We start from the raw sequence: 72,089 nt of genomic DNA on the forward strand, positions 1-72,089 counted from the left end.
CTTTCTTAGGCCAGTGTATTTATTGACTTTAAGCGAAAATGATTAATGTAAAATCGACTGTCAGTAAATGGACATTATTTTACAACTTTAGAGACTAGAATGAAAGCTTATACGTTTTGCAACTTCTTTGAGTAAAGATATTTTAGAACATTGAATTGTCACTTTTGGAACATAAATGCATAGCAAACAGTTATCTGTTAAATTTCCGCATAATCTTGAATATAATTTAAAAATTATTAACAGTTGAAGATGTGTCATATCACCATAAAATCTTTTGAAATAAAACGTTGGTTGAGTGAGCTCTGTCTCCTTTCTGAACCGGGTTATATACGAGGGATGATCAAAAATTAACCGGACTTTGTAGATGATTCTTTGCCTGTTAAATGAAATTTCATAAAAATACACGGACAATTAATCGGAATCTATCCCCTAAATGATACAAAAAATAACAACAAGAAATATTAACAAATAAAAAAGTTATGCTGATTTTTCCATGTACATGTAAAGCAATGCGGCGCACGTTTTAACTTTAAAATCGACGTTAACGACGTCACAAGCATATTGTCTTTTGCGGCGCAGCTTTTTACTCATTCTCGAAGAAGGCCAATACATGCTTCACATGTTGTTGAAGGCGGCAGATCCACTGCCTTTATATATCTCCATATAAGTCGGTATCATATTTTATTGTTATTGAACGAATGATGTTAAAGAGCTCCTGTAATGACAAGAAAATCCGTTCTTTCATTCTGTAACTTGATTGATGGACAAATCGCACATTCAATGAACTATATTATGTATTGCATTAATTTCATGTGGCTGAATGATAATGTATCATACATACGAGAAAATTAAAGAATAATACAACTAAAAACAATATTGTCGTTATGTTTAAATAAATAAAACGCATGGCCGATTTAGAACCGTGACTGTTAAATTGTTAGCACAAATTTCTCTACAAGACTACAATTTATTAATTCAACTGTAAACTAAGAATGTAATATATGTAATTAATGCATTAACAATTAAAAAAATCCTTAGTTAAAGTTGACAGAACGGTCCCGTAACTACTGTCGAACATCGTTGACAATGTCCGCAGTCAATTGACTGTCATTTTTCAACGTCCCGGCAAATGACGTGACTAACGTTCTTGAAAATGTCTTCTTTCTGTCTCACCCTTACTTGTTTTTCACTTCTATATTACCCTTTCTTATTGTTAATGCTATTTAAAAACTATGTTGTGGCTTTCTGCAACTTTTCCCTTGATAGCTATAATCTTTTTCTATGTTTTAAACAGTTTCTCGCCTTACTTTTGACAAACTGTTCTTCTGGACCGATTTTCGAGACGTTCCGGCGACGTAGTTTTAACGCGAGTATTTCGTTAACAAGTGACGTTTGAATTGTGATTTCAAATATAAATATGGTTTAAATGAAATCATTTTTCTGACAACGTCAATGACATAGCTAATGACGTTTTGGCATATTTTTGAAATCTAAATGTGCCAAATTGTAAAATATACGCATCATAAAGCACCCGATGTAAGCATAAATTAATGCACTGCGCCGCATGTGCGTTACCATGGTTTTTAAATACGCTGTTACGGACAAGCTATTTGCGTTATCAGATTAGATATAGCATCAGTTTACAGGTATTGTTTTCCGATTAAGTGTGATATATCACATTAAACGATAGGTTGAAAATTCTTGAATTTACAGTCCAAGTCCAGTTTATTTTTGATCATCCCTCGTAATAATGATATTTACTCATCATTAAAAACAATAGATTTTCATGACACAAAAATCATATCATCTCATATATTATTGATATTGATATACCGCATTTTTTTTACATTTTAACCATTTGATGTTTTTATCACATTTCAATCACTTTATATTACATCAATTACTTAATATGTATTTTTTAATGTAATTAATTAATTAATTAATTTATTTATTTATTTTATCTTTATTTATTCATTTTATTTATTAATTTATTATTAATTTATTTATGCATTTATATTTATTCATTTATTTATTTACTAGTATTCATATAGTTATTTATGTATTTACTTATATTTACTTATTTATTCATCCCTTTATTTATTTGTTTATTTATGAATAATAAAAAAAAATAAAGTAAAAATCTTCCTATCATTAAATGCTATATTAACTGCTTTTATTACACGTATTTTACGAGTAAATTACCTGTTCATCTTGTTAAAAGTTAGAAAGAAAAGGAGCTTATCTTTCACCTCTTTGTCACTTCAAACAATTTTTCTAGGCCCATACTGTATTAATGGGTAATTTGGAAACACATCCCGGTAAATATAACAATTATATTGTTAAAGCGCAATATGTTTTCTGATATTCATTTTAAGACTTCTAAGCATAGTTACTGTAGTAAAATGAGAAAAATAGTATAATATTATACTAAAAATAACTGACTAATTTTTTCTCATTTTAATATCATCATTATTATTATTTGTTTATTTTTGTTATCATTATTATTTTATTTATCTAAATAAATATTATATTTTTGCGCTAGTATTTTTTTTCTAAAAAAGGTGATAATTAATGTTAATAATGATTACACTTTAGGTAAATGGATACGTATTTTGTATAAATAGATGGCTGATTGAAAATAATATGTTACTACTAGCTTAAAAAATATTATATCAATATCAGTTTTAGATAGCTTTTAACTATTTTCTTCTCATTTTTGTTGTTTATTTACTACATATTTTCATTGTAACAATATGATGTATGATGGAAAATGTTAACCCTTTACCACATATATACGCGAAACAACGCACTTTCGACCCCCCCCCCCTTTTTAGGCCTCAAATAGTGAAAAAATAACCTATTTGAGCCCAAAACACATGTTTTCGTTTGAGAAATGTTGCTAAAAAAATGAACACTTTTTCGGCGCCGCTCCCCATCCAAAAGATACATCAGGGGGTTGCCAGAAGGGGGATGTGCCCCCTTCTGTTAGGGGGGTTTGAAGCGGGGCGGAGTCCCCCTCATCGCCAAGAAAATTTTGGACTTGTGAGAGGCTAAAAATGAGCCCAGGTCGATCATAATGTAACGTGTAACCAACGCTGAAAAGCCTTTGACTCTATCTCAATCCCTTGAGAAGTTGCAGCACTTTGAAATAAATTTTGATGGAAAAAATCGAGGCAAAATAGTGATTTTTGGCAATTTTGAGATGTCCCCTCGTTGCCATGGTAACAGGAAATTTAAGACTGAGCATGTCGTTACAAAGGCAATGGTCCAGTCAACATTTGTGCCAAGTTTGATTAGTATTGAAGCATTTTTCATAGTTTCATAGCAGTTTGAACTTGTAACAGGAGGCTTTTCAGTGAAAACGGCCATTTTTCACAATATGCTCATGGGGGAAAGGGTTAAATAAAGTAACGAATTGTCACAAAAATAAAACAAATGTTTGCGTTATATTATTACCCTCCATTTTGTCGTTTATCATATCATCTTCAATAAAACAGCGGTAAACCATATATCATGAAACATTTTCATCTCCATAAATAACAATCAAAGGTAAAAATCATACTAACGTATGAGGAATGCGATGAAAAATGAATCATGTATATTCATTTAATTGAACAGTATTAGACCATATGCGAACACTATACTATTTTCGAAGAATGAACTGCATTAATGACAGTATTACTTATCCTTTTAAAAGTATAAGAAATATATTCTTCTATGTATACTTATATGTATTCATCAAATACCTCCGAACAACAATTTCCAACATTATCCTTAGAAAATAAACCCATATAAAAGGATAGAGGAATATCATCCGCAAAACGGACAGGTTAAATGCGTTTGAGGTTTAAAAGATAGGGGAATTGTTCATTGTTCACCTATGTCAGCCAACACTCTATCTCTCTCTCTGTATGTAAATTTGTTGCTGAAAAAGTGCCTTGAGGTCGACTCCCGGAAAAAGGACATCTGGAATTTCCTTTTTTATTCTGGAACGCGTTGTTGATATTTCATCAATTTGCTTTACTTTATTATTATTTTCTAACTTTTTGTATATAAATATTAATATTTTTTCTGCTCTTACCACACATTAAATTCTTTTATATCTTATACCTTAATGAAAAAAATAAAAAAAAATGTACAAAACACCATTTTTCTTCAAATTTATATGACAGGCCATGTTTAAACATGAAAAAACGCGATTTAGAGTAATTTCAAGGATTTTCATCATTTTCTGTTAATGAAAAAAATAAAAAAAAGTACAAAACAACAATTTTTCTTCAAATTTATATGACAGGCCATGTTTAAACATGAAAAAACGCGATTTAGAGTAATTTCAAGGATTTTCATCATTTTCTGTTTACCAATTACGTTATATAGACGCCTTTTAACGCCTTTTTCACCCCCCCCCCATTTAGTTGTCTCAAATGGTAAAAAATGCCTTATTTAGACCCACAACACTTTTTTTTGTTTCAGAAATGTTGTTAAAAAAAGTGACCTCTTTTTCGGCGCGGCCCCCAACCAAAAGAGACATTAGGGGGTTGCCCCTTCTGTTTGGGGGGTTTGAAGGGGGGCGGAGTCCCCCTCATCGCCATGAAAATTTTTGACTTGTGAGAGGCTATAAATGACCCCAGATTGATCATAAGGTAACGTGTAACCAACGCTGAAAAGCATTTGACTCTATGTCAATCCATTGAGAAGTTGCAGCACTTTGAAATCAATTTTGATGGAAAAAATCGAGGCAAAATAGTGATTTTTGGCAATTTTGGGATGTCCCCTCGTTGCCATGGTAACAGAAAATTTAAGCCTGAGCATGTTGTTGCAAGGGCAATGGACCAGTCAACATTTGTGCCAAGTTTGATTAGTGTTGAAGCAGTTTTTATAGTATTATAGCAATTTGAACTTGTAACGGGAGACTTTTCAATGAAAACAGCAATTTTTCACAAAATGCTCATGAAGTAATGGGTTAAAGTTTTTCTAATTAATATTCTTAAAATATTTTGTTCTTTGAGAATGGTCCCTTGTTTGTTTGTGTTGATGTTTAATATAGAAATTAACTTTTTTCTCTTTCTTTTTATTAAGAAATGGAGGGTTACTTTTGACATTAAAAAAAAACATATTAAGTTATATATTTGATATTTAATAAAAAAAACTTATTAAGCTATAAGCTATATATTTAACTGACGTAACTTTCTAGAACTTAAAAAATATTTTTGTTGAATAACTTACATTAACTGATAAAACTCAAAATCGATTTAGTATAAAGCTCCTTTTGGTTTATTTTCTGCACCTGGAGATTTTCAGGAACTCATGTCACATGTTTTACAAGGTTTAAAAGCATTTGCTTTCAGTTATCTTGACGACACTCTGATATTTTCGAAGTCATTAAGTGAACATCTATCACATATACAGACAGTATTTTCAAAGCTTAAATATCATAAATTAAAACTTAAACTGAAAAAATACAGTTTTATTCAGCAACAAACAAAGTACCTTGGTTTTATTATTGATCATAAAGGTATAAAACCAGACCCAGAAAAAGTAAAATCTATTAGGTCACTTCCGGTACCAAAATGTGTTAAATATGTCAGATCTTTACTTGGTGCTGCTGTTTTTATAGAAGGTTTTTCCCCTTAATATTTCTTAAAAAATTGGGTTTGAAGCCTCTAAATTAATCTTACTAGAAAACGTGTTTTTTTTTTAAATGGACAAAAGATTGTTAAGAAAGTTTTGAAAATTTAAAGGGAAATGGTTTTAACACGTACCGGGGTATTTCCCAAACATTTAGCAGTCCCCAGACCGAAATAAGCCCTTATATTCTAATACACGGACTCCTCAGATTTAGTGATCGAAGGGCATGTTTAAGTCAGAAAATGTGACAAAATCTAGTAATTGAAAAAACCTATTATACTTCTTATCTTCTTAAATAAAGTGAATCGTCAAAGGAAAGTACAGTACCAATAGGAGAAAAGGGGAAGAATTCAGGTATTCCATTATGCATTACAGAAAATTAGCATGTTTATTTACATAATGCAGAGTTAACTATATTAAAGAGGCCATAAACCTTTAAAATATCTTCGATGAAGCACCAAACAAAACAAAAGAATACAGCTTTTGGACCTTAATATTTCTGCCTATAACTGCAAAATTGAATATTTGCCCCGGAAAATTTAAATTTATCGCCGATTTCTTTTTTCTAGACCTCCAGCTGAATGATAAAAAAATGCTAATAAGGGTCTGATATTAAAAACTTTACGAGCCTGATATTAATAACAATGCCTTCGAAAATAACAGTCTAAAATCACATGATAATTCCCAAATTAAATGGATAATGGACATGCTGGAAACTGATGAAAGATATGAAGTAAATGTGTTTTGATTCTTCACATCTTAATGCTAAAAAATAGGCAAAAACAAAGAATACCGAAATTTTCAAGGACCACAATTGGGTAAGAAGATATTAAACATTTAGAAAAACTTAAATATGGCTTTGGAGCAAGATCTAAAGATCAAACTATTCTTGAACTGAAAATGTTACTACGTCACGGACAGCCAACTAAATCAGTGCAGAGCAAATATTTAGAAATTGACGGCAATCTTTATTATCTTTCTAATGTAAATGAATAATCCTAATCTTAGATTGTTTGTTCCGCAACACTTAAAACACCTTGTCATTACTCAATATCATTTTAAATAATGGTCACCTAGGAAGACAAAGGTTATTTACAACAATAAAACAGAAAATATTTTGGCCAAATATGTTCAAAGAATTATATGAATATGTTTCTAAATGTGTTGATTATCAGTCAGGTAATCTCACAAAATAAAAGCACCTATGGGCGGAGACAAAAATACCCATCGTTACCCATTCGCTACGGCGATGAGTATCGACTGCTTAGGTTGCTTATGAACAAACAATGAGTGGTAACCGGCTACATAATATGTTTTATTGACCTTTACAGTGTTTATCCCGAGTGTTTTCCTACCTTTGACAAAAGTACTGATACAATTATACATTTACTATTAGAAGAAATTTACCCTAGATATGCATGTCCCTTACAAATTGTCACTGACAATGGATCAGAATTTACAAGTTGTGCTTTCAAAGAAACACTTTAATAGTTAAAAATTGATCACGTGCGTACTACATCCTATCATGCTACCGGGAACGCGAAAAATGAACGTTCACACCATATCAGACATGATTTCTTAGCTAAAAGAATCCAGGGAAATCTCAAACAATAGGATATTCATCTTAACATGACACTAGGGGCACTTAGATTTAATGTCTCTAGAACTTCAAAATATAGTCCATTTTATTTGTTATATAGCCGTGACCCAACACTCCGGTCGACCTTTTTTGCTACAACCAAAGGCAAACGGTTTTACACATTGGGGTGAAGAAATCATAAAAATTGCTTAACAAGAACAACATAAACTTTTTCTTGTCTGTATATAAGAACTTTTATAAAAGGAAACGCGAAAAGCTAGTCATGGCAGATAAGGGACACAAAAAATTCAAATTTTTTTTAGATAGGGTGAGCTTGTATGTTATAGAAGAATTTTCGTAAAAAGGTAAATTAGGATGTAAATTGGAAGCCATTTTAATAGAAATTTTGGAGAAAAAGTCACCATTAACTTACATAATCAAAATCAAGCTTGACAAATTCAACAAGTTAAGGTACACCAGAACAATTAAGGCTTGCAAATATTACTGATAGCCAATACCTAAAGCAGATAATACTCGGGCCGACCAAAAAGAAAATGGCCACATTTGTAGTTACATCTGAAAATAGCGATACTGATGATGCTTCAGAAATACAAGAATCAGTATTACCCCAAGTTGCCCTAAGAATGTAAGAAAAGATAGGTCAAAATTCTGATAGTGAAGATGATATTCCATTAGCCTAATTACAGAAACATTTTTTCGACATCAACAACAAATTTCAATTAATGACAATGCTCAAAGTAATGCACATTGAGAAGAAATGCAATCGCAGGCAGATTCAGAAATATCAGACTGAAAATTCCAAACAAGTAAATAGCAATCCTCAGTCACAAGCAGCATATAATGCTATTCAGTCAGACTCTATGGCAGATGATAATGATTCAGATAACGAAATGTTTTTAAACTCTATTTCGATTAAGTTGCGATATAAAGTGTCTGGTAAAGTAAAGACAAAGGCACATTGTAAAGATAAAGGGTCAAAACCAAGTGTTAAAATGATTTTACAAGGATTAGCTGAATTGTTATAGAACGTTATATTCCGTGTTATATGCTATACTAATTTTCGGTAAATTGAGTTACAAATTGATTATGTACTTTATCTTTGACTATCATGTTTATATATACATGTATACATAAACTGTCAAGCCCACAACAAATATATAATGTTTTTAATGGGATACGTCTCATTGTTGAAATATAACAAAAGATAAGAGCTTAGTAAAAAAATATGTTTAAAATTCAATATGAAAAGTAAAATTATTAAATATCAAGTATTACATTAAAGATAAGATACTTACAGAGAACATCTTTCGTTGGAATTCTTATCCTTTATATTCTTATGACAGTTGTTTCTCATATATCTGAAACAAAATTATGTATATTGTAAATAATATATATTAACCGATCTGATAACCGACGAAAACGCTAAATGATTGGTCTTACGATCACTTGTCCTCCAACCAAGACAGAGAGGTGCGAGCGAACTCGCCGGTACAGTAAAACACCGCCTGACTAGACACTATTTCAGTCAGCCTCTTACGATGTCAAACCATGTACATATAACCATTAACACACCTTCTTCGATGTAAAACCATGTGAAATAAGCGTCTACGATGTTTAAATGTATAGCCGTCAACGTCAACAACAACAAAATGGTAGAACCAAATGAACTTTTGTTCCTGTCTTCAACCAAAGAAGCCGAAAACCTTCGTTTATCAATAGAATGTGTTTTTCTATGTGTTATATAAACTTTTAAAACAGAGAAATACTTATGACAACTTCTTATGTAAAGCAGTTTATTTGTGCGACGCTATGAGAAAAAGATATTTAAAATAAATATCACATGAACATTTTGAGAATTGTGCAACAGCAGACAAATTATTTTTTTTTACTCAAAAAACATTGCTACATAAATGAAGAAGTATATTTCTATAATCACTTCGCCGTATTCTTAAATTCAAGACAATTTCTTTTACAACGTCGAAACAACAATAAAGAGTTTACAGATGTGCCGTTAAATAATCGAATATAACTTTATCACATTATGTATATAAAGTTTACGTTTACATATATATCAATTTAGAAGAATCTTCAAGTAAATAAAACATTTATGAACAATTATGGATTTCAATTTAAACTAAAATGTACATACCGCCTTCGACGATTTAAAATTCCTTCACCAACCAAAACAGTCTACACGTCAAACAGGAAGTGTTCAATGTGCATGCACAAAATTTTAAACGAGTACCAGCCAAGCACAGCGAGTACCTGAAAAATAGCCGAGCCACGTCAACCAGGAAGTGTTCAATGCGCATGCATTAGAATAGACAATAAACGTTGTAAACAGGAAATGAAAACGTTGATATTTTATCAATTTGCTTTACTTTATTATTATTTCTAACTTTTTGTATATAAATATTAATATTTTTTCTGCTCTTACCACACATAAAATTCTGTTAAATCTTATACCTTAAAGTTTTTTCTAATTAATATTCTTAAACTATTTTGTTCTTTGAGAATGGTTCCTTGTTTGTTTGTGTTAATGTTTAATATAAAAATTAACTTTTTTCTCTTTCTTTTTATTAAGAAATGGAGGGTTACTTTTGACATTTAATAAAAAAACATATTAAGTTATATATTTGATATTTAATAAAAAAAAACCTATTAAGCTATATATTTAACTTACGTAACTTTCTAGAACTTAAAAAATATTTTTATTGAATAACTTACATTAACTGATAAAACTCAAAATCGATTTAGTATAAAGCATTTTTTTGCATAAAGATTATCTTAACATTTAACAATAATTACTCTTTTACTTATTTAAAACATTACACATTGTTTATTTGTATAAAATTCAAAAGTAAAATTATTTCTTACCTGTGTCGTATCCGATTTCAAAAAAAAAGAATTAAAAAATGAAATAGCTTTACACGAAAATCAATCGACCGAATCAGAGAGATAGATAACATCTCTGAGCGGATATGACCTTAGGTGATTTTTCTTTTAGAATAAAGTAACAAAAGGTCGTAACATAACATCTTTACCTTGGGGGCAAATATAGATCTATGTTAAATAATTAAAAGGTTTATATTTGTTGGTAAAAAGTTTATTATGTAATAATCTTTTTTTTAATATTTTTTTATAAGATAGGGAGGATTGTTGCATTGCAGGTTAATAAGTCATACATACGTATGTGATGTAAATGAATGATGAACACAGTTTTACAATGTATATTTTATATATAATGTGAACTCTTAATATGACATATTATATTAAAATATACGAAACAACATGGTCAAATTTCAGAATGATGGATGTATTTGGGAGTCGGCTGGATTGTACGTGTTTTGTAACATTTTATGTGAATAGCTGGCATTATTAATAGTGGTATAAAAGCCTAGTCTGACAGTTCGAATTTGGTTTGACCAGAGCAGATATATACACTTACAGTATTAAAATGTAAAAGTCAGTTTTGCGTTTCTTAATAATCTACTATACAACACCCATACCTGCAATGCACGATGGTACGATGGTGAAAATGCGATGGTACTATGACAAGATGATGAAAACACGTTGTTACGAGGGTGTTATCGCGATGTCTCGATTGTTCTATGGTAAAAACCGCGATGTTATATCGCTTTATCATCATCGTACCATCGCGTTTTCACCATTGTGCCATCGTGCTTTCATTATCGTACCATCGTGTTTTTACCATCGTACCATCGCGCTTTCACAATCGAACCATCGCGCTTTTACCATTCGTGTCATCGCGCTTTCACCATAGTACCATCGCGTTTTCACCATCATACCATCGCGTTTTCACCATCGTGCCATCGCGTTTTCTCCATCGTGCCATCGTGTTTTCACCATCGTGCCATCGCGTTTTTACACTCGTACCATCGCGTTTTCACCATCGTGCCATCGCGTTTTCACCATCGTACCATCGCGTTTTCACCATTGTGCCATCGCGCTTTTACAATCGTACCATCGTTGTTTTACCATCGTACCATCGCGCTTTCACCATCGAACCATCGCGCTTTCACCATCGTGCCATCGCTTTTTCTACATCGTGCCATCGTGTTTTCACCATCGTGCCATCGCGTTTTTTACCATCGTACCATCGCGTTTTCACCATCGTGCCATCGCGTTATCACCATCGTACCATCGCGTTTTCACCATTGTGCCATCGCGCTTTCACTATCGTACCATCGTTGTTTTACCATCGTACCATCGCGCTTTCACCATCGAACCATCGCGCTTTCACCATCGCGCCATCGCGCTTTCACCATAATACCATAGCGTTTTCACCATCGTACCATCGCGTTTTCATTATCGTGCCATCGCGTTTTCACCATCGTGCCATCGCATTTTCACCATCGTGCCATCGTGTTTTCACCATCGTGCCATCGCGTTTTTACCATCGTACCAACGCGTTTCCACCATTGTGCCATCGCGTTTTGACCAACGTACCATCGCGTTTTGACCATCGTGCCATCGCGCCATCGTATCATTGCCTTTCGGTATAACCAGTAAACGTACAGAAAGATGTCAGATTCTGATACGGCAGATAGTAAAAACAAGTTAAGAATATTTAATGATTGATTTAAGTTTTATATAAATAAACCTGTTATCTTCACATTAAATTTTCCATTTAGGTCATTATACTGTATATAGATCATAGACTATTTAATATATGCTTATATATGCTTCATATATGTCTGCATTTTTCTTTCGCTGTATGTAAGATATCAGCTTGAATCTTCATATCTACAGTGCACACGGGTGACAAATTAATTTTTTAAACGTTTGAGCGACTGCCTTCTGTTATTTTTCATGTTTCAAATAGTAAGATCTAAAAGATACGCACACAGAAAGGGTGCGGGGAAAATAATGAGAAGCCATACATTGTTGATAAAAATGTACCATTGCGCATGACCACTGGAAGACGATGGAACAATGATGAAATCGTAATAGTACGATGGTACAATCATCGTACTATCGTGTTTTGACCATCGTACCATCGCGTTTTCACCATCGTACCATCGCGCATCGCGGGTACAGACGAAATAAAAAATCATGTTTGTTCAAACGGAACACCGTACGAAATGATTAAGAAAAGTAAATGCTGAAAATCTCATTATACCTGTATGTAATTACCGCAATCACAATAAGTATAACTGCCATTGAATAAACAATCATTAAAATTATGTATGCATCAAAATAATCGCTTTCAAGAATGAAATGTTCTTCATCTGCAAATATGTATATAAAACATTTTGAATCGTTAAGATATTACAAGACAATTCTATAGTCTTTCTTTATCTGATTCAAGAGGCGAAAACTATGGCTGAAAATGAATAACATTAAACATGGCCTGTCAACCGGCATTTATTTTATTTATTTAAAGCTGCTTGCACGTCCATTCAGCAATGGTGAAAATTTAAGTTTGTGTGTTTTCGAAGAAAACTTTTATTAGCGTGTACCGGCGGCTAATAGATATGCATTCGTCCATTCAGCAATGTGGAAAATTTTAGTCTTGTTTTTTTTTGTTTTAACAAAATAAAACTGTAATGAAAATAGCTTTTCTGATGTACAACATGTCACCGAGCTTTAACAAATTAATATAAACGTTCAACAAAAGTGAAAGTGCCATGTTTGAATATCATATTCTTTTTTTTTTATCTTTTTATAGCAAGTCTATATTTTAATTTCTAATGACGGGAACCAAATTTGGACAGAGGACCAGGGGTATGACCAAAATGACTAAAATACGCAACAGAGATTTATTTGGCGTAACGAGCGCAACGGAATACTTTCTTTTGAAAATAATTAACAGTTAAGTAATAAAACAGATTAACTGAGTGAAAAATTGTTATAAAATGTATCACAATCATGTGAAATAATGACTGTGAAATGAAATATTCTTGGCGCAACGGAGATAATCTTCTATAATGGGAACTGGAAAAGGGAAATGTATGGTTATAAATAATAATTATCAAAGTAAAATAAATTATATAATTATAATCAATGTAAAGTATCAACATAAAAGTTTGCTGTAAATTTCATTAGGAACATTTTACTTTAGTGTATTCGAAGGTTAATACATGCTTGCGATTTGGACTTATTCGGGATCTCAGCGCAACGGAGATAATTTTGTATAAAGACCAGACATAAATTACAATTATTTTATAATTTGAATATAATATCATAATGAAAGTATTATATTTGCCGGAAAAAATGGACATATTCTCGACGCAAAGGAGATATATTTCTTTACTTTTTTCCTTTTCTTTGTCTTTTTCTTGAATTTATTTTAAGTATACCAATTATTTCAATTTTCTTTTTCTTTGACTACACCTTTCAATCTTTGTTTCAACAGACTCACATTTCAGAATTCAAGACATGCAATTTCTTTGTGAATTTATGCATTATGTTCTATTTTTTCGCAAATTATGCAACGAGCACATACCAAGAAAAACTGATGCTTTGTATATTCAATTGTAATAGAGAACAATTCTCAAGGCTGATTTTGTACTGTTCACATCTTTTTGCCGCGTCTTTGATGCACAGCATCAACATTTAACTTGTTTAGATACTAACAGGCGTTCGCATTAAAGAGTAATTATATAACAAAAAACGTTTTGCCGTTGAATTTTTTCTCATAAAGGTTTTAATCGACTACAATATGTGGTTTCCTCAATATCGAAAGTTTTGTGGAAAGAATGTCTCTATTAAACATTGCACGTATACAGAATGAAAAGTAAACAAAAGACTACAGTGTACTAGACTAAACGCTTCTTATACTCGAGTAGATCTTGATCTTGATCATTTATAATGTATCTACTGAAGCCAATAGGTGCTACAATTGTAATTACGTTTATGAACGTTGATTTGATTCTTTAACTTTTGTATGTTTTCTCCAGCTGAGCGCGCATGATGAATGTTAATCTGGACCTTTTCTTTCTTCATTATTTGAGTTAATATTGAGTTTTATCATTTTAATCATGGGGAACAACTTCATATGACTAACCAAAATGTGTATCGGTTACAAAGATATGTTGGATTCCGGTAAAAACGTACGTTGGCTAAAACTGATTTCAAGAAATTAAACGGTAAGTTTTACAGTTTTGAAGTTTTTGTGAATATGAGCTAAAATTTAAAAAAAAACCAACAACAACAAACAACAACAAACAAACAAAAAACACGAATTACTTTTCATCACTTATGTAATGTTCTTCAATAGCTAGCAATCAATGTAATGTCATTTTATGCAGTTGTTATCAGAATTGTTTGTGTCGTTGGTTCAGATCCGTCAAACATCCAACAGATCGACACACACAAACACACGCGCACACGCACGCGCACGCACACGCACGCACAAACCTTTGTTGGGTCAATTCTTTGGAAATCGGCAACAAATTAAAATAGTTACGCCCAAAGTTCACATTGTGATCCATATATGGATACTTATTCAATATCGAAATATAAAATACGATCTGTTCTCGTAAAATACGAAATGCATTGGTAGCTGACAAGCACTGTTTTGAAAATATGTTTTTAATACAATCAGGGTTTATATTACTTTTGCTTTGGTTTATTTTTTTATTGTTGACTTTGAATGAAAGTGACCAACGCTTTCTTTTACTTGCGGACCATACGCCGCTTTTCATAGAATGGCACGAAATTGTCACATTGATGGTTCCATGATTACCACAGAATGAACATATCTGCGGATGTTTCTAAATTCAAAATTTTACCATTACATGTTTACATATTGAACACTGCTTAAGCTGGTGCTATAAGGGGCTTGGACAGCAGTTTGCATTTATAGTACCGTCCATGAGAAGGCTCAATGAAACAGAATCTGAAACATTTCAAATATTGCCGTTTTGGACTTTCTTTAGGGATTCTATTTTCTCAATTGTGTTAACTTACACATTTGACATAATAAAATTACTTATTAAGTTTTTAATTGAAATATATTTTAAGTCCCCTGTACATTCTTTCTTAACAAATATATATCATTTTATATTTGTAAAGTCATTTTGTGTACTTAAATGTTCCAAGAGAAGAGAACAGACGGAATACGCTTAGAATGTATGAAACGACATTTTTTGTGTTAAAATTAATTTGTCAAATATGCTTTCCTCCTCTTTTATCTTGGTTTTAGTCACATAGTGTAAAAAGATTCAGGATTTCTACCACGCAAAATAAATAGACTTCATTCATGTGTGACGCTTGGTTATGTCAGAAACATTTGGTATAAACCTGATAAGATCTGATATAGCATGCTACGATGGTCACATTCAATAAATTATGATATGTGTAATTTCATTGTTTTGTCTCGTCTTTCTATAGAAAGAAACTCGCATATACCATGAACGAACTTTAAATACTCGACATGACGCATTTTCTTTCCTTGCCGTGCTGGATCTGTTTCTTCGGAGCAATTAAATATTGATGAAATAGGAGAAAAGTTCGGGGATGCAAGGGCATAACTAAATTCTAACGTTCAATGGCAAATAGATTCAGTTTATTATAAAAAATATTTGAGTAACTGAAGACAAGATGTCCCAAAAATCCATCATTTTGCACCATCATTTTCAGTTTTTAAGGGGAATGTTATCTCCCACACTTTTCCACAATCATGTTCATGATTTAACGGGGAGGCGCCCGTAATCTCCCCCTTTCTTTCCGGATGGGAAACACTGCCTTGCCTATCTCGCGTGCATCGTCAACCATAACTGGCTTCTCTATCTGTGTACTCATCCCATTATAGTCCCGTGTAATGTGGATCTATATCATATACATATGATGGTATCATATGGCATGTTGAACGTTGCAAAATTCATAAATCTATTTTTTGGTCTATATCCAATATTAATATTGTATCACTCTAATTTTATATTCTATACCATAATATTTATTCAATCCTGCTGAATATTTGTTCATCATTAAAAATATTTGTGTGCGATAATTTTCTATATATATATAGTTTTTGATGAGTAGTCTAGACGAACACATTTTGTGGCAGGCGGACGGATAGACAGACAGACGGACGGAGAAGTGAAACCTGTATGTCGCTGCTTCTTTGTAGCAGCAGACACAAAAATGAGGCATTTTGTGTGCTAAAGAAAACATAATCAACCTACATCGCCTTTTTTATATTCTAGCATTAAAAGCGGCTGTAATTAAAAGTTGACTATTTTCCTCGTACATTGTTTCAAATTCTAACATGTCATTAATATGTATATCAAAAAATACTTATTATCAAGACATTCTCTATTACTACCTTGTGATTAATTGTATGCTTATCATAGAAACAAACTATATTCTGTATTGCATTAGCTTTTATCAATTTTGCCAAATGTTATATTCTTCTGTTTTCTTGAAATGTAACATAATTGTAAAATATCCAATTTTTAGAAGGGAGGCAATTTTTCGAACTCATCTTCGATTTTATTGTTCAGCTAACTCGTTACCATGACCTTCCTCTAATAGGCCGGATAACTCGTGGTCACGAGAAAGCATTTTTTTGTGTTAACTGCAAGTTTTTTCTAGGTAATATCTCGTGGCTACTGGATAGGAAAAGAAAAAAATATCAGAAGTCTGTTCTGTGCTTCCTTAGTTTGTTGTTTATGAAGTGATTTCTGACGCAACACCGGACATATACACAAGTTGATAAGTAACCAATAAATAAAATTTCAAATTTCAAATAAGGTTGATTTCGACACACTTGACCATCCAATTACAGTTATTTTTAAATCATTAAACCTTAAAATTGAAGAGAAATATTTTGATTGCATAGAAATACTTTGAAAATTGATTATGTTTACGTAGTACATGTATTCTGTTTTACTAAACATATTCGTAAGCAGTACAGAACAGCAATAAGTACACATTGTTTCAGCATATGCATTGTACGATATATATACTTCATGCTTCTATAAATCGTCTCGACTGATTATGCTTTCACCCTTGCTTATACCTGATATAAACTGAAATCGAAATGTTGTTTTCAAATCAGTGATGATGTAACTTTAAATTATTTACACCAAATGAAATCAAAAGGTGAAACTGGTATAATAAGAAAATGACTTCACAGTTTAAACCCGAGTAAAATAAAGCACTTGTAAAACCACCTGTGGTGAATCATCGAGTCGTCGAATGTTTAAGTGGCGAATCGTTTGAAAAATATCTAGTTCTCTTCATTTTCTTCCTTTTTTCTGTTCCAACTATAAAAGTTTAAGATAAATAATGACATGTAGAAGTAAATACTGAATGAGATGTTGTGAACACATCAAATATCTTTTATTGTGCAATACACAGCAAATCATAATAGTAATAAAAGCAATATTATAATGTAACTTATTAAAGTTGTTTTTCTTTTCTACAAATTATACTAATTACACTGTATACTAAAACAGTGAAAACAATGATTTTCATCTTAAGGTTAAATTATTTACATCAAATGAAATCAAAAGGTGAAAATGGTATGATAAGAAAATGACTCGCGTTTTTTCTCTTTATGTATCAAATGAGGAAGCTGAATAAAGCGAAACATGTTTTGATATTTAAATTTGTGTTAGTTTTTGATCCAATTGTCCTAAGAAAATGACTCCACAGATTAAACCCGAGTGAAATAAAGCACTTGTAAAACCACATGTGGTGAATCATCGAGTCGTCGAATGCTTAAGTGGCGAATCGTTTGAAAAATATCTAGTTCTCTTCATTTTCTTCCTTTTTTCTGTTCCAACTATAATAGTTTAAGAAAAATAAGGACATTTAGAGGTTAATACTTAATGAGATCTTGTAAACACATCAAATATCTTTTATTGTGCAATACACAGCAAAGCATGATAGATATAAAAACAATATTATGATGTAACTCTTTATAGTTGCTTTTTTCTACAAATTATACTAAATACACTGTATACTAAAGCAGTGAAAACTTAAGGTTAATTTATATAAAGATCACGAATAACCTTCAGTTTAATTATACATTGTATATTAATAGTAGACAGGTACCGAACAACCTTCAGTTTAATTATACATTGTATATTAATAGTAGACAGGTACCGAACAACTTTCAGTTTAATAATACTTGTATATTAATAGTAGGCAACATTAAACTGACCAAAAGTGTCTGTCAAAATTCGATGTAAGTTATTGCTTTAAAACTTTAAAAGCATACACAGATTTTTAATGTTAAAATAAACAAAATTTAAAGATTGTCAGTTTGTAAGGACGTTAACTGCTAAAGTATTATTGATAAAATTGGATTTATCTTTTTTTTAATGTTTTGAGCATTAATAAAACACGATGCATGTCATAAACTTCAAACTTAATATAGGTGTGTAAAGAGTTTAATCCAAAAATGTATATGGGCTGAATGCCAAAGCATATAACATATAAACACATCTTGAGATATAATATTTCCAGTAATTTTATACATATCACAGTTGCAATAACGTCGATAAGGGTATACAAAAAAACAACAAAAAAAAAAACACACGCACAAAAGATACAAAGAATAATATACATTTCTAAAATATAGTTTTACAATTTACCAACAACAAGCTTCTGATCGTTCCTGTAAAGTTTTGATGAAATTGCACCAGTAGTTTCTTAGGACAAATTTTGTAACAGACGAACGGACGGACAGACAGACTACCAAAATGAGATCTCTAATAGTTGTGGCTATTTTGTTGATATGTCATCATCTGTTCAACTGGCAACACAAAAATCATTAATAGTAAGAAAAAACTGTTTTTACTTAAGAGCCATAACTAAGACAAATATGTGTTCAAGCACATGAGCTATCGATCAATCCTGTCAAGATTCACTGAAATTACATTAATGATATAAGAGGAACAGTCGGGTCAAGCTTTAAAATAAAAAACCATAAAAGGCCGTAACTCTGACAAAAAAAAATTGAACCGAAAAATGCTGACGATATGAAAACTAGACATCAACTGGTCATCCTTTCTTGGATGAAATTGCACTAGTTTTTGTTCAGTAGTCCAAACAAGTTTCTGTGTATTTGGCAACACAATAATCATTACCAGACCAAAACACCTTTTTAATTCAAGACTTGTTACTGATAATGCCTGTTAAGTTAAAATGAAATTGTAACAGTAGTTTTTGATGAGTAGTCTAGACGAACAAATTTTGTGGCAGGCGGACGGATAGACAGACAGACGGAAAATGAAACCTGTATGTCGCCTTTCTTTGTAGCAGCAGACACAAAAATGAGGCATTTTGTCTGCTAAAGAAAACATAATCAACCTACATCGCCTTTTTCATATTTTAGCAATAAAAGCGGCTGTTATTAAAAATTGACTATTTTCCTCGTACGTTGTTTCAAATTCTAACATGTCATTTATTTGTATATCAAAAAATACTTACTTATTATCAAGACATTCTCTATTACTACCTTGTGATTAATTGTATGCTTTACATAGAAACAAACCATATTCTGTATTGCATTAGCTTTTTTATATTTTGCCAAATGTTATATAGTTCTGTTTTCTTTAAATGTAACATAATTGTAAATATCCCACTTTAAGAAGGGAGGCAACTTTTTCGAACTCATCTTCGATTTTATTGTTCAGCTAACTCGTTACCATGACGTTCCTCTTATAGGTCGGATAACTCGTTGTCACGAGATAGCAGTTTTTTTTTTGTGTTAACTGCACGTTTTTTCTAGGTTATATCTCGTGGCTACAAGATAGGAAAAGAAAAAATATCAGAAGTTTGCTCTGTGCTTCCTTAGTTTGTTGTTTATGAAGTGATTTCTGACGCAACTCTAAATTATTATACCGGACATATACACAAGTTGATAAGTAACCAATACATAAAATTTCAAATAAGGTTGATTTCGTCACACTTGACCATCCAATTAAAGTTGTTTTTTTTAAATCATTAAACCTTAAAATTGAAGAGAAATATTTTGATTGCATAGAAATACTTTGAAAATAAATTGATTATGTTTACTAAGTACATATATTCTGTTTTACTTAAAATATTCGTAAGCAGTACAGAACAGCAGAAAGTACACATTGTTTCAGCATATGCAATTGTACGATATATATACTTCATGCTTCTATAAATCGTCTCGACTGATTATGCTTTCACCCTTGCTTATACCTGATATTAATCGCCATGTTGCTTTCAAATCAGTGATGATCCAACTTTAAATTATTTACATCAAATGAAATCAAAAGGTGAAAATGGTATGATAAGAAAATGACTCGCGTTTTTTCTCTTTATGTATCAAATGAGGAAGCTGAATAAAGCGAAACATGTTTTGATATTTAAATTTGTGTTAGTTTTTGATCCAATTGTCCTAAGAAAATGACTCCACAGATTAAACCCGAGTGAAATAAAGCACTTGTAAAACCACATGTGGTGAATCATCGAGTCGTCGAATGTTTAAGTGGCGAATCGTTTGAAAAATATCTAGTTCTCTTCATTTTCTTCCTTTTTTCTGTTCCAACTATAATAGTTTAAGAAAAATAAGGACATTTAGAGGTTAATACTTAATGAGATCTTGTAAACACATCAAATATCTTTTATTGTGCAATACACAGCAAAGCATAATAGATATAAAAACAATATTATGATGTTACTCTTTATAGTTGCTTTTTTTCTACAAATTATACTCATTACACTGTATACTAAAGCAGTGAAAACTTTAGGTTAATTTATATAAAGATCACGAACAACCTTCAGTTTAATTATACATTGTATATTAATAGTAGACAGGTACCGAACAACCTTCAGTTTAATTATAAATTGTATATTAATAGTAGGCAACCCTAAACTGACCAAATGTGTCTGTCAAAATTCGATGTAAGTTATTGCTTTAAAACTTTAAAAGCATAAACAGATTTTTAATGGTGAAAATATCAAAATTTAATTTAAAATTATATTGTCAGTTTGAAAGGACATTATCTGCTCAAGAATTATTTATAGAAGTGGATTTATCTTTTTTAATTGTGTTTCATTTCGTAATTACAGTGTCACGTTGGGAAATCTTCATTTCATTTTTTTATTTCGCCCATGCCCACGATGCACGATGGTACGATGGTGAAAACGCGATTGTACGATGATGACGCGATGTTAAATCGCGTTTTCAGCATCGTACCATCGCGTTTTCACCATTGTGCCATCGCGCTTTCACTATCATACCATCGTGTTTTTGCCATCGTACGAACGCGCTTTAACCATCGTACCATCGCGCTTTCACCATCGTGCCATTGCGATTTCACCATCGTGCCATCGTGTTTTCACCATCGTGTCATCGCGTTTTTACCATCGTACCATCACGTTTTCAACATTGTGCCATCGCGTTTTCACCATCGTACCATCGCGTTTCCACCATCGTACCATCGCGTTTTCACCATCGTGCCATAGCGCCATCGTATCATTGCCTTTCGGTCAGTACAAGCAGTAAACTTACAGAAAGATGCCAGATTCTGATACGGCAGATAGTAAAAACAAGTTAAGAATATTTAATGATTAATTTAAGTTTTATATAAATAAACCTGTTATCTTCACATTAAAGTTTTCCATTTATGTCGTTATACTGTATATAGATCACAGATTATTTCATATATGCTTATATATGCTTCATATATGTTTGTATTTTTTCTTTCGCTGTATGTAAGATATCAACTTGAATCTTCATGTCTACAGTGCACAAGGATGACAAATTTAATTTTTTAAATTTTTGAGCGATTGCCTTTTGTTAATTTTTTTTTATGTTTCAAATACTAAGATCTAAAAAGTACGCGCATAGAAAGGGTGAGGGGTAAAATAATGAGAAGGCATACATTGTTGATGAAAATGTATCAATGCGCATGACCACTGGAAGACGATGGAACGATGATGAAATCGCGGTGGTATGATGGTACAATCATCGTACTATCGTGTTTTGACCATCGTACCATTGCGTTTTCACCATCGTACCAACGCGCATCGCGGGTACAGACGAAATAAACAAGAGGGCCATGATGGCCCTGAAGTCGCTCACCTGTACATAGGCCCCCGGAGCGGGGCCAGTTTAAACCCCAGGGCTTTTATTTGAACAAACTTGGTAAACAACCATTAGAAAATGTTTCATGCTAAACATCTAAGGTCTAGCTTGTTGGGATTTTTAAAAGAAGATTTTTTAAGTTTTTGCTTTACACATATACTTAAAAACAATGACACATCTGGGGCAGGGCCATTTTTGACCCCAGGGCTTTTATTTGAACAATATTTGTAGACACTTACTAGAAAATGTTTCATGCTTAATATCTAAACTCTAGCTATTCGGGTTTTTTCAAAGAAGATTTTAAGTTTTTGCTATACTCGTATAAGGAAAATCAATGTCCCCTGGGGCGGGGCCAATTTTGACTCCAGGGCTTTTATTTGAACAAACTTTGAAGACACTCACTAGAAGACGCTTCGTGCTTAATATCTAAACTCTAGTTATTTGAGTTTTTTCAGAGGAGATTTTTAATTTTTGCTATAGTTTTACACATATAGGGAAAATGAATGACCTCCGGGGTGGGGCCAATTTTGACCCCAGGGCTTGTATTTGAACAAACTTTGTAGACACTCACTAGAAGATGCTTCATGTTTAATATCTAAACTCTAGCTATTTGAGTTTTTTCAAAGAAGATTTTTTAATTTTTGCTATACACATATAAGGAAATTTGGAAAATCAATGACCCCCTGGGCCGGGCCAATTTTGACCCCAGGGCTCTTATTTGAACAAACTTGGTAGACATCCATTAGAACATGTTTCATACAAAATATCTTAGCTCTAGCTCATTGGGTTCTTTAAAAGAAGATTTTTAAGTTTTTACTATATGCATATGGGGAAAATCAATGACCCCCTGGGGCGGGGCAAATTTTGACCCCAGGGCTTTTATTTCAACAAACTTGGTAGACATCCATTAGAAGATGTTTCATGCTAAATATCTTAGCTCTAGCTCTTTTGGTTCTTTAAAAGCAGATTTTACTATATGTATATAGGGAAAATCAATGATCCCCTAGTGGGGCCAATTTTGACCCAAGGGCTTTTATTTGAACAAACTTGGAAGACATCCATTAGAAGATGTTTCATGGAAAATATCTTAGCTCTAGCTCTTTGGGTTCTTTAAAAGAAGATATTTTAAGTTTTTACTATATGTATATAGGGAAAATCAATGACCCCCTGGGGCAGGGCCAATTTTGACCCAAGGACTTTTATTTGAACAAACTTGGTAGACATCAATTAGAAGATTGTTCATGCTATATATCTTAGCTCTAGCTCTTTTGGTTCTTTAAAAGAAGATTTTTTAAGTTTTTATTATATGCATATAGGGAAAATCAATGACCCCCTGGGGCGGGGCCAATTTTGACCCAAGGGCTTTTATTTGAACAAACTTGGTAGACACACATTAAAAGATGTTTCATGCTAAATATCTTAGCTCTAGCTCTTTTGGTTCTTTAAAAGAAGATTTTTTAAGTTTTTACTATATGCATATAGGGAAAATCAATGACCCCTGGGGCGGGGCCAATTTTGACCCAAGGGCTTTTATTTGAACAAACTTAGAAGACACTCACCAGAAGATGTTTCATGCCAAAAATCTAAGCTCTAGCTCTTTGGGTTTTTTTGAAGAAGATATTTAAAGTTTTTCTTTTGGTCACCATGGCAACCAGAGTTCTGCATGGAATTAAATTCTTTGAACAATTTTGAAAGGTGACCACCAAAGGAACATTCCTGTGAAGTTTGGATGAAATTGGCTGAGTGGTTAATGAGGAGATGTCATTTAAAGTAAAAGTTTACGGACGACGGACGACGGACGGACGACGGACGACGGACGAAAAACGATCACAAAAGCTCACCCTGTCACTTTGTGACAGGTGAGCTAAAAATCACGTTTGTCCAAACGGAACACTGTACGAAATGATTAAGAAAAGTAAATGCTGAAAATCTCATTATACCTGTATGTAATGACTGCAATCACAATAACTATAACTGCCATTGAATAAACAATCATCAAAATTATGTATGCATCAAAATAATCGCTTTCAGGAATGAAATGTTCTTCATCTGCAAATATATATATAAAACATATTGAATCGTTAAGATATTACAAGTCAATTCTATAGTCTTTCTTTATCTGATTCAAGAGGCGAAAACTATGCCTGAAAATGAATAACATTAAGCATGGCCTGTCAACCGGCACTAGAGCATTTATTTTATTTATTAGACGCTGCTTGCACGTCCATTCAGCAATGGTGAAAATTTAAGCTTGTGTGTTTTCGAAGAAAACTGTTATTAGCGTGTACCGGCGGCTAATAGATATGCATTCGTCAATTCAGCAATGTGGAAAATTTTAGTCTTGTTATTTTTTTTGTTTTAACAAAATTAAACGGTAATGAAAATAGCTTTTCTAGTGTACAACATGTCACCGAGCTTTAAGGAATGAATATAAACGTTTAACAAAAGTGAAAGTGCCATGTTTGAATATCATGTTCTTTTTTTTATCTTTTTTAGCAAGTCTATATTCTAATGACGGGAACCAAATATGGAATGGGAACCAAAAGTATGACCAAAATGACTAAAATACGCAACGGCGTATAGAGCGCAACGGACATACTTTCTTTTGAAAATAATTAACAGTGAAGAAATAAAACAGATTAACTGAGTGAAAAATTGTTATAAAATGTATCACAATCATGTGAAATAATGACTGTGAAATGAAATAATTTCTTGGCGCAACGGAGATAAATTCGACTAAAGGGAACTGGAAAAGGGAAATTTATGGTTATAAATAATAATTATCAAAAAAGTTAAATAAATTATATAATTATAATCAATGTAAAGTATCAACATAAAAGTTTGCTGTTAAATTTCATTAGGAACATTTTTACTTTAATGTATTCGAAGGTTAATACATGCTTGCGATTTGGACTTATTCGGGATCTCAGCGCAAACGGAGATAATTTTGTATGAAAGACCAGGCTTATAAATTACAATCATTTGTATTAAATTGAATATTAATATCATAATGAAAGTATTATATTTGCCGGTAAAAAATGTACATACATATTCTCGACCGCCGACGGAAAAATATTTTTCTTTACTTTTTCCTTTTTCTTTGTCTTTTTTCTTGAATTTTATTTTAAGTATTACCAATTATTTCAATTTTTTCTTTTTCTTGATACACCTTTCAATCTTTGGGTTTCAACAATAGACTCACATTTCAGAATTTTCAAGACATGCAAGTTTTTTGTGAATTTATGCATTATGTTCTATTGTTTTTTCCGCAAATTTTTGCAAACGAGCACCATACAAGGGAAAAACTGATGCTTTGTTATATTCAATTTGTAATAACAAGTACTATTCTTCGAAGGGTGAATTTGTACTTTACCGGTAAGTTTTACAGTTTTGAAGTTTTTGTAAATATGAACTAAAATTGAAAAAACAACAACAACAAACAAACAAAGAAAACGAATTAAATTTCATCACTTATGTTATGTTCTTTAATTAGCTAGCAATTTATGTAATGTCATTTAACGCAGTTGTTTTCAGAATTGTTTGTGTCGTTGGATCAGATCTGTCAAACATCCAACAGATCGACACACATATACACACGCGCACGCACTCGCACGCACACACACAAACCCTTGTTGGGTCAATTCTTTGAAAATCGGCAACAAATTAAAATAATTACCCCCAAAATTCACATTGTGATCCATATGCGGATATGTATTCAATATCGAAATATAAAATACGATCTGTTCTTCTATTCGTAAAATACGAAATGCATTGGTAGCTGACAAGCACTGTTTTGAAAATATGTTTTTATATGCAATCAAGGTTTATATTACTTTTGCTTTGGTTTATTATTTTTTATTATTGACTTTGAATGAAAGTGGCAAACGCTCTCTTTTACTTGGGGACCATATGCCGCTTTTCATGGAATGGCACGAAATTGTCACATTGATGGTTCCATGATTACCGCAGAATGAACACATCTGCGGATGTTTCCTAATTTAAAATTTTACCATTACATGATTAAATATTGAACATTGCTTAAGCTGGTGCTATGGGGGCGTGGGCAGCAGTTTGCATTTATAGTACTGTCCATGAACAGGCTCAATGAAACCGAGTCTGCAACATTTCAAACTTTGCCGTTTTGGACTTTCTTTAGGGATTCTATTTTCTCAATTGTGTTAACACATTTGACATAATAAAATTACTTATGAAGTTTTTAATTTAAATATATTTTAAGTCCCCTGTACATTCTTTCTTAACAAATATATATCATTTCATATTTTTAAAGTCATTTTTATACATTAAGGTTCCAAGAGAAGAGATCAGACGGATTACGCTTAGAATGTGTGAAAAGGCGATTTACTGCTGACATTATATACGATGCTCGACAGTAGCTACTGGACTGTACAATCAACTATAGACAAGGAATGATAAATAGTAACCAATTGTTATCACACGGCCATAGCTTTTGCAGAAGCGGTGGGTTCATCGCAGCGGCGATGGGGATTTCGTCGCAGAAGCGGTGGATAAAAGATAGCCCTTTGCTGCTATAGGCAAGTTTATGACTGAATTTTACTTTATGTTTTAATGTTTTACCGGAAATACCTAGTGAGACTGGAGCCCACATATGTGCTTTTCCAGCTTATTACGCGCACGGGGTGGAATTCATTTCCATTTGTGCTAACACTTATGTACAGTTTGACATGGGGACGCCACTTTTGTCTATTTTAGGTTAAAGCACGTACAAATGTGTGCAAACCGGATGGGTTTGCACACATTTGTACGTGCTTTAACCTATTACATCATATGTATAATACTTGCACGAAACAACCATAAATTGGAATTTATGAAAATTGTTATTGCCTTTTTATAAAAGAATTGACAAAAATTGATTTCATCGCAGCGGTGGATTCGATTGCAACGCAGTGCGGTTGTCCCTATATCATTAATGTCTATTGTTAAGGTTTAACTTGACATAACGCATTTTTCAATTTAGAACAACCCTTTTCTTACGCTGACATCAGAGAAACGCTTTCTTTTAGTGTTATAAAATATGATTATATATTATTACACTGGCTGCCGGTGTCGCGTAATTACCACGCGTGTGATTATTACGCGGCGGCGTAATAATCACACGGTTACGGGTAGTGCCGTTAGAATCACACGATTGGTTAATATACTATAAAATAGTTAAATTATATACCATTTTATTGCAAAATGAATTTCGCACCTAATGGTATAACTTTTATGGATATTCATTAATTTTCTAACACACGAGAGGTTTTAATATGAAAACATTCGTTATTAAAAATTATAATTATGTTCTGATAAATAAGTTTTTAAAAGTTTTTGTCCTACTTTTCTAATGTGTTTTCACTTAGTGTTCAAGACAGTTGTGATTTTAAATATTGATAATAGCTATGCGTGTTTGTTATGTTTTGTAAGGGATGTAAATAGACAGACATTGATGTGCCATTTTTCCTTAATTATAATAACATTATCTTAACAAGTTAAATAATGGAATAATGGTTATCAATAAAAGTGCAATCAGATAGACCTACGTATATTTCCGAAATGAATAATTTGTATAAGAAATGTGCTCGCGTTTGATTATATCGCGCCGAAGTAACAACGGTCATGCGTACGAAATTAAATTGTATCATATATTACATATTTGGTTTATGTATAGTATAATACTATTTCTCTATAATTCTCTATAATCAAGTTTGTGTCTACATGTGTCTTCAGCTGACAGTTAATGCAAACTTTTGAAATATTTTGATGTTAAACAAGATCTCGGGAAAATGTATAAACCGCCTGCGATAGATAAGCCATGATAATCGCACGCATGGTTTAATACTAGAATTAATAATATTGTTTTCCAAAATGAAATGTGTCAAATAATTGTGTTTTTTTTACATTGTCAAACACTTTTGTTACACAAAACACAGGAGCATCTTGAAAAAAAAATTGCATTTTTTACATTTCTTTTTTGTTTGTTGTTGTTGTTGTTGTGAATTCCATTTACAAAATGCTATTTGAGAACATTTTATAGACAAATTCATGCAACAGGTTAAGTATTAGACAACACAGTTGTGATTAGGGTGATAAATAGGCAACGGAAAAAATATATGTACAAATCAATGTACAAATGTATCAAACTGAATAAATTGATAATACTATTCAAACTGTTTAATGACAATTCAAAATCAAAAGCATTCAATTTTGCTTAACTGTCATAAGTTTAACTTTAAATGTTGCAAAACATTATAAAAGAGAACATGAAAGGTTACGTGACACGTTATAAAAATATATATTCTGAAAGTAAAAACATTATCAAAAAATGTGCACAATTGTAGAACCATGTTCATAGCCTGAGATCTTCATAATCAGAGCTCTCTAACCAGTACGCTACTTGGATTTACGTATCTATATCCACTTTTATTTTTCTATATAAAAATGTAATAATTGAAAAACTTGCACAACCCATTAAATCATAATGGTACGAGAAGTAATTGAATTTAGAAGGATTGTACATGCAATTATTTACCATGCAAATTTAACAACACAAACAACGTTTACATTTCGCATACTATTTTTTAAGCGATTTGTTTTGCTTATTACTAATATCACACTTTAAGTGGGTGTGGTTGAACTGAAGCCTTCCATGCGAAACGGATAATGGGCAATCACGATAATATTAATGCACAACATTCTCCATTCTGTTTCTCATAGCCAGAGTTCCTTTAAAGTCACATGCTTACCTTTTTTCACTTTTTCACTGTCAAGCTTTTTTGTCAAAAAAACTGACTGTTATTATGGTGATTTAACAGTTATTGATAAATTTGTGGCATCCAATATAAAAATGCTTAAAAACTGCCCTATTCTTTTTTTATAAATTGAACATTTCCGATAAAAACCGAAGGATATTAATATATATTAAGGGTCACAGGGCTACTGATTATTCAAGCAACGTTAACAATGAAACTGAAAACAAATATGACAATTTGGATTTTACATGTGTTCAATAGTTTTAACAATTTATAATGTGGTTCTGTTCTGGTTAAGACCGTGTGACCACGCGTGTGATTATTATGCGGCGGCGTAATAAAGACACAGTTATGGGTAGTGTCGTGATAATCACACGCATGACTTTATATTTAATCAGTTTTATACGAATGATAAATCTTTTTCTTAAAAAAAAAGTTCTGTGTTTAATTGTAAACCTTTTTAGAACACTACTATTTGTTCAATTTGCTTTATTACCACGCCGCGTTATAATCACACGGTTAGGAGTAGTGCCGCGATAACCACACGTATGGTCTTATATACGAATCATATACAATCTTGAGTTTCACTACACAATGTTTCATGACAAGTATTTAACATGTAGCCTTTGACAACTTATAGGAGAAAATTTCAAGTTTATACTACATACATATATGGAAAACCTATGATCCCCAGGGCGCGGCCAATTTTGACCCCAGTGGTAAAATGTGAACACTCTTGGTGGAGGTCTACCAGATAATGCCTTATGCAAAATATCTATGCTCTAGGCCTTATGAAATTCTTTGAACAATTGTGCAAGCTCTTCACCCATGGAACAATCCTGCAAAATTTGGTTGAAATTGGACAAGATGTTTTTTCACAAGAAGATGTTTTAAGTTCACTATATAATCTATAAAACACACACACACACATGCACGCACACACGCGCCCGCATGCACCCACACCTACACACACAGGTAAATCGCCATATGCCACGTGCACCGCAGCATCTACATTCATCTGACGGCAGTCCAACACATTTTCAAAACAATAAGATGACAATTACATTGTTTATGTGTTCACTCAAGCCTTATGAAATTTAATAAAGCTTTTTAACATTTAGAATAAAATGTTTCATTCCACGCTGTTATCAAACAATATGATGTAAGATACATGGTATGGTCAACCTCGTGGACCTCATTGGAGCTAGGTTGGGAGAAGTGTGGGAATTCAAAGATTATTAAATCACGTTTAAAGCATGTGGATTTACCGAAAGATTGCATCAGAAAAAACTAAGCACATAATATGCTATATATCAAAATTAAATGCCCAATATGTTCATTTTTGTGTTTATATATACTATAAAGACATTAATAAATTTCTTTTATTCTGTTTATATAGTTTCTTTTTGCATGGAATTTTATTACAGTCTGTGCTTTTTGTGATACCATACACTGTACCAGTAATCTTTCCGGCACCTCTACTCCAAATAAATAAAAATGGGGTAATTGAACACCAGGACCTTAAATGCACTTCCTTACTGAGTGGGGGATCTGAACATCACTGCCTTCCAGGTTCATCCTGTCTCGACCTCCGGTCTGCCTCTGTCTTGGTACATATCACCCTGTCTCGTGGTCTGCAAGTTCCTACATGTATGGCCAGTTGAGATGTTTAATGTCAAGGACTCACTCAATATGGCTTTTTGACAATCCATAAATATTTCGGAAAATGTCTGTCTTATCATTCATGTGACATTTTAATAATATTAATTAAAATCCTTTCATGCAAAATAGAACTCACTGGTGAGGAGTTAATTAAGGGCTTCTCCCCCTGATACAAAAAAGGTCAAATTAAAAGTTGTACTGTTACAATGTCAAAAATAAAATCAAATATATAGACAATAATTAAATGTTATACAAATATTGACTTTTTAGCTGTTGAATATGATGTGATATGTACTAAAGAAATTAATATTGACCGAGGCAATAGTTGAGGTCTATATTAATTTTTCAGTACATATTACATCATATTCAACATCTAAAAAGTACATATCTGTTTTATTATATGATTTATAAATAGCTTTTATATGGCTTATCAAATCTGCCATTGCATATGACGGAAATCTTTATTTTTAGTTTTATTCCGAAAAGCCTTTAAAAACCTTTTTTAATTAATGTTTGGTCTGTCCTGAACTGTATGTTACAAGAGTGGCACCAGGATCTCTCAAGTTCTCTCCCTTGGACTGTGAATAGCCACCACTGAAGATTTATTGTAGTTGTTGAAGAAAGATAGGCATTATAGGCAAATAGCCATAAGTTTCTTAATTTTCATTGATTTTTTTATCTAAGTCAATTAGATGTATTTTGTACTTAATAGTATAATATCATGTTACTTTACTTACTTTGTTTCATTTCCTAGAACGTTATAATTAGGTAAAATTACCCTATTTTTAATGATTTAATGTATTAGCTTGGATAGTTAGGCATCATAGGAAATTAACCTTAACTTTTTTTAATTTTCAATGAAATTTGATGAGATTTTCTTATTTTATACAATTAGATGTATTTGTTACTTAATATTATAATATTATGTTGCTTTACTAACTTTGTTTCATTTCCTAGGAGGTTATAATCAGGTAAAATTACCCACATTTTTAATGATTTAGTGTGTAAACTCTGATAGTTAGGCATGATAGGAAATTAGCCATAATTTTTTTAATTATCAATGAAACTTGTTGGGATATTCTTATTTTAATCAATTAGATATGCTTGTTAAGTAATATAATAGATTTATGTGGCAATTATAACTTTGTTTCATTTCCTAGGAGATTATAACAAGGTAAAAATACCCCATCTTTTAGTGATGTAGTGTATTTTCTTCGATCATTAGGCATCTTAGGGAATTTGCCAATTGTTTTTTTTTCAATTTGCAATGAAATTTGTTGGGATTTCCTTATTTAATTCAATGAGATATGTCTGTTAATTAATATAATAGATTTATGTTATATGAAGAACTCTGTATCATTTCCTAAGAGGTTAAGATAAGGTAAAATTTCCTGTTGTATCGGTGTTTTGTGCTCTTTCTTTAATAGTTGGGGTTCATAGGGAATTTGCTATAACATTTTTATTTGAATTTGTTGGGGTCTTCTTCTTTAAGTCACCTAAATAAAGCTTTTAATCAATAAAGTTTATTTAGATTGAGTTATCTAATCCATTACTTTTCATGAGGCGTTAAGTATTATTCTTTTTCAGTGAATTTATCTACCTTTGAAACATAAAATTGTTATTGTAGGAAAATTAAAATTACAATCAATTAAAATTGTACAGGTGGCAAGGGATATTAGTATACAAACTGGGTACCAATTAACCTGTTTTATAAATTGATATAAATACATAGGTGATATTTAAGTAAGAGATATTATACTTAGACTTTTATCAGTTATGAGGCTTATAACTTATTTGAGGGAAGTTAGACAAGTGTCTTGGGACTACAGCATACCTAGCTTCCTAGCTGAGGAAAGTTTTTATAGATTTATATGGTTATATATGTGTAGCTTATATATTTTTATGTTAACTGAGGGGGACAGGGGCATAGTACGGATATCATACGGTGGTATTATATTAAGTAATGAATATGGCTCGATTAACCTTAAAAGGGATATAAGATAAAATACAGAATTTAAATATAAAAGAGAGCTATACATGTATATTAAAGCAAGGTATATTATGGACCTCATATAATATCAAAAGGTATTTAGTTTTAAACAAGTAAACACCGAACGGGTGGGGAACGAAGGATTGATACTTTTAAAAGAGACCTTAAATAATAATTATAACTGTTTTATTTTACAAATCTTAATTTACAATGAATGAGAAAAAAGACAACACTACCTTGCTCTCCAATAATGTATTTCATAGAAGATTTGTATGACTCTTTGCGTACATTCCCATATATCGCGGCTACTTTCAGATAGTATTTCCCAGTTATACTGGCATTGGCCACAATTGTCTCTGTATAGTGTACTTGCTTGTTATTTCCGCAATCAGAATTATTTGTACAACTTGTTGCATATTTGTCTCTGATTTCTGGGTTGAATTCTGTTTCAATTTTACTACTTTCCTACAAATACACATAAAACACTTAAGATTCAATCCCACCCTAAAAATAGTTTGACCCAGACAGTCACTATAAACCAATCACAGTTTCATAAACAATACTTTTTGGAAAGCGTCAAGACTCTTTACCAGTTTTCGTTCTTTAATTTAATCGAAATTTTGTAGCATATAACTGTATCATTAGGCATTTTCGCTACAAGTTGGTGCGAGAGGATCTGCATGATTTCATGAATACCAGGATGCTTTTGCTTACATACAATTCTATTTCTTTCTTTCTTGCTAATTTTTTGTGGTTAAGGTCGTTGACTTCAAACCACTTGCCCCTCACCTCTGTGGGTTCGAATCCCGACAGGGACTTTGGATTCTTTCATGTGAGGAAGCTATCCAGCTAGCTTACGGAACGTCGGTGGTTCTACTCAGGTACCCGTTCGTGCCTGAAATAATGCACGGAAGGGCACCTGATTTCTTCCTCCACCAGTAAAATCTGGAACGTCGCGATATGACCTATACTGTGTCGATGTGACGTTAAACCCAAAACAAACAAATCTTGCTAATTAATAACGTTTTGATGAACCTTTATGAGTCAAATATTACAAGTGTTTGAATTGGTCCTAAGATTTAAACTAAAATAATTTTTCAAATTAAGTTGATTGTTTGTTGCAATTATGTAGCTTGAAAGACAAAAACAAGTAAGATATTATAATCACCATTTGGATTATTGGAGTTTAATCTGTTTAAGTATATAATAACTATGTACTTATAAAAACGTATCGCCATACATGATATTTATATCAAAGAACATACGGAGATCATTATCCATTTAAAAGAAACGTTCGTGTCCTGTGAAATACAGCCAGACGTTGCTGATATGGTCCCAGATGTTGTGTTTTCAGCAAGGTGTGGCTCGTTATCTGTAAAAAACGCCATATTTTAACCGTTTTTTGGTGATGCTTTTTTTATATATATCATGTGATTAATATGCATAAGACTTTTAATAACGTTTTACTAAATTTGAGACAATTAATCCAGTATCAATGTTACCGTCAGCGTTTCTATTATAGTTAACACTGCTAAATTATTCTTTATCAGCCAAGTTTAAATGATGTGTCACTAATGAGACGTGTTTGTTTCACATTGTTGCAACGGTGGAAATGAAATTATAAAAAATATTCAATCATGGAAATCAGTCCTTATTTGTAACAAAAGTGAAAAATGAAAAAAAAAAAAACTTTCGGGAGAGCTTTCATTTAATGTATGTTTTGCATCAAGAAATACAAACATCATGAAGTTAATAAACTGCTCAAAATAAAAAGGCGCATGTACATATTTGAATTTCATGTGGCTTTATTAAATAAAAACTCAAACCGGTTATGGTAGCATTATAAAGTATATTAACTCAACAAATCAACAAAAGGAAACAGAGTACATCAGTGTTAAAATCTAAAATCCTAAACAATTGAATATGCAAACAGAATGAAATGAACATTTTCATAGAGTAGTGAACTTCCACAAAGAGTGTTTGTTAGTAATGTGTATGGCCTGACCTTACCCCCTCCCATTTAATATTGAAACATACACAACCCGTTCTAAAAAGCGTCCTTGAATGTAGTCCACGCATGTTTAATGGGAATAATATCAGGAGATAGCGTTAGCTAGTCCATTTCTTCAATGCTCTTTTAATAAAGGTAGTCCATGTCTTCTCTACGTGTGCACGGGTATTATCTTACAGAAATATCCATGCTAATATACAAAGTACAAACTTTTAGGTATTTCAAGACCATTATTGAAAGATCTAGGTCAATATGCAATTTTGCCGCTTGGTAACACGAGGTCCTTTATTCTACTATATAGGTCGAGTGCATGGTCGCAGGTGCAGAATGACGTAAACAACACTCAGAATTAATAATTGGCTGCTGAATGAAGTTTATTTTTAAATGAACATGACACAACAAAGTTTAAGAGTGTAGGTTTATAAACTCGGGAAAAAATCAGTCAAAAATGACTTTTAGAAACTCCTAAGATGACGTTAGATATCGGTACATCTGTAGACATAAAGGCAGCAGTTATTAATATCAAAAACAATATAGGCCTAAGCCAAAGAATGTGTCATGTTTTAATATCTAAAGCTAGGGCTACTTCTCCAGATTAATCTATAAGACAATATGAAATAAATCAATCACAATAACCATCAACAATACAGCAACACTGATCTAGATCCTTGGCCCGGGTTATGGGGGTGTTCACATATGACTGCAACAGGGTCAATTTTCAGAAGTGCTTTACATATTGTGCAAAACTAATTATCTCAATCCTTCAAAAGACTCACCATCATATGATATACAAAGTTTTAGTCTTTTAATCTATTTTTTAAATGCGTTTTAATAATCTTTTGAAGTATACTGTTCACACACTGGAAAATAGCCGAACCGAGAATTTTTTCACGTTTGATATTTTCTTCCAGCAAGGTGTTTTTTAGAGCCTCGGAAATAGGAAAGATCTAGCGAATAATGAGGGTGAAGAAACTCGACATCCTTCTCCTGTTTCAGATATTCTCGTACAATGGCCGCTTTGTGTGACGAAGCATTGCCATGCAAAAACCTGACACCACGGAGACCAGTTGCTGGTCGATGGTTTTTGAAATATTACTTTTATTTATGAATGACCTTGTCATTGTAAAACTTAACATTTACAGATTTACTCTTTGGTACGGCTATTTGAATAGCAGGACCTTGATTGGTAAAGAAAATTACATACATGACCTTTTAACGCTCATAGTGCGTTTTACTGTGCAAGGTCTTAGACTTCCTTTTGTTGCCCATATTTTGTTATGTATCTTTCGCTAGGGCTCATTAAAGTGAATCCACGTATCATCGCCAGTGATGAGATTTGCGAAAGATCGATTGTTGTATTTAGGGAACTGATTAAAGAATTGTTCGGAAATTCTTATCGGAGCAGTTTTTGCTTTTTTGTAAGGATATGAGGTTATCCCTCTGGCGCTTATCCTTCTTATTTTTAAATCACGTCTGAGAATTTCATGAGCGCCTCCTACAAAGAAACCAACTCATTCGGCTATATACCTAGATGTAAATCTTGCATAAATAGCAATCAAATCCTTTACTTTTTAAACCTTTTTTGGCGAAGTTGCAGTTTTCGACAGGTGTGCATGAGGTGCATCGTTTACTGAATCCACATCACTTTTAAGTTTTTTACACCACCGTGTGGCAGATGAAAAAGAAACTTCATTGTTCCAATGAACACGACATATTTCATTAAATATGTCTTACGCCAGTATACCAACATTACAGCAGTTCTTGACCGTATTTGGTCGGAGAAAGGAAACCTTTTTCCAACCATTTTAGCGTTAGTATACACGAGTAGATAGCAAAAAAAATCGAGCTATTGTCAAAGCTAGACTGAACTGATTTACACATGTATTGTTTCAATTGAGAGCTTACATAGCCATCTTTGCGACATTTTTACATAGTTCGTGCAAAACGTGGTTAAAACCGAGATATTGGCCTAGTTGCATTCATATTTGACACCCCTCGTATCTAGAGATTGTTGACTTGTGACAGTACCGTCCATGAACAGGCTCAATCAAACCGAGCCTGCAACATTTTCAATTTTGTCGCGTTAGGCTTTCTTTAGGGATTCTTATTTCACTCTATTTTGACATCATCAGATCAAGCGCACAATTTCACAAATGAAACTAGAACTAATATTATCCTAAAAAATAAAGAACATTAACAAAAGTTAAACAGAATTTTTTTCTATTTCATGTTTTCTAAACAGAATGAGAGATATTTGTTGACAATGACAACTGTTACTGTGTTAAAAGGGCGACAACCAATATTATTGGCAGTGTCTTTACGCCGTATTTCATTTCAGATCTGGCAAAGGCATTAAAGCCGTTACGCCTCCGAGGTCATAACGGACATCATCGGACGGTAAAATTATTAAATATTATGCTTACCTCTGACTGTTATATTGTACGAGTCACTATGAGATCCGTCTGAACATACCAAATTTCTTCCGTTATCTTTCATAGTAACTTTTATTATTGTCAAATTGAAAATACACTGTTTACTATCAAATGAAATATTGTATTGTCCTTCAAGTTCCGGATTAATATCGCAAACGTTTTGTAAGCATTGAGCAATTGCTATTTTATCATTTCTATTCTTCCATACAATTGCAAATGTATCCTTCTTAAAGATGCAAGATAATGTTAAGCTTCTGCCACATTCAGATGGTGTTACATCAGCCAGAGTGCCTGCTTTCTGTATAACAACATCTGGACCTGAATTTTAACGGAATTGCATTATAAAGTGTACATTTGAAGAAAACTAGAAGGTACAAATTATGAGCATATTTATTAGGAAACATATAAATGGTATTGTAAACTGAATGAACCGTGTGAAATAGCAAACAAATTGAAGATTTAAAGTGTATAAAGCCATTTATATGATGCAAAAATAATTGTTTGAATTTTTTAAAAAAATATACCTAAAAAATGCTTGTATGAAATAAATATGGTAATTTATTACATTAAGCGAATGGCGCATGCACAAAATCATTGCTGAATGGATAAAACTCTAATAATATTTTGTTCCGCAAAATTTTATTCTGTTTATGTACATTATTCTTGTGCATTAAATAACAGAAAAATTCTATGTTTTAACTTTTTCGGATTGTAGTAATGCATTTACAACAATCCTATATGCTGTGTTTAATTTGATATATGCTTCATGTGCTACATGACATCGTTCGTTTCACACGGTACTCCATACAAGCAAAATAATGTTGTTTGTAAACAATATATATCGTCGGTAACCTAAAACAGTAATACCACCGATAGTTGTGGACATTTTTCCCGGTGCCTGGTTAAAACAGTGCGACATTATAATCTCAAGACCGGTGTTTTTATATAAAATGTAAAGAGAAGGAGGAACTGTTACACGTGGATGGAGTTCTTTTGATAACTTGTCAGGATTTGTACTGATAACTGTCACGGAGTTCGTCGAAAACTTTTATATATGCCCAAGAAACACTTGTCAAAAATGGTAATTTTTTTTCTGTCAAGAGTTCGAGGTGCGAAATTAAACTTTGAATATATAGAATGCCTTACATATTGTATTATGTGTCAGAAAACAACAACAGCAACAACATAATTGACCTTTTTTTCATTGCCTCTTGTTTATCTGGTAGTTTTAAGTAAAATTTTCAAATTAATTGCCCATCCGCACATATTGATCTGTTCATTTGTGATGTTCTTCCTTGCCAGACATAATTTCCAAATTATAATGGAAGGTCGCAAACATAAAGCACCGGTTGACACATTTTTGCCCGATTTTTCAAATGTCCTAGAATTCTTCTGAAAACTCTGAAGATGCACTTGAGTTCTTTTGATATTTTTTGTCACTGCAAGTTTTATTGTTTTTTGATTATTCAATAAGTGTATAAATCATTTTCTTAAGTTTGCATTTGTCCAATTAGCTAATTAAGTATGGCTAGGAAGAAGATCACAAATGAACAGAAAAAGCAAATAACTACCTAAACAAGAGGCGATGGAAAAAATGGACAATAAAGTTTTTTCTGACACATAATACAATATGTAAGGCAAACTTAATCATCAAAGTTTAATTAAGCACTTCAAGCTCTTCTTTTAAAGATGAAAATTACCATTTTGACGAGTGCTTCTTCGACATTTTCCGAAGAACTTCGTGACAGTTATCAGAAAAATCTTATATCATGCTCTTTCACACTATTGTTTAATTCGGTCTGAGCGGTGTTTGTCGGCTATTTAACACCGGTTTTGTCGTTTTATTAACCGCTCAGTCCTACGGCCTTCGTGGTCAATTCCTTCGCATTAAAACTCCAAACCGGTGTTAAATAGCCGATAAACACCGCTGAGACCGATGATATTTTTTAAACAATCATTTAAATTACAAAACGGCCAAATTTTTTTTTGGTTCATTTGAGATTTAAAACGTGCTCTCCGTCAACATATAAATAGAAAGTTTCTTTGCATGTAGAAAAGTCAAAATATAATATAATTATATTGAAACATATAAAGAACAAAGTTTTGCTTATCTTGAAATTATCAGTGAAAAAAAAGGCGACGCTTTGATAATTAGTACCGACAAAATCATCACATACAGGTATAATATATTGTAGACAGTCATAACTAATTGCACCTAAAATTGAATAGCACTAGTTTTATATTCTGAATTTCAAACAGTGAGAGCAAAAATCTTTAAAGATCTTCGTAAAATTCCAATAAAGAACGAGATTTATAACATCTTATAACAATAAAAACACAATATATGTAAAAAATTTCATTTCATGAGATTAATTGTTTTCTTACTAGTATTCACATGATTGTATTAAATACTTCTTCCTCAAACTGATATTACAATAAAGATTCTGTAGTTGATCTACAAGTCATCTTATTAACATTTCTGACCAATTTCAAGGACATTTGGACCAAAATAGTAGCTTCTCTTGTGCTTACAAGGTTTCTCAATATATGTTTCTCAATATTTGGACTGTACGACTAGGATAATCCATATTCGAAGATGAGCTAGAAAATTATTGGACATGAGCAAGTAAATTACCAAAACAACATTTTCTGACAAATTGTCAGGATGTTTGGGTTGCAAATGTTACCTCTAGAGTGTAAACAAGATGTTTCCTTATTTGGGCTGTATGATCTAGTTTTTTACCCCAGGTGACATTCGAACTTGAGCTAGATATCATCAAAACAACCTTTCTGGCCAATTTCCAGGATATCCGGATCAAAATAATATCAACTAAAATGTTAACAAGATTCTTATACTTTAGCTACTGTGACCTAGTTTTTCATCCGGCGAGATGACCCAAGTTCTGACTCGTCCGAGCAATTACTTGGACAAAATCCTGTCCAAGTTTGGTGACAATTGAGGCAAAACTGTAACCAATAGAATGTTAACGAACTAAATGTGGACAGACGACAAACGACGAAAGACAGATGACAGACGCCGGACATTCACCGATCCTTTAATCTATTCCTGGGCCAGCTTAGGTGAGCTTACAAACAACACACATTTTTTTACAAATGAAAGAAATCTAGTAGAAAAATTTGTCTTACCATTTATGCTAATAATTTGAGAATCACTGTGTAATCCGTCTGAACATACCAACTTTTTCCCGATGTTTTTCACTTTTATCATTGTCAAATTAAAAATACCCTCTGCTATACCGACTGAAATTTCGAACTCTTTAACATAAACAGGATTTAGATCGCAGACATTTTTTATACATCGAGCAATTGGTGTTACTTCGTCTGAATACTTCCATAAGATAGCGGCAGTGCCCTCCGTAAAAGAGCAAATAAATGTTATTTTTCTGCCACATCCATATTGAATGTCGTCAGTCAAACTGCTTGCCTTTTGTACAACAACATCTGCAAATTAAAGTGAAAGATGCTATAACTGTTCGTAAGAAGAAGGTTTAACGGTTTGATTATGAATGTACCACATATATCAAGGGACAGGACGTAAATTGTTGCTCACTTTTTGCTCAAGCGAAAACAAATAGTTACAAACTTGACAAAATTGCTACCGAGTCATAAATATTTACAAAGCTCGCACATACTTTTCTCAGGTAAGTGGGTTTGTTTGTTATTTTGAAATTCTTTAATAAGCACATTCATTAAAGCAATTTTAATAGGACACTCTGTTTAAGGTTTTAGCATCCTGTGATCTGATATGACGAAGTTATTGAAGTTATAAGCTCATTTATGTTCAGCTGTAATTTTTGAAGTTCACCAAACAAGATAAAATATGTATCTATAAATACTGTGTAACATTTTAATATGTATGTTCAAAACAAAGTTTCAATACAAAATCATATCTGGATCAAGCGCATTTTGTTGCAAACTTGTACTTCAAGCATTTCTGGTTGCAAACGTATTATTTTAGTCGAATGTAAAACTGCCAATTATTCAACGCTATTGATTAGTCACATATATTTCCTTGAAGATTTTATACAATTATGTAAATTATTTTTACATTGCTTTGACATTTTTAGAGGTTTCTTTATTTAGTTGTCAATTGTTATAATTTATTGGTAAGGCCACTCCATGTCCGACTTTTGTGCCCTCTCCGGCTTTTTGTTCGGTCCCCTACTAAGTGTGCAACCACGTCACGTCCTGTCCCTTGATATACACAGGGTAAAAGCGAACATGGGTTAAGAAATACAACAAGTAAAAATCACTTATCACTAAAAATTGCGTCTTCCTGTTAGATGTCTTATTGTTAGCGAAAACTTTAAGCGTGTTCATTTAGTCTGTGAAATGTGCAAAAGATGAAATTTCTAAACAAAAAATTAAGTTTGTTTTTTTCTTAAAGAAAAGTTGTATGTTTCTACAAAACGAACCAGTTACCAAGTATAATGAATATACATCTAGGGGAACAAAATAGGTACAATGAATATATTTCTACCATAAAACAAAGAGCTTCTTATGAAAGGCATGGAATATCTAAAAATTCACGTTCTCAATAATTCATGTTCTTACGCTTTGATATCGTTGATACTTCGATTTATATTTAAGGAAAATAAATATTACCTGTTTTAATGGCAGCAAGTACTGATGGCAAAACTAGTAGTGAGAAGATTACTACATTCTGAAAAGTAAAATACGTGTCCAACGGCTATATGGCTGAATACTTTTCGTTTGTTACATAAATGTTAATAGGTTATTTCAATGAAGTACAATCAGAAGTCAATCTTAATATATTTTAAGTTGATTGTCATACGCCTCTCATGTAACTTTTTGAAAACTGAAAAAAAACTTAAATATTTATCATGAACTGCAAACATAGTCATGAACTGCAAATATGGTCATAAACAAATTAATTGAATATCGAGCCTCTGTAATAAAATATCATATTCTACTGTTAATTCAGTCAATTACAGACTCTTATAGAAAAGTTAAAGAACACGTTGTAATAGCTTGTAATGGAATTGTAATATGGCTGGAATGGCGTTTAATGTTATATCTAATTATATGCCCGATGTGTAATCCCATAAGACAGAAAATACAAAATTCCGAAATAATGGATAATGTGTTATTACAATTTAAGTAAAACCTGACCAGGAGCTAAGGCGTGAACACTATTTAGCTGTATTTATGAACGCACATGTAAGTAAAATTTCAAAGCATTTGTTGTAGATAATGAACTATTAAGTTGTAAGTCGTGATTAATAACCGTTACATGTCCTAAAATTAAAGGGACTCCACTGATGATGAGACTGAAACATTTTTTTTAGATAAATGTACCATTTGATGTAGGTTTAGACCACTAATAGTTTTGCAAAATTTCAGATCATTTGCACACTTCGTTTTTCCAGAATAATTATTCAATTAGTAAAAAAATGATACAAAATGAAAAGTGTTTAAACGCTTTTCACTCAAATCGGGCAAAAAAAAAGCATAAAAATACGATTTTCAATTTATTTAAAAGTATATTTCTTAACTTTCTTTGCATATATTTCTGTTTAAAGTGCCTAAGCTCATTTATGTAAAAATTCAAATGCTATTTTTTAGGCGTTTTAAACCTCAGTGGAGTCCCTTAAAAGCATACTTACATTCATTTTCGGGGCTGGAACAAAATTAAGGCATCTTGACAGACTAGGATAAGTGCCTTTGGATTATGCACGGACTTTGTCCTATAGAATTTAACAAAAGTGATATTCTGAAATATAAAGTTATATAAAGCTACATATATATCGCCGTTATTATGGTGATCGTATTTTCAACGATTATATTTCGGCTATTTTTTAATGATCAATTGTTAAGTAAAAATGTCATGAAATGGTTACAAGCAGAGTATAAACAAAGTGAACGGAGCAAACTCTTTAGTTGTGTTATAATTTCAGCCAGGTATCATTGCTTATTTCTTTTGCGCGGTAGTACATTTGTCTATAGAAATATCTACATAAACAGTATTTATTTAACGGCTATAAACTTTGCAGAAATGTCCTTTATTCGATATTTACCCTATTTAAGCTTTGTGAATTAGTATGTCAACTTACATAACCAATAATTATGCTTAACCCATCACCGTGATTAAGTTTATCAAAATGATTAGAATTTATATGTGATAGTTTTTACCTTACAAGATTAATATGCAGAAATTCCAGTATCGTTTTAAAATGAATATTTCAAAACATTGAAGAATGCAAAAAAAAATATAAATTTTTATTGCCGATTAAAAATGACAAAGATACAAAGATTCAAATTGAAACAAAAATACCACTGTGTATCTGATATTAGATATCTGGTATTCTATTATGGTATGTACCTATCTATCAATGCATAGCATGTATTGTACATTTTTCTCGCTCAATATAAATATTTTTAACCTTTCAAGATGATAGATGATAAAAATTTATAAATACGTTCATTGACAGTTACTAATGTTTATACTTATTTGGACGGTGTTGGTTTGATTTTATGTTTATGTGTTTGACTGTCTACTTTACTGACTATTAAATAAGTCTCAATGTATTACTAAAAGAAGTCCGTCGGAAGGCATAGCAACAGAAAAATACCTACAACATAGAAAAATTAAAAACAATTCACTGAATTGAAAAGAAAATCGTATTTTCTTAGTCCTATTTCATTGGAAAGCGTTGAATAGAAAAGAATTATTATTCTGGAAAAACGGAGCGGGTGAATGAAGTATGAGTTTTGCACACAGGTTCCAGTCCTGTCATGTCAAGGAACTTCAGTGAAAATTTTCACTTTGCCCGTCAGATGCAATCGAAGGGCGAAAGCGTACAGTTCAACTGTAAAAGCAAGCATGAAGAAGAAGAATTTTATTTCAAAATCCACATGTAAACAACAACAGTCTGGTTTAGGCTAATAAGCCCTTGACCTGACACAAAATTAAATTACAACATTCTCAGCAATACAATACATTACACAATACATTACAATACAATAACGGACATTGAATAATAACATTACTCACTTTCAACATATTGTTACATTAAGACTATATGATGTCATTTACATTTTAATTCATATCAATTATAATTTCATACATATTTATCTCTTTGATTATTTGGTTTGTTACCTTGTTCTGTATGTGTTCTTTTTACTAAACATCAATGGTTATAAATGTTTACTTGTTTTATCATAATATGCTCATATATAAATATTTATAATGTTTGGTATTACGAACCTCCTACAAATGTATGTAACATAATGCCTTGTATCGAAAATGAAATTACAAGACCATTATTTTTACTACTAAAACTCTAAAGCATGACATGTTTTTATGGCAGATATGAATATGTCAGATTTAGACACACATACAAATATGCATTTTAGTATTTGACAAATTGCCTTGTATCGAAAACGAAAGTACAAGACGAGTATGACGCATACAAGGGAAATAACCATGTCAATTATAATGTAAACGATAATCAAGATTTGTTTACCTTTAGTTTTTGCTATAATAAAAAGTGTTTAACAAGAGGATAATAAAAAAAAACTATGAAAAGAACAAGAAAAAAAAAAAGAAGAAGAAAAAAAAGAATAACGAACATGATACAACATATCGAACATTTAAAAGGTATCAAATAAAGTTTGAAAATAGGAAAATGTTTTTACATGTAAAGAGGAACATATGAAAGTTCAGAAAGGAACTTTAGAATCATACAGTATATAAATATTTATTACTCTCTAAGATTGCAATGTAGATTCTTTTCTAATCTCGAAAGCTTTATAGACAAACATTGCTAAATTTCTTACAATTTGTACTGAATGAGAGTTAAACAGTTCTGCAGTTTTATACATATTTGGGTTTATTACGTAATATTGATTGATATATCGCTTCCTAATAGAGTTATACAATTTACATTCAAACAATAGGTGAAATTCGTCTTCTAATTTTTGACATGCACTACATAATCTGTCGCTTAAGGAAATGTTACCCCATCTGCCAGTTTCAACACTTAAATGATGAGCTGACAGTCTTAATCTGGTTAAAGCTGTCAAGTATTTACTTATATTAACATTCTTTAGATAAAATTTTGCAAATACTCTATAAAATCTTGCTCTTGATGATAAATTTATACGACTTGTCCATTCTTGAATAAAAACATCTGAAATTCTTTGTTTTAGCTTAGATAAAAACAATGTTTGGTTACCAACACCCTGAGCTAGCCAAACTTCGAAAAATCCTAAATTTCCTAAAACGTCTCTGACTTGAGATGCCCAGTTTATTATCCTGGGTTTTTCTTTATCTAAATCACTTAACATTTGCAAGTAAATCAATTTGATATATTTTCGTTCGATACTACTTGTAACTTTTAACCAATATTTAATTATTCTAAAAATACGCTGTGAATAAAGATCTGTTCTACCAAGTTCACCATAGATAAAATCATTCTGAGTAGAGGTTTTAACATAAAAAATAGATTTACAAAATAGAGTATGAATTCTTTCTATTTGTGGAGCTTTTGTTAAACCACATACCTCCGAACCGTACAAAAGAATCGGTTTAACTAATTTATCAAATAACTCTAAAGCGTGTTCAATTGTAATATTAGTGTATTTGTACAGATACTTTCTTAACCTAAAAATCGCTTTCTGTGCTTGACCGGATAAAGTTTTATGAGTCTCACTAAAAGAACCACCTGTCGTAAAAACAATACCTAGATATGAAAATTTGTTAACTATTTCTAAAGGATATCCATCATAATAAAAGTTAAGATTTTGTGGCAGGCGGCCCCCTTTCCTGAAAACAATTACTTTTGTTTTAGCCTTATTAAGACATAATTTCCAACGATTACAATACTTATGCAAAATATTAAGATTATCCTGTAATTCGTCTTTTGAAGAAGCAAATATTACAATGTTATATACAATTATTACAAATATTAAAATAACCGATGTCTATGCCTTTTGACCCTTTTAAATAAAACTTGTCTTCAAGATCGTTTAGATACATTGAAAATAAAAAAGGGGAAATACTTTCGCCCTGTCGTACTCCTAAATAACTTTCGAATATTTCTCCTACATTATTATTTAATCTTACTCTAGTTGTGACACAGCTGTAGAGACATTTAATAACATTATAAAGCCTACCACGAAGTCCCTATTGATAAAGTTTATACCAAATGTTTTCTCTTACTAGATAGTCGAATGCTTTTGAAAAATCTATGAATGCACAAAACAATTGTTTATTATTATTAATAATATGATTAATCAAACCATGTAAAACAAAAAAATAATCAGTGGTGCCCATTTTGGCTCTAAATCCCGCTTGAGATTATACGTAAACGTAATAATTTTCTGCCCAATGTGTAAAATTCTGGAAACAAAGTGATCCCTCGGAAGCATTAATCACAACAAAATAACATAAGAATTGCAGACTCGGTTTGATTGAGTCTGTACATGAGAGATAATGAATAAGTGCAACATCCCTCACGCCCCCTAGCACCGGCTTGAGCGGTACTCAATTCTCAACACTTTATAGTGTTGGCATCAATGATCCCGAAGGACCAGAAAATATAACAACACTGAAGTGAAGTACGGGGCAACTTTTTACGGCTGCCACACAGCACTTGACACCTGCTGTTGTGAAGTACAAAATTCTGGAAACAAAGTGATCCCTCGGAAGCATTAATCACAACAAAATAACATAAGAATTGCAGACTCGGTTTGATTGAGTCTGTACATGAGAGATAATGAATAAGTGCAACATCCCTCACGCCCCCTAGCACCGGCTTGAGCGGTACTCAATTCTCAACACTTTATAGTGTTGGCATCAATGATCCCGAAGGACCAGAAAATATAACAACACTGAAGTGAAGTACGGGGCAACTTTTTACGGCTGCCACACAGCACTTGACACCTAGTATTAATTAAACGTGTGAATAATTTTCCGATAACGCTTAAAAGTGTTATACCTCTAAAGTTTTCAGCTTCCGACAGACTTCTACTTTTATGTATAGGAACAATGAGACCTTCGCTCCACTTTTTAGGAAAATACCCAAGATATAATAGTTTGTTAAAAAGATTTAAAAAATAGCCAGCTAAAACATTTTTTCCATGAATAAGAAATTCGTTTAATATTCGGTCCGGGCCTCCGCTCTTATTCAAATTCAGATCTGATATGCCCTTCAAAATATCTAAACGAGAAAAGGGTACATCTAACTCAGAAAACATATCATTTAATTCTTGTTTAACTTTCTCATTAAAGTATATAACGTCGTCGTCAGCTTGAAAAAATGAGTCATCAGGATTATTAATTGCTTTGAAATAATTCGTGAAAGTTTCTAAAGATATACCTTTTGGTGCCTTTGGTGCAACTGATTCCTTAAGCATTCGCCAATAAAGTCTAGCATTTTTATATTTGGCATTTAGTAATTTATCAGTGTTTTGTTTGTCTTTTTCATAATTAAAATTCCTAACATTATTCTTATAAATACTTCTTGCTTCTATCATTTCCTTTCTATTTATGTCATTTTTATTGCGCCTATAGTTATTAAGTTTTTGATAAAAATCTTTCCTGCTATTGTCACAGCTATCATTGAATTGTGTTGAATAATTGTTATTTGATTTAATATGAGCATTACATTTAACTGTTTTCTTAAACATTGGTGAACAAACTTGATCAATACAACTAACAAAACATTCAATATTACTGTCAATATCATTACAACATTGAGCATTTTCTACAGATTGGTTTAAGTCATTTATTGCAGAAATCGATATACCTTGAGAAAATTGGGTCATAGCCTTATTTAATCAAACAATTAATAATTTTGGGTATTTTGTGTTTGTTTGTCTGGAGATTGGCAGTCTGTGACTGCCTTTTGTTATGCTAAATAATATTTGTAAAGCTTTGCTATTCTATCGTCACTGTTTGGCCACAAGTAGATCTTAGCATAATACCAAGATCACATCACAACGAACATGACTGCTGCTGCTGCCCCTGTCATCGAAGGCTAAATTCTTAGAAAAAGAAGATGTCGATGACTAAGACTTATTAGCAGTGGATAAATCGGTACAAATCCCATTTGAAATATTGACAACATACGCTTAGAGCCTAATAACCCAGCAGTAGAATTGTATGGTCTCTCTTAAAGGAGTGAAAATTCCACAATAAATTTATAGTAAGAGTCTGTGGAATTCTCATTTTGGTCATCTGGACAGCAAAATAAAAATGGGGATCGACATGAAACCCATTTTATGAACGAAATGACTTATTTTTGTGCGGAAAAGCTGCGTTGTGTTATCGTTAGTTACTCATTCTGTAACTTCACTCTTTGAGTGGAAGCTTATGCCCTTAACACAATTTATACACTTTACATATTAAAGCTGAATGTAAAAGAACTTTTCAAGAATTTGAAATCTAAAATATATTTTTTACTAGGTGAATTACTAATATAAGAATAATCGTACACATCTTAACAGCTTCTTGAAGCGTTAATCTAGATTTGTATCTATCAGTATACATTTTATTTTAAATACCCATTATGCCTCAGAAATGCTAATAATTTTATTTCCTAAGCTTTATTTTTTCGTTATCTTGTTACAATTTAGCCATATTCATGACATATGTTTTGCTACTATTGCTTTGTTAACAACTAGTATAATAAATGTGAATTAGTATTGAGGCATATTGAGCCTTTGAATAACTTTGAATAACTTTAAGTTTTATGCTTACCCAACCGATGAATTGATCTGATTTTAAATCGAGATATTTAATCTTGCTAGGTTCCTTAAGATAAGATCCACAAAGTATAAACAATGGTTAAGATGTATATAGAAAATACCTGTCTATCTGTGCTAGTTACGATATCATTTTTGCCAATGTAGGTATATTTTATGTGATTGACTGTTTTTGAAAAATGAATTTATTATTTACCATCAACTTCAAAAAATTATCGTACATTCTTTTTCAATGTACTTAATACTTTAATATCATTCAATTGTCCATGAAAGGTTTGTAAGCTAGTTAAAGCTTAGTAATACTGCTTGACTTGTTTGTTATTAATCATTTAAAAAATTATCTCAGAACAATCTGGTGTTCAGATATATTTATGTTTTGTTTGATTAATTATATCTGATCTATTTCTAATAAACAGATAAATAAAACTAAATAACTTTAAAGGATAAATATAGAGTGACGCGGTGGCCAGGTCCACTTTTACGGTAACATTGAACAATTTACTAGTCAAGCAAACTAGATATCAAGGAACAGGACGTGAAGTGGTTAGCGAGAAAATTGGTTGCAAACTTGAAAAAATGGTCATCTTGTCATGAATATTTTACAACACATGTAAGTGGGTTTGTATGCTTTTTTGAAATTCTTTAATATACCCATTCTTTAAAACAATCTTAATATAACACGGTTTAAGGTTTCAACTTCCTTTCATCTGATATCGTGAAGTTATTGAAGTTATAAACTGGTCATGTACATATTTTGAGATTTGACAAGTTACAATCCAGAGCGGTTTTAAAGATCATTTATTCACATCTGTAAGTTTTTAAGTTCACCGAACAAGATGAAAAATATATCCATCAATACTGTGTAAATGTTTTAAGTTGCAGGTTCCAAACACAGTTTCAATACACAAACATATCTTGTTCAAGCGCATTTTGGTTGCAGACTTTATTTTAGTCAAATGTAAAACTACCAAAGGATCCAACGATATTGATAAGTATACATATATTTACTTGAAGATTTTATATTGTGTTACTTCATTTGCTTTTTAATATTTTTAATTGCTTTGATATTTTAGGGTTTTCTTTATTTCGTTGTCAATTGTTATAATTTATTGGTACGACCACTCCATTTCCCGACTTTTGTGCCCTCTCCTGTTTTTTGTTCAGTTCCCTTCTGAGTGCCTTTGCGGTAGCCCAGTGTGACTGGATGTTGTTGTGGGCTGCATTCTCTTAATGCAAATTTCCATTGTTAATCTTTGTTCTAATATTATTTTCCTGTCTTACAGCTATCATACACGTACGTATTATTTTCATTTGCACGTTTCTCAGTTTATTAATGAAAATGCATAATGGGATAGAAACATATATCGTACTTTCTGTAATTCTAGCATACGTTGTTTTTATTATTTATCTTAAATGTCTTACCTTTAAAAGTATAGGTTATTGAAGAATTACCATATATCTGCCGTCAATTCGTTTAATCCATCGCGGCCTTCTAGTAATTAATAAGGTGTCAGTGTATTTTGTAATGTTGTAATTTTATCTTTACTTCAATTAATTTCACACTTTTGTAGTAATTCAATCTAAGATTACGTATTATTTAATTCGATTATTATCTCCACTTCCTAATTCTTTTTTTTCTTCTTCTTGTACAATTTTGTTTCCTTTTTGCTGATAGGACATATTAAATCGTTACATTTTTATTACTAAAAATTCCTGTATGATTACTCCATTATCATTTAAACACACACAATGATTCGTAAATTTTCTATATCCAAATCGTTTTACGTCATAGTACGTACTGAAAATAGACATAATATATGCTATTTTATAGCCCATGACAAGGCTAAATTTAACATGAATCGCTTTTCGAATTAATACATTAAGCATGTACGTTAATTCTGATACAACTACGTCTTACAATTTTAACATGTAAACATATAGTACGTAAATGCTGAGGTTTATTAGGTTAGTTCTTTTCATTATAGTGTGTAAAGTTTGGCCTAAATTATGTTAATCCTGAGCTACGCGCGTGGACGGTAACTTGCAATTTCCAGTACCGTCCATGTACATGCTCAATCAAATATGGTAAACAACATCAACAATGAAAGGCGGCGTTCAATGAACGCAACACTCACACGACCTAGCAACAATAACCAGTGGCAAGGAGTCCAGGAGCAGGAGGACCCCCAACAAAAATGGGAGAGGGCGCAATGCAGAGAATGGACAGGCTAATCACTTAAATGATACATAAAAAGAAAAAATAATTACTGATAAGGAAATTAATGTAAATAAGTAATTGAGTGCTTAATAAGCCCACAAAGTAAAGGGGCACATGGGAAAGGGATACGAGATTCATTCGGGGAAGGGAGGGGCAAAGCTACAAAAAGAACAATTTAGGTGCTTAAGGGAAGATACTTACCGTAGACGAAAAAAAACAAGGGACACAAACAAATGTGACACCAAAACAGTATAAAACAACAAAGCGGTTTAAAATTTCCCCATTTTCGTGTTGAAATGCAGAATTCTGCTTAAGTCGGTGCTAGGGGGCGTGGACCCTAACTTGCACTTTCTAGTACCGTCCATGAACAGGCTCAATCAAACAGAGCCTACAACATTTCCAATTTTACCGTGTTGTGCCTTCTTTAGGAATCTGTATTTCTCTATTTTAAGTAAAAGTGCAACATTTATATATTCATCATGTTTTATCAATCCACTGTATATGTTGTTTATAGTTTGGATTTAGTTATTATTCATAATTCTATGTCAATGCTCATTATGTAAACATATTATAAACGGTAATATAGTTGATAATCACCTAACGTTTCAAGGGAAATAGATCAAAATATAAACATATTGATTGTTTGCAATACGGCTTTAAAAGTTACGTCCCTGGACTATCCAATTTCAAACCAATACATGTTGGAGTTGAGTTAATTTAGTTACACATAATAGAAATTTCCGTGAAAGAATATTTATAATTTATTATTTATATTTTTTCTTGGAAGAGGGCTAATTAAACACGGTTTAAATTGGTTGAGCAGATTAGTGGGGATCTGTCCGGCTATCTACAGCCAAAAAGGCAAGACTTATAGTAGTAATCTTTATTTACATCTCATCATTGTACAGACATATACACAATGTTAAAAAGTTACAGCATAAAAGTACAATGCCACTCCAGCATGGAGTTATAAGAGAAGAAAAATCTATATCACAATATTAGGATATAAATATACATATAAATCATTAGAACAACACGTTTAAGTGATAAAACTGAGAAACCATTGCTATACATAGACTTCTAAAAGGAAACATCGTGACTACCTGAAAGAAACAATTTAAGATAGTAAGTATACAACATTAAAATTGAGAAATCGTATAAAAATAACTAAAATAACGTCCGTTTTCCAGTCAAACTTTCTGCCCAACATTTTTGCACCAGAAAACTAATATTTATAATTAATTGTTTAGACGTATTATTCTTTTTTTTTTTTGTAATTTAGCCCGAGCATATCACAAAATGTATGAGATATCAACTTGAAACTTTGTAGGTGGATAAATCTCATTTAGGAAGAGTGCAATGAGTAAGCATAATAACTATAATCTTTATATTTTATAGTAATTGCCCTTTTTTGTAAATCATACTTACATTTTTGTTAAAGCTTTTTTATCTGAACTCTTACTCATAAAATTTTCGAGACATACTCTTGAAACTTCAAAGGTGATTAGAATAAATTTGAAATTTCAGTGGATGGTAAGCCAGTAACCAAAAAATATATTAGAGTAATTTATACTTGCTTATTACATCTAAATTGGCACATTTCATTTCATTCACTTTCATCTTCTTTCTTATTTGAGTTAAAAGTTATTGATATAATATTCACCTTTTATAGTTGTGGAAAGTTTCATCTTTTGTGATCTTATGCAAGATATTTTAAACACGAATTTTAACTGGAAGAATATTCGAAACATGTTAACATTAATAAATATAGAATTTTGTATCACCTGAAGGAAACCTCAATATCAGTCAATTAGCTTCTTTATTTAAGAAAGTTTACATCAAACCTCAACCGTCATCCCTCTGGTTTTAGAATGCTGACATAATGTTTTAGTTATATTCTTGATTTAACTTATATCATTATAACTTGGCAGGAAATATAATTTGATAATTTGGAAGTGAGACTCTCCATGTTTCATCAAAATCAACTAAGGATTTTGTCATTTTAAACAGATTTTCCATTTTTACCTTTATCTAACAAAAAACTTGTTGGATTATAAAAATTTATATAAGGAAATGATGCGCCACTGTTTTTAATTAAGGTCATTTGTAAATTAAAATTAAATCAAAGACAAATGTACAAATTTCAGCACTTTTAAACAAGTGATGATACATAGAAATATTTTATTTTTGTTATACATATATCTTTTTTAAACTAAATGTACAATGTATACTTGAATGTAATTGTTTTAAAAATGTAAAACATTTTTTTTTTAATTTGATCATTTGAGCACAAACTTGCAAACATTCATTTAATTTGAATCTTAAAACTCTTATAGAAACAAACATTAAATGTAAGACCAAAGTGTATTTCATAATGACATTTCATCTAGTAAGGATGACAATTTTCTTGCCGCTCCTAAATTGATGGGCCTTTGTATAGTTTTTTCTATTTTTTGTTTTATTTTGAATGTGTGTTGAGGTAGGGGCGCTAAAAAACTTTATCTTAAAATTAAACTTAATAATGTTATAAAATATCGCATGGCAAATATTTGTATTATATCAAATTTGTGTTTTGTGTGAAAGTGGTAACGTTTAAATATTTTACATTTATGTAGGTAATGTTATTAACTGAATTAATGTTTTGTAAATGATAGAATAAAAAGCGCTATATATTGATACTTTTATTCGTTTCATTTGTTGTTATACCCTCTCTAACAAAGTTCGAAGGATGTTATTAAACAAGAGTAAGTCTAATTTCTTGGAGTTTTATTATATCTGTTTGTACTAAGCATGTATATGTACTGTACGTGCAAATGGTATTTAAACACCCCCATTTTACAAAGCAGAAATGGTTCTATGACTTTTTTTATTGTGTGAGTGTTACATGTAAATTGCATATGCCCATTGAGATTAACAAGCGAAACAGCTCAATAACAGAAAGTAAATTTATGTAATAAAAAAAAAGATAAGATGAAATAGAAAAGCAAGCGCCTAGTGCATAAACTAAATCAGCCCTACTGGAATTATTGCAAAGATAAAATCATGGTACTTCGCATTGATTTGGAAATTCCGGAATCTAACTTGGGTTTCAACTCCAATAATAGATAGATATTGTAGATGACAACTGTTTAACTTAAGAAAAAGGATTTTGTTTGCATTATTCTGGAGTTAATATGATTTGATATTGTTCGTATAGCTCATTTATTATGTAATGTATGTAGGAGAGTGTTTGTTTTTTGTCGAGAATATGGCTTAATTATAATGATGTGTATATAATTATTATTCCATCCCAGATAAAGCTTAACACACAACTGATTCTTTCCCTAAAGGTTCTGTGCTACTGTAAGCATCAGTTTAATGTTGACGTGTAAAGCTCCCAAAGAAACCAATTGTACCCAGTGAAAAATTGTAAACGGAACCTAATTTTTATACTTGTCGTTTTAAAAAGAGGAAAATGTGCAACTGATATTTACTTTGTTGCTGATAATCATACTTATAAAACAAGTTGTTAATGTAATTGTACTTTCAATGTCAATATAAAACATGTGACTATCAGTAATTAAGGTCAGCGATGGCTTTTTTACGTGAGTTTGATACAGTGATTTTGCTAAAATAGCTGTTTAAGGTGAGCATCTTCGTTTTCGTTTTCAACTAATTTAATAGGTTAACAAAACGAAATTTTGGTGTGCAAACAATCTGGAATGCAATATTAGATTGATTTTATAGATATGTCAGGGACAATGTCTTATTAAAGATTAATATTACATTGATCAAGTAATATCTTCTTGAATAGTAACAATTTAATGCATTTGTTTTGAAGCACTAGTTAAACTATAATTATAGTGATTTCATGTTACTTGAATGCCATTTTAATGGTTGAGTAAATGTGCCCGTGACCAGTGGTTAAGGTAGATGACTACAAACAACTTGCCCCTCACCGCTGTGGGTTCTAAACCGCAAGAAACTTACACTGGATTTTTTTCTTACGAGACAGTTATTTTGCTAACTTACAGAACGTTAGTTCTAGTCATGAGCCATTTCGAGTATGAAATATAGGCGGTCTTCACCCACTTTTAAAGCTGGAAAGTCTCAATATGATTTCTACTGTATTGGTGAGACATAAAACTCAACAAAAATGTTATTGAGTGACGATTTACAAATCAAACCTATTAATGCAGATCCCTGTCAAATACGTCTGTAGAGCATTTTGTTTTAGGATATTGGCCTAGAGCGTTTTTACTTTGTAAATTCGTGGTAGTGAGATCGAATCCCGGCTAAAACGGGATATCTTTCTAACACATTTCCACCTTTTCAACAAAAATCGTTTGCAAGATTGGAGCAAATATGTTATTCCTTGCTCATGACATATATTTAAAATCCGAAATAGTTTCTGATCTATAATCGACGTTGTTTCTGACCTAAAAAAGGCTAATCCGTTAAAGAAGTTGCTAATGTAGAATTTATAGAACATTACCAATTGCCTCTGTTAGCAGCTACTGTATTTTGATAGAAAAACAGAATCATTTTCATTAACACGGTTAAAGGTGTATTAATAATATTAATGAAATTATAGTATAGATATTAACAAAATGAAATAAAAAGATTATTAACACATGTAATAATAATATAATATCATATTCCACGCATTAAATATTCATTATATAAATTATAATGATAAATGTTATCCTCATTTCATTGCGATAATAATAATAATAATAATAATAATAATAATAATAATAATAATGATGATGACGATGATATTAGATTATAATCAATTAATAAAATGATTTTTTAGTTTCATTTTATCATCATCATCACTATTATTATTATTATAATTATAATTGTCATAAATTGGCATAAAATAATAATAATGTGTTAAGCCAGACGGAGTTATATTGGTTCGTATGTTATACACATCTTTATATGACAAATATATGTATACTGATCCCTACACTAAAATATCCGAAATCTTTGTTGTACGAAATCAACATTTTAATAAAAACGGTTCAACATGGTTAAGATATTTTGCTGCTAAACACTGAAACTGAACCTGTTCATTCGCTCTTACATGGAATGGAAGTTCCTTGAGGATGCTGATTTTATAATAAATCTGTAATTCAAAGTACAGTTTAAGCTTCCTGTAGTGTCTGGCATTAATTGTTTTAATCATAGGTTTTATTCCACAATCAATACTTATCAGGAAATACTGGCTGTGATCAATAAAGTATGTGTAGATGTCATTTTTAGCAAATGTATTGTCTTATTGTATTGACCTGTCAACATTGTAAATATTATAGTACTGACTCATTTCGATTCCACTTCTATTTTGCCCGTGTTATAAACAACGAATATAAAAAAATATTTTGAAAAGTCAAAAACAACAAAAAAAACAACAAAACAAACAGACAAAAAAACAACAGAACAGCACTTTTATTTCTTTGATTCGTACATAGTACATCATCATATACAGCATATAATTTCAGAGTAACAAATACGTTTCAGTTCGATCAGTCAATATATTTGCACTTTCTATAAAAGAAAAGAAAAGAAAAGAAGGGGGGAAAAGCTAGTATTCAAACATATTATGTCATTAGGCCTCAGTAAAACGTAGATGAACATATAAAAAAGTATTATAAGGTCCAAATTTTGCATTATCATTGAATAATATTTAATATTGAACTTCTAATAGTATTAGCTTGAAAAAAATAAACTGCTATTATAATAAACTACAACATAGTATCAAACACCTCGTATGGATAAAAACGTCAACTTTTTATCCATTATACATTTCACAATGTAACGTTGTATTGACAAAGTTTTGTTATCAAACTACCATGCATTCTTTTCAACATGCATTGACTACTCAGCAGAATTTAGACTTTTCACACCCTTTACAATTTTGAGATGATTAATTCTCACAAGCAAGAACAACTGTCTTATTGTTATAATAACAATACCACAATTGGCGCATAACTTAATTACAATGATAAAATAATTACGATGGATTATTTATAGATTTTCCTTATATAAATACACACGTACACTTTACAAATTTTAAGTTTCGGGTAATCAAAAGGATTACTTCACCACACATAAATGTAAGAAAGATCCTTTGTAACTGCGTAATAAACTTCAGGCACTGTATATGTTCCTTACATCTTCAGATCAATATTATTATTATTAACTTCATTATTATTATTATTTTTAGTATTATGTTTCCCGTATGTCCGAAATACTATTCAAAAACAATAATTTAGTGAGTACTTGAACTATTTTTATTTCCATTTAATGCTTTGGATAAGCTCACTTTTTCCTTTCCCTTTGTGCTTCACTCGGTCATGTAATATAATTGTTTGTACAATTATTTACATGAAAGCAAACTAAATCTATTACAAATAAAAAAAAACTATTTAAACAAAAAAGGAGCTAAATTGAAGTTAAGTCATATAATAGCTTAATACGCAATAGATTTAAATCTTTACAAATGAATAGAGGCATAAACAAAATATAGAAAAAAAAGACTTTGACATGCTTAAGACAACTCGCCAAGTCTGTGTGCTTGTTAAACAAAGAAGTTTAACAGATGAGATAAAAGTATATTTTTAAGGTACATGTAAGCAGAAATATATAATATGGCTATGGAATAATCTGGATTATTTTGTTTCTCATCATGCCTGTTTTTTACCAAATATTTGCTTACATCATCGGGCACGATATTAACATTTTTATCTACATGTTGTTTTTTTTTTGTCAAACCGAAGGGTCGTTTGGCGACGTTCTTGCTTAACTGGTGAAAGAAGACCTCAGACATCTCTCCGTTGTTTGTAGATTGTCATACGGTATCGTCATGTTGAATGATTCAAAATAGACGTTCGGTCAAAGTTTAGTTGATTTTAATATACACACATATTCATTGTTTTGTGAATACCAAAAAAGCATACTTCGCGTGCTTTTTGTTTTGAAAAAACAGATAATGGCGGTAGCCAAAAATGATGTCATTTGACAAATGAGTTAACACATGTATTGCCACAAGCGTAAACATTAAAATAATTGTTCTATCATATAACTAATTTTATTTGCTGCAATTTCAGAGTTGGTGGTTAATCGAAGTCAGAATGTCATGATTACACAATAAATATTCAGTTTTACAAAAAGATGAATAAAGAAAAACCCACACATCGTGAAAAGACTACCCAGGAAATAAGTTGTAAAACTATTCATGTACACTCTGTCTACTGGCAGCTACATTGCCGGTAGTGAAGACAAAGATCAGCATTGACATCCGTGCCGTCTAGACATTAACTTCACTGGTAGCTATTCAGTCGTTACATATTAAAATAAAGAATTGTTTTGAGCAGATTGAACAAATGATAAGTCCATTTAAAAAAAAAAGAATAATCGTTTATCGTTAATATTATAAAACATGGTGATAAAAAAATGCGCTTTCAAAAATAGAATATGGTTAATTAAATAATTTAATATGTTCATATTCTTAATGAAACGATTAAAAAGTTGTAAATAGCCCTATCTGATTTACCAAACAATAACATTCTGCTTTAATTTGTCAATTTGTTTGAAAAGTATTTGTGCTCTGTATTTTTACCAATTGTCTTGAATATTATAACCAAAAACAATCATAAATTTCACATTCATTTAAATCAAACTTCAGATATATTTTGTTAATTTCCTATAAAATTATGTTCCTTTATGATACTATAAGATATATTTTAAGTTAAATATACCATTTCAAACCTTATGGTTATAGAATCATTTTGTTTCTAAACCTATTTCAAATAACAAAAGAAAATAAAAAAAATAAAATTAGGAATATTTTGCCAGATGTTTTATGTAGCAAATTTGTGTCTTTGTTTGGACAGAAATAATGAAAAAATGACAAAAATGGCATGGCATTACAGTTTTAGTTTCATTTTTCATTTTTTAGCATTGCCTAGTATGCTATGAACAAAGAAAGAAGAAAATTTGTTCTATTTTATTAATACCTTAAACGCAAGATAAATTTCAAAGGACTTCAAAACTGTTTCTCGCAAGACACAAGCTTATAAATCACTTTAAAAATCTTTCTATGATATGTTATATTTTTTAATATGATTTTCCACAAACAAATTCAGTTGTCCTTTACACTAGTGTTCATTAACCGAAGCAAAATTGCCATTTGTCCCATTATAAGCTACTCTCTTGCAAGCATCATTATCGAAAAGATGACTCATGGCTGATCCTGCTCCCGATCTTTTATTCTGTTGGTGCATTTTGTCGTCACAGTATGACCCAACTTTGATTCCGTAGTACATAAGGTGATCATCAATTGATAGAGATAGTCCCAGACCATCACTACACTTCTGATCCTCATACTTAAGACATTCAATGTTATCACTATCGATTGTCGTGTTTTTTTCCGTAGAAGATTTCACGGTTGTGATGAAATGGGCTGCTGTGAAACAGGATCATTGAAATGAACAATCGCCAACTTTTTCTTAAAAGTTTATCGTGGTCACAATCACCAGTTCTCGGCATATCAAATGTGTATAGCGTAATCTTATCTTTATAACTGACATTGTCAAAAACCAGCTGAGCCGAGGCAATAGATACTATGACTTCGACAATTCCAATTTGTCCATCTTTTAGGATTTTGTTCGCATATTTGACAGGTTCATCCGAGTAGGCCAAGGCAGAATGAAAGGTAGCATAAAAGGCTTCATTTGTATTAAACTCTCACATCTTCGAAGCAAGTTGTCGTTTTGTTATGCATTCCGATGGTACTTTTGCGCTGCAATTAAATGATACTGAACTGTCACTACACATTTTACTATTATTTAAGTTCACACACAAACGACAATCTTTGTTACATTTACAAAGAGCTGCTGACACCATTGATAAGATTTAAAATATTTTAATTCCCATGTTTCTGCTAATTTTTGTTAATGCTTAATATCAACTAAATCTCGAATCGTTATCCGTAACTTATAGTCAATAATACTGTTTATATTTATACTTCCACGACACCAGGCATATCTGATTGGTCATTATTAATAAGTATGTTTAACAGTATATAGAGAGAATAGAAATATCTTATTGATTGATTCTCTTGATCTTCTTTCATAACACATACTCTTGAGGAGGCAGGCGATATATTCAAACTATGAGCCGAATAATTTATTCATAATACAGATATCATGGTGTTTGAAGGTCTGAAAACTATTCGTATTTATCTGTCATTGTAATTCGTTCATGTTTTTGTGTAGGAAATAAATTTCAGTATTTTCTGGAGCAAAGTATTTATCCGAGACTAAAGATTTTGGTATCTTTGTCTGTATTTGTGGCATTCAAAATGGATAATAGAAAGTTAATATCAAGCATTGTCTATTGTTGCGAAACCAGTCAAAAACTTTGAATTAATTTAAATTTTATGCCCCCCCCCCAAAAAAAAAAAAACAAAAAAAAAAAACAACAACAACAACAAAAAAACACACACACGAAAACAATTAAATGTAAAAAAGACAGCTAATTGGACATTCTTGAAATTGGCATGAATTCTTGAATTGGCATGTCGGTTATTGAATCGTGAAGTTCTGGTGTATCCTGTACTCTCATGAAGATGAACCATATCGGTATATTTCAGATGTGATTTTGTTTTGGTTTGGGTTGATATTCTCTATGGTAGAAGCAATGCATGCAATTAGTTATTTTTTCGAGGAATGCCATATACCTTTGAATAATGCTTTTGCAACTGGTTATCTGCTTGTGTTACATGCTTTTGAAAATTTGAATTATTTTATTTTAACCCTTTTGTTAGATCCCCCATGCCCTTGCTCAAATATTTCTGTAAATATGTGCCTGCCTTGACAACATATCGGAAACAACAACAAAACAACTCCGACAAAAACATCAGTCCCACGCACGTACGAACTCATGTAACATTTATATTCAAGAATTTAAATGAATTCATCCAGAGGTTAATATGTGTAACTTATTTTGGTCAAATTCTATTTTTCTATTGGTTGACTTGATTGAAATTATTCGATTAGTTAAGAACCTGTTATCAGTTATTTTGACCAATCAATCTTATAGTTATCATTTCTATGACGACCAAAATGTGTATAAATTTCAGTTGATTTTTCAAATTTCTTGTCTTGGGGACTTGTCGCAAATAGCGAAAGCATTTTTTTCTTTTCATAAAAAGTTGTGCTCCGTTGATTTTTATATGTTACTAGTATATGTTTATTTTGTTTAACACATCGCAGATAACGACACGCCTGATTTATTCTAGTTTATGGTCTATTTCACATAATTATGTACTAAGTCAAATTGCTCCGTCATTTGTATAGTTTTATTTATCATGATTTTAATAAGTTTTACATGGTTCAAGGACTTCATACTTTTCAGTGCTTATGGTGGATTTTTATGATGTAAATCGCGGCACGGGCAGCCTACAATTACAAAGATTAAAATGATTGATTATTATAAATTGTATTTGGATTATCGTGAGTAAATTTAAATTTGTAGTGAATGTTTCTTAAGTAAAATAAAGTGATTATTTGAAAGTGTGTTTTAGTAAGAAAAAGAAAATTAAAAAATATTACTTAAATGTTTGTTGGGAAAAAAAAAACAAGAATCTTCACGACAGAACTGGCCGACAGGTCAGTTCACTTCAAAACAATTTAGAGTTTTGACCTTTTTCAGAACATAGATAGGTTTGACACTACTTCGATCTTTTTGATTTTTAAACTTAGAATTTTGATACTTGTTAATCAACTAATTAATCTAAAAATAGAATTCTGCAAAAAACTTTGCAATTTATACATGTAAAATAAATCTCTGTTATTAATCTGTGTTGAATTCATAAGGGTTATGGTTTACTTAGAGTTAACAGAAGGGAAGGTAGCATCTCACCCACCCTAGAGAATGAAAGCAATCTATTTGTCCAAATATTCACAATGAGCAATAGACATTATAGAAAATATTTATAACACAGTAACTGCCATCGTTCTTAAATGTTTTGTAAGTGTTTGGTACAACTGTATTATATATTCTCTCAATGTAAAACTTACAGCCATAGTGCTGATATGAAAATCTATCTTTTACAGAAATCAGACATAAGATCATATGAAGTATCAAAAATATTTTTGTCATATTTTTTCCTATGTTCAATGACAAATTTTTTATACAATAGTCATAAAAAAAGATGCGACTCCAAAATGTGCCTAAACATTATAAATTACATTGTAACAGACGATGTGCGGCAAAAGCCTTATAAAAGGTAATCTCTGCATTGATCAGTGATATTTCCCACCTGGTTGCACATTTAGTTTAGATATGACATAGGATATCCAGTCCTGGGCCCAATACGGTACTCGTAACATTTCTTTTGCAAATACAAGTAGTCATCTTAGAAAGCGCCTTTCAATTTGTTACATACTTCTTACAGACTTCTTACAAATTTATTTTTAATTAAAGTTGGTCACCCGAAGGGAATACTTGATTAAAATAGATTCATATATATTTGGTTTTGATGTACAGCATATATTTGTCGCTCCTTTTAAAATCTATTTCAGTTGTTATCTTGGGATCAAATTTGATTAACCTCTACTCAGTGGCAAATAGTAAGAAATGATGGAGTTGAGGAATATGACAAGCAACATAACATTGTGAACTTATACTTCATGTATTAGATCGTGTCCTTGTGATTTAGTTCAAACCGACATGTGGATCATTTGGAATTACAAAGCACAGCAGAATTGCAAAAGAAAATACGTGCCTCTGACAATTCATTACATTGAAACCTAAGTTATCCAGTTAAACCTGCAAAGAGGATCATTTGAAATTACATTTCACACAATGAAAACTACGAAATTCGTCAGATTAGAAACCCTAAAACTTGACCAGAGCATAACCGTTTAAATGGTGGCATCATAAAGATTATTTCATTAATAATCTATGCATTGTTTTTTTTTTTGACAAATTCATTTGTTATTTGGGAAAAACAATCATCTTATAACAATAAACATAAACTGTTCAATTATGTCAAGGTCACGTTTTCTTTTTTAGTGACTCTGTCTTTTTCCGATATAAATCATATATTTGCATGTAAAAGTGTCTAGTGGGCTGATATGTATGCATTTGGTAACAAAGAGCCTTTTACATTAAAATGATTGCAATTGTTTGTTCAGATTGAGAATTATACATATTTATTTTAGATTTGAAAATGTCTTTGTTTCAGAAAAAGAAGAAACAGAAGTAAACATGAAGTTTCAAATCTCCTTAATCTTCTCTTATTAATGATTACAACTAATCAAAAGCATGCCCATTGATCATGTGCACAATATATATCTTTCTGAGTAGACCATATTTTGTAAGTCATATCTATATATTAATCTGTTCAAACAATTTATTTTCTTAGAGCATTTCCTGCTTTTGCTTCATTTATTCTTTATCAAGATGCTTATAAATCTAAATCATCTTGTAATCAAATCAGGCAGATGATATTTCAAACAGTAACTTACAAATGTCGCAGTTATATGTCAATGTGTCGACGTACATATTATTTCAATAAAAATTCAATGAACAGTAGAATGGAAACACGATTCACCGTCTTTGCTTTAGGCAGACATAATCTTAATTGTGTCAATTGTTGGTCTGAGCCTTTGTATTTAACGCATTAAATAACATAGGACCTTCTTCTCTGCGTTATGATTGTCGCGTAGGAATTATATTTACTCTAGTAGTCTATTACTGTAATAGACTAATGAACAAATGTCGCTTAAAAAGCGTAAATAACAACGAAAAGATAATATAAATTTGAATACACCTATTGTTTTTTGTTTTGACTGAGTTAGCTGAAAATTTGTGAAGTGGCAAACTTAGGCCAAACAATACATTTTACTAGGAAATTTAATTGTTCATTTCTCAATATGTTGATACATTAAAACAACAATCGATAAACAATGTTCAATTTATTTTAATCACTGTAATCAAGACAATGACAATATTTTGTCAATCTTGTCATGTTACTTAAAAGCTAAAACATTTATGTCTTATACCACGGATTTATATTACAATATAAATCCGTGCTTATACAAACGGAATGATAAGAATAGAGAAAATCATCTTTCTGTTGCAAATAACGATCTAAAAAATGATTAATTGATATACATATTTAATATATTTTAATCAATATGATTGTAAAAAAAATAAAAAAAATAAACTTTTAATTTGCTTACTTAAAGTAAAATTCTTAGAAATACACTGGGATTGTGACAATTGTTTTCAAACTGAAAAGGAATAAATAAGTTGAATTGACACATTCTAAACACAAATGCAAATTAATGCTTATTATTGACTTCAATCAAACCATATGTACATATATACTGATTTTATGTGTTCATATAATTTGGATGATTTTGAAAACAACAAAATGATGTCTTTATTAAAACATATTTTTTCTGGACATAACTGTTTTGATTGAATGTTTACTGATAATTTTTATATTCAAATAAATAGTTTTCAGTTTGACCCATTAAGAGAAAATTATATAGTAAATCACCGCTATTTCTTAACAATATACGTTTTTAAATGATAGAATTATTCAATCTCATATTAAAACAAAGACGATCGTATAAAATTCAATAACTTTGATTTGACAAAATTAAGGTTAGTATCATAATTATCATTTCTGGAACTCCATATCTTTGTGTCTATTATATATAATTGTCAATCAGTTTCAACATCATAATGAAAGCTTCTAATGAAACATATAAACAAGTCCAATTAATAGCCTTGAATGAGTACAAAATTGCTACAAGAGAAAAAAAGCTATTCAAAAATGGCTACAAGAGAAAAGACTATTTTGTAATGCAACATATGATTAAAAGTATTGTTTGAGATAATTTACTGATCGTATTTATTAATTCTTCTCGTCTCTACAAATATATATTAAGCTGTCATTCCAGTCAATTATCATTACTTTATCGGCAATACTAGTAAACTAAACAAGTATCAAATATAAACATAACGTTAAATATTTTTCTACGAAATAGCAAAAGCATGAAAATGTATATGATATATACAGATGAAAAGGAAAGAACGTTTAACAAAGAATATGGGAATATTAATGTTTTTGTCAGCAATGTGAAAAATACACAACATACATGTTTTAGTTTGTTCATACAGCTAAATAAATATAAGATATAACTAGATATTAAATTCAATCAAATAAAACACATAAATAGCCTACATACAGTGTTTGTTCTAAGAAATATACTTCTCTTGTTTTCTCATTGAGTATTGTACTTGTATATTTGTAACATAAGCTTATTGCAGTGTCTCGAATTCAACATGTTTCTTAAATATTTTCAAAATGTTTTCAGTGATTATGAAAAAGTACATTTTGTTACTTGTCAAAATTAGTCTAAGTCAAACCGAATCCGTGAATTCAAAGGTTAGTTTCCTTTTTAGTCTTAGATTGTACAGTAAAAAGTGCGTATGTTTTCCGAGCAATTCTACCTACACAGTTTAGTTCACCTCCGTTGCATACTGAGCAAAACAGTCCCTTTTAAAAACTGAAATAGTAATTTCATCATGCCCCTAAAGTTTATTTTCCCAAACTGGTATTATTAAACCGTTTTAAAAATACATGACTTGTATACATTATGTTCCAAATGAAATTGTGTAGTTAGCTCTTGTCCAAACGAAAACATACATCAACTCAGAAAATGTTAAAGAACATAAAGACTTGAGAATGACATGTAAATATCTATCAAAATTGTTAGAAACAGACCAGTTCTAAGAACACATCAAAGTTTCGAAATTCATTGTTCATAAGTGTCAATTAAGCCTCAAAACAATTTGATCGAATTCGTGCAGATTGACAATGACATGGGAACTTTCCTGTATGGCTGTTCGCAAATCAGCTATAGTAGCTGCCTGCCCTTTTTGTTTTCTCCATTCCTTAAGCATTTCGAACGTTGCTTCTTTTGCCTCTCCTTTGCGGTTCTTTTCAATTTGATCTAACAATGGCGCTGGTATTCCCTCGCTCAGGAAAAACATATTAGTATTCTTGCCAAATAAGTTAGAAACTTCTGCCAAAAATGCATCGCTGATTGGTTTATTTATTTTTCTTTCAACTTCTTGGATCTGAACCATAAACATGAGACATGCCGAAATAAGATTAAAATATTTAAAAATATTTAGTTGCTTATAGTTATGACGGCTCTAACAAAAACAAAACTGTTTGTGTTTTTCAGATAAATGGGGGACACCTAACATAAATAGTTATTGAAAGACAAACATGTTGAGGGGCTGTGTTGTTTTGTCACTTCAATGAGCATAGTACATATAACATCCAATTTGCTTTGGAAAGCAACTGAAACATCACTTTTCTAATTTAAGTTTTTTATGGTAATTTTAAACTAAACAAAGGTATCACAATACGTTGCTCATAACACTATAGTTCAAAACATTAATTTAAAAAATGGACTGATTAAAAAAACAACGAGTTTCAAAAAATATTAACTAAATGCATGAAACGTACATGAATTCATAGCAAATAGGAAAGTATTTTTCTTAAATCAATCATTTTATTCTTCTTTTGTACTACTTTCCTACATTTATTTTAACTGTAAATTATTAAGTAAAATTTTTTTTAACATTACCTGTGTAGAAAACCAAGGAGATACTTCTCTTGTAACAAATCTATTATTCTCCTCAAACACATTTTCCCATTCATTTCCTTCTTCCTCTATAACACTCTTTATTTCTTGATTCCCTCTAATTTTGAAAAAGTGACATTCTAAATTCTTTTCGTTGCTTGGTCCTTTTCCCAAGTGTTTCAGTTCGTTTTCAAAAGATTTTCGCAGTTCCTGATATTCTCTATTTATGTTTGTATCCTTTGAACTGGTTTCAATATTCAAGTCCAGCAAATAAACTTTCGCTACATGAAAGTGTACGAAAAGTCTGTGTGATTTTTTACAAAATATAAGAGAATTTTTGATTTGAGTATTATATGGCCCACTACATAAAATGTTCCAGCCTTTGCTTAAGAGAATAGTGTACATCTTCCCTATTACGAAGGCTGGTATTATATCGACATTGACGGTCATTCGGAGAGCATTGGCATGAGGAGAATACATTTTACAATCAAAAGCTGGCATTCTGTTTGAATATATGAACGGAAGCATATAAAGCGTATCATTTTGTGAATCATCTTCTACAAAAATAAAACCTGTCTCGATTAGAGCATCCGTTAGACGCTCCTTGCTTGCAGATATGTTAATATATCTATAAAATCTATACAACTTTAAAATACAATCTATAGACGAAACTGATTTGAACATCTCGGCTAAGATGCTCTTAAATTTGTTAATGAGCGTATCTGGCTTGCACACAAATTCTTCGTCATTTGATTTGAATAGTATTAACTGCTTTCTTCTGACTAGCCATTCAATTTCTTTTTTATCACATTCCTCAAGAGGACAAAAAAGTTGACCGGATGCAAACATGTTTTTGCATGATTTCGGACAGTTTGCATAGCTTAAAGTCATCTCCTTAAGCATGTCCTTCATCTTACGACACATTTCTGAAACGGGACACCATTCAAAATGACTGTGTCTAGTAAAATATGTTTTTCTGATAGCGGAAGGAAAATGACCTTCTATGTTCTCTTCGTCTACCTAAATAAAATATACAATCTTTGTTACAAATAAATATGACAAAATCTTTTTCATATTTGTGAATATATCCCCAATATATAACATTTAAGGAAATTTACAGATTAATTTGTCAATTTTGGAAATTTCTACGGTCCACCATTTTAATGAATAGTAAAGCAATGTCTGCATAATTATAATGTTGTATGTATTACAAAATAAAAGTTTGCTAAGGTCAGGAGTCAAACATATATGCTTACCGCTGAGTTGGTATCAACTAACAGCAATTTAGACTTGGCTTCTTCCAACGATGCAAGAACTCCCAATTCTTTGACAAAACCTTTATAACGCTCTGGACAAAATTAAAATATTCTTACATAATCAAGAACAACATCATTGGAACATAAACATGCGTGTCGTGCTGTAAGCATTTCTTACTATGATTCTATTAACATATATACACTACACTGCTATAAGCAATACTGTCAATATTTCTATAAGAAGTACTTTGAGAAGAAGTGCCGACAACAAATAAATTATACTCAATGTTTTGATTATAAGGTTGGCATTGATTTATTTAAGTATATTATAGATATGATATAAAGCAAAGAAGTAAGATATTTAGTTACCAATACTAAATGTGCTACTGTCTATAGCGAGCAGGATCAACGCGGGCCAGGTAAATAATGTAAATATAAATGGTGCAAGATCATCATTTATACCACTCTCTTCTTCTATAACTATTGCATTCATGTCAACTTTCATCTCCCTTTCATTTTGCTGAAATCATGAAATTGTACTGTGGTGATAATTTATCAAAAAAAAAAAAACAACAAGGAAAGTGTTTTTCAAATTTATGTTCATTTTCACAAGACATTTGCTCTTTCACACGATAATTTAAAAATTTGGCGGATGACTTATCGTTAGATACGACAATTGCTTCAATTTTAAAGAAAGACCGTCTTCGAAATATTTTGTGATACATGTATAAATGATGACTTTACAATTTTTTCTGCGTCTGCACATTTCTGCGTTCAATAATTTTGTTAAGATGTAAATTAAAATACTATAACACAAAACAAAAAATAAAGAAGAATAAAAACAACAATAAAGTTATTAGTATAGACAATTTTACAACGACAAGAGGTAGCATTTCGAGCATGCCCATTCGAGTTTTCAAAGCAGTGGACCTTGTCGTTACAGGGTCTACTAAGTGAATAAATATTCGTAAAAAAATACCACTTTTCTCGAGTCAAGCGTTAAAACACTATTTGTCTGATTACATTGCAGATTCATTTTAACATTAGTTTGGACATTTTTCTTTTCGTTGATATAATGTCCAAAGCCTTAGCCAAAGCAAAAAGTTTGGGATATTTTCGCGTGGCGTGGTCGTATTTTGGACCGGCGATTTGTTCTTTCTGTATATAAAGTGTAAAAATTTTCATAAAAAATCTCAATTGTTTCGAGCCAACTGTTAATACCATTTGTCAATTTTTCGATTAGTTGTGGGTGTCGTCTTTAGGTTATTTATAAATTATTGTTAAACGTACCATTTTCTCGAGCCAGCCGTTTACACACAATTTCCAGATTCACTATTCGATTAGTTTGTGGAGGATCTTCTTAACAGCAATTTAAGACCCAAAGCCCTCTTACCCTCAGAAGACTTGCGCATAGAGTGCTCTTTTTTTCCCCTTTGACCAGCGATTTGTTTTTTTTTTGTACAAATAAAGTATTACAAATTTCGTAAAAAAACACCATATTCTCGAGCTAACCGTTAAAAACGTGTTTTCTTATTCCGTTGCGAATTCATTTTTTCATTGTTTTTGAGGGTCTTCTTTACAACAATTTAAGGCCAAAAGCCCTAACACTAGCAATACGTCGGGGATATTTCCGCGGGGCATGTTCGCTTTTTTGACCGGTGATTTCTTGTTACTCTTAGAAAGTATCTACATATTCGTAAATTAACACTATTTGTCTGATTATATTGCATATTTGTTTTTCCATTATTCTGGAACATCATAAATTTCAAAGTCATAACCGAAGCAAAATGTTCTGGAAATTTCCGTGTGGCATGGTAGTTTCTTGTCTTGAGATTTTTCTTTCTGTATATTAAAGAATATACATATTCAAAAGATCTAAATTAAAACACCATTTGTCTGATTCCGTTACAGATTCGAATCTATTTTAGTTTTGAAGAAATCTTCTATACAGTAATATAAAGTACAAAGCAATATCCCAAGCACACGTTTAGGAAAATTTCAGCATGGCATGGTCGTTTTTTGAGCATTCATTTTATTTTTTATATGAATTTTTCAAGAACAATCAAGTAGACCTCTTTTCTTGCTAATAAATACATTTCCACAATTTTACAAAATTATCTTAATAATTTTTAAGTCCGAGAGAATTCTTTAAATATTTTTTTGCCATATATCTTTAGGGTAATCTTGGCCACAAACTTTAAAGGCATTTCTTGAAGTTTTAAAAAGCTTTTTAGTATATTTTCATACTTTTTACCTTCAAGTGACTCGGAATTCTTTATTAAGTTTTACTACATTTCTATGTAAGGCGATGATGTTTTGTTAACGCAGATTGCACATACGCGATAAAATACTACATCCAGTCGAATTTTCATAGCAACGGTCCTCGTCGTAAAACGGGCTTTACATCGCATGAAAGAGAGGAAATTTATAATAAATTTATCTTACTTCCCCTTCGTTTCGCCGATGTTGATCGCCAGTTACAAAAAAGCTTGTTGTGTCATTGCTCTCAGGTGATCTACCAAGTGGTGAAAGACGCTCCTTTCCGACAGATGAATGTGCCTCGACATCATTACCAAATGCTTCGCCGTGTGCATAGTTTTCCAAATCTTTGTCGTTTTCGATCTGAGCCTCTTTCTGATAGTCCATAGACAACACATCTGGACAAAATATTAAATTCTTTAGAAATATATTTTCAGAAATACATTATTTATAAATTTCAGGTGCGTGGTTGTAGAACAACTTCGATTCTAGATTTAATGAGCAAGAAAAGAAGCCTGATAAGCCTGAGTGATTAATTACAAAGCTTTTTGAACAAATTTATATATATACTTGTACGGCTGTCGACGGTTGAACGGCTATCTGCCCATTTGATTGTACGGTGTGTACACAGATGAACTATCTTTTTATTTAGGGGATATTGTTAAGCATATTATAATGATTATTATATAACATTCTTGAAATGAAATGTTTAATATAAGAAACCATAATTTTTTTGACCGGTTTAAAAATATTTATTAAAAAATTTCGAACCGTGTAAAGAATACAAAAGCATATCTTTTTCTTCATCAGAACAAAATTGATTTGAGTAAAATGTCATTTAGTACGAAAAGACTAATTTGCAATTTTAAAATCAAAGCTGAAAATCTTTCTTATATATGCAATTCATACCCTCTAATAAAGATGCGACTGAGATCACTGTCCACATGTTTTGTAGAACACAAGGTCTTCTAGTTTGTCGTTCAACACATGTCTGTACATTTGATTTATCTCCTAAGATATACACTTGTGTGACTGTATATTGACTGTCCATTTTAACTTCTCAAGTGCTTAATGTCTCTTTAGGTGAACTCTTGATATACAATATACAATAAATCTTAAAAAAGAAAATTGATACGTAAAAATGTTGTTGAAATGGTCATGATAACATTTAAAAACGAGAGAACATGGTAATGAGAGATAGATGATAACGCATGCCAGAAAAAACAGTATCATACATTGTGGATAAGTAGACGCTCTTTGTAATCAAAGCATTATGAGTACGAAATTAAATTGTTGGGTAAGGTCATACATATTGTCGTATAATTTGTAATGTTATACACACACACACCGACATTTAGCTGCATATCTTTTTATACTTTACATTTAAATGGTCTTTGCTGAAGTGTTCAAGAATTTCGTAATTGGCACAGAATAATATTGGGAACTTTTGTTTGTTATTCTTGAATATGTGATGTATAGCGTATCAACTTAGTGGCGTGACAATTACGAAAAATTAACCTTTTTAGGCTCAACCCGGAACCATTTTTAACAAAACATGTCATATACCAAAATGTTCCCAAATGTTAATAGGTTCCGAAACTGCCGGCATAAATTGGCATATATGGTGGCGAACATAGAAATCCAAGATGATGTCGAAAATGGCCGCCAAAAAAAATGAAAATTACCACTTACCCAATAATAATTAATTTTAAGCAGATTTAACAGATAATACACTTAAAAAGAAAAAAATCAATGTCATATTTTAACGTAAAGGATGATTTCTTGTAATATTAGCCATAGTAAATCAGTA

At 31.4% G+C, this 72,089-nt stretch overlaps 2 protein-coding genes across 2 annotated transcripts in view; both read right to left on the reverse strand.

The window, feature by feature from the left end:
* Positions 1 to 17,379: 17,379 nt before the first annotated feature.
* LOC132738461 (uncharacterized) lies at positions 17,380 to 50,797 on the reverse strand. Its single transcript, XM_060725964.1, has 9 exons — positions 50,307 to 50,797; positions 42,782 to 42,888; positions 41,760 to 41,817; positions 40,281 to 40,595; positions 37,125 to 37,451; positions 33,956 to 34,062; positions 32,927 to 33,155; positions 24,209 to 24,317; positions 17,380 to 20,726 (listed from the first exon to the last, which is right to left on the reverse strand). Exons 2-9 carry the CDS (start codon positions 42,785 to 42,787, stop codon positions 20,690 to 20,692), a joined length of 1,188 nt encoding a protein of 395 aa, XP_060581947.1. The 5' UTR covers positions 42,788 to 42,888; positions 50,307 to 50,797; the 3' UTR covers positions 17,380 to 20,689.
* A 13,435-nt stretch (positions 50,798 to 64,232) lies between these two features.
* LOC132738462 (uncharacterized) overlaps positions 64,233 to 72,089 on the reverse strand; it is a 13,919-nt gene continuing 6,062 nt past the window's right edge. Inside the window, exons 1-6 of the mRNA XM_060725965.1 lie at positions 71,189 to 72,089; positions 70,466 to 70,677; positions 68,390 to 68,540; positions 68,021 to 68,112; positions 66,768 to 67,784; positions 64,233 to 66,249 (exon numbers count right to left, since the gene is read on the reverse strand). The exon at positions 71,189 to 72,089 is cut by the window's right edge and continues 6,062 nt beyond it. Coding sequence (XP_060581948.1) covers positions 65,941 to 66,249; positions 66,768 to 67,784; positions 68,021 to 68,112; positions 68,390 to 68,540; positions 70,466 to 70,677; positions 71,189 to 71,330 — 1,923 coding nt within the window. The 5' untranslated portion in view covers positions 71,331 to 72,089 and the 3' untranslated portion in view covers positions 64,233 to 65,940. The remainder of the gene's footprint in view (positions 66,250 to 66,767; positions 67,785 to 68,020; positions 68,113 to 68,389; positions 68,541 to 70,465; positions 70,678 to 71,188) is intronic.

The sequence above is a fragment of the Ruditapes philippinarum genome, unplaced genomic scaffold, assembly GCF_026571515.1.
Source record: "Ruditapes philippinarum isolate M1 unplaced genomic scaffold, ASM2657151v2 ctg1591_1_1_1_1, whole genome shotgun sequence".
In the NCBI taxonomy this organism is placed as follows: Eukaryota; Metazoa; Mollusca; class Bivalvia; order Venerida; family Veneridae; genus Ruditapes; species Ruditapes philippinarum.

What these genes read in the sequence shown, in the direction of transcription:
- LOC132738461 (XM_060725964.1), bottom strand. An exon ending in GTACAATATAACAGTCAGAG is followed by an intron (nt 34,063 to 37,124) that starts GTAAGCATAATA and finishes CGTTTTTTACAG; the next exon opens with ATAACGAGCCACACCTTGCT. An exon ending in TTAAATGGATAATGATCTCC is followed by an intron (nt 33,156 to 33,955) that starts GTATGTTCTTTG and finishes GTGTATTTGTAG; the next exon opens with GAAAGTAGTAAAATTGAAAC.